The following is a 72089-nucleotide window of genomic DNA, read 5'->3' as shown; positions in this document are numbered from 1 at the left end:
TCCTCCTCCTCTTCCACAACTTCAAGCACTTCGCAGACCCGCGAACTGCCCAGCTGCAAGGCTCAGATCACTTCACTGGGCAAAGAGAGCCTGGTCACCATGGAGCCTTACGAGCAGTGGACAGAGACGGACATCACCGCTCACGTCAACAGACACTTCCTGAAGGGGAAGGACCAGGGTGATGTGGGACACTTGACCCTCACAGCCCAGTATTGGTGCACAGATCCTGGGCACGCTGATGAGGACAGCGGCCTCTGGTGGTGGTGGACTCATCTACGAGGGAGAGAAAGATGGCGAGGGGAGCCTCACCTGGAAGTGCCATCCCTTCTTCTCTATCTGGAAGAAAATAGGGAGACGAAGGACTGGATGGGGGAGTTGCTGGGGGTTGAAGATGAAAGCACTATGAGCGGCATTGGGTTGTGGCAGCCATCGGTTCGACGCCACCGGCGCTCCAAAGGGTCCTCACCTTCAGAGACCAAAGATTCTTCATTGGACGCTCTGAAAAACGCCCCCACTTCCTCCTCCTCTTTTTCCACCTCCCCCTCTTCCTCCATCATCTCCGTCATCCCCAATTACAAGCTCAAAACGAGCACGCCCAAGAACCGCTGCAAGCTCCACTCGTTCCGCCTCTCCTTCGACGAGCTCGGTTGGGGTCACTACTTCATCGCTCCGCCGGTGTACAACCCTCGCTTCTGTCAGGGCGACTGTCCGAGAGTTCTCCACTACGGCTACCACTCCCCCAACCATGCCATCATCCAGACGCTCATCAACGACCTGGGCGTCGGGGACGTTCCTCCGCCGTCCTGCGTGCCGTACAAGTACATGCCCATGAGCGTGCTGGTTGTGCACAAGAAGAAGGTGGAGTACAGGGAGCTGGAGGACATGGTGGCCGAGTCGTGCACGTGTCGCTAGAGACTTCAGGAGCTTGTGAGAAAACAGACTGAAGGAGGGGGGAGGGGCGAGGGGCAGATTTGATGGATCATTTGTCTGATCTACAGCTTAGCCGCTAACCATAATGACCTCGAGACTGGAGGCAGGAAGTAGTTGTGGTTTCAAATCTTCAGTATCCCTGTTAAAGCACTTTAAAAGTCTGCTGCTAGGCCTGTGAGGAACTATGGGCTGCACAGATGGGAGGATTAATGTAATAATTGTGGAATAATTGCACTGTGAGCTATTAGAGAGTACTGTGCTGGTTGTTAAATTTATTATTTATGTCACTATAATGTAATTTTCCTACTGAGATCGAAGCTGGGGAGCATTTTAAGCCCCTTGAGGGAAACTTGACTTGCTTAATGTAAGTGGTAATTTAACAAAGCTAAACCTAACTGTCAGGGTAACTTATTAGTATGATTTTTTTTGGGGGGGGTTGTAATAAAAACCGAGTAGAATCCATCGTCAGTATTGACCTCAAACCAGTCTTATAATGAATATTTTCTTTTCTTGTTGATTGTCTGTGTATTCACTCTTTTTTTCTGTTTTAAACCTGATCTTTGCTTCACATCAACATCAACTAAGCCTGTTTTTGTGTGTAGAAAGAAACATGTCTGGGTAACGTGTCGGCACTGTACGAGGCGACGATCCTCTATACATGTAAAGAATTTAGGCACTTTTAACAGACCCTTTCTGGTCTCTGGCCAAATTATGTTTGATGTAACTTGTGAAAGGTCTTGTGACATGTTTGTACGTTTTTCAACCTGAACTTTTGCTTTTTGTACATATTTATAATGGGAGGGTTCTCCAAAAATCTTGTCTTAGAAGAAAAAAACCAAAAAAAAACACAAAATGACTAAGAAAATGTGTCTTTTCGAAGGTTTTGAAGATGCATACAGAAGTCTTGTCAAGGGAAAAAGAATGCTATTTTTATTACGAGTGAAAATGAATAATAAAATAAAAATGCATGTTTTCTAAAGCTTTTAAATCATTTTTGATGTATTTGGAAAATGTTTTATATCACATAAAAGCAGAATAAAATCTTTAATCTCGACATTTAAGCCAACATGGATTGTGCGAATACAATTAAAAGCTACAGAACACTCAGTGGATTTTACGATGAGATTGATTTAACAGAATTAAGTCCAGATTTATTGGTGTAGATATGTAAAATGTCTTAAATCTGCCCTAAATAATTGTGATTTATTGTTTACATATAGATAATCCACTTAATGATGGACATGTAATGTATTTAGGTATGAATGAGCCACTTACATTTTTCCACTGGGCTTTTTGGGTTCACCGAGAAATAAAGGAATCAAGGTAAGGACAGAGAAAATTAGTTTGAGGAAAAGAGCAAAAATAATGAGATTAATTACTGCAACATCAAAAACATACATATAAGATGCTCTTATTAGGCATACAACTGCTAGAAATGTTAAAACAAAGGCTGCAATATACAAAATTTAACCAGTTTGGCTCATCAAATAAGATGCAAATGTGTGAAAGAGATGATTGTTTTTATATTTTAACCATAAAAACAACCCATCTAGAGCACAATCTTACATATATAATATATTAACATGCTTTTCTTTTATGCAAGCAATCATTATTAAGAGTTTCTTGCACAGTTGTGAAATCGGACTCACAATAAGGTGCAGTAATGCAGATATTCCAGCAGATGGCGACCCTCACCAAGTACAAACGTATGTAAATAAATAAACCTGGTTAGTTTTATCCCTCACAGACAATATAAAGGAACAAACAAACCTCACACTTCTTTGAAAAAAACAGCTTTCAAACAGCATGTATGTGTAGTGTGTGCCTAGTTTGCATGTTGTGATCTCTGTGACCTGTGCTACGTTTCAAAAACCTTATTTTTCCTTGACCTCGCTATCACAAACCTTTGATGAAGGTTATGTGAGATTTTACCTTCGGCCCGTAGGTCAAAACTGGGCACAAACAGCTGAAGCTCTTTGTCATACATATTTATATAACTTATATTCTCTCCAATTACAGCAGCAGAAAGGAAAAACCGCATGACACAGATTTCCATCTACATCCTGACTTTTCGGTTACTAATTTATTGCTCTCCTCTTCTCAGTGTCTTCTTGATGAGTGTTCACAGGTATATGTTGTGGATCATTTGGCCCTAGTTTTGTTTCTTTGGGTTGCTTGTTGTGCCTGTGATCAAGCAGTACAAAGTTTAAATTTAATGCAAAAACAGATACGATGGGGATAAAACTGACAGGAAGAAAACAGTCTAACAAAAACAATATGCAGAAATGATAAAGGGGAACAACAGGGCAAATGTAGAAAATGAGTCCAGAGGGATGAATAGAAAACAATCTATACATTGATTGTTTTTATGTAAAACAAAATACCTTTGATGCTGTATTCTTCTGCCCTTGTTGATGATGTTACATCAGTGAGTTCCTGAAAGGAACAGTTTGAAAACACATCAATGCATATCTTCATTTGTTGCATCATGCATGACCTGACCTGACCTGACCGAGTTTTGAAGGACCATATTCATAAATAAATCCAAGCTTTTGGTGAACAACAGCTGCATTGGGGTAAGAGGAAATATATTGACAGGTATTTAAACAGGCAGACATTTGAATGTTTTTTGTGGGGGTGTTTTTTCAGACATATTTTCTGATATTTGTCTGCAGAGGAGGAGAAACTCAGTTTAATGTGTGCATGTACGAACATTTCTGTGACATCAGAAAGTTTGGAAACCGATCGTGGTTCATTATTAAACTTTCACAAGTGTGATGTAGAAACTTGAAACTGTAAATTGACTTTTTCACTTTGCATATTCATAGATTCTGGATTGGCAGAAGCAATTAAATTAGGTAAGTGAACTTAATATTCAAAGCAGACTATGTTAATATATCTTAAAACATATTTGGAGGAGAGCTTCAAAATCATATAATCTCATCAAATCGTATCAGTGTTGCTGACTTGTACCATTCATGCTTATCTGACTGTTACTGAATGATCTACAGTCGCACTACAACAATCATTTGGAAGTTATCTCTCATTTTATAGCCTTTCATGCATTTCTTATAATTAATTCTGCATGCCAAGTTCTCCACTGGATCTCAAAGATGTCGGCAGATCTAGCTGCTGATAGATTGTCACCTATAAGTACAAGAGGAGTATAGAGTTCAGTTCTTTTGGCTCTTTTGGCCCCTGAACATGTAAATTATCTCCTCAAATCAATACACTGTAAACTGTGTGTCATTATTTAGCAGTTGAATGTCATGAGTCGCCGTTTTTGTGAAGTGCACTTTGCTCCATATTAGACAGGTACTGTTAAATGGGTCACAGAGAAGCCATTCAATCATCAATGTTTACATTGTAAATAAAGGTTGATTTGATAAGATTTCTGTATATATATATCTCTGTATTCTGCATTTACATATTTATAGTAAATGCAATAACCCAATATCTTCAGATAACACAGCAGCAACAATTTAATAGACAATAACTAAGATTTTAGCTTCCCTGATACTATCTTTATAAGGTTGTTGGTAAATGCCTGTGACTCAGACATGAGTGTTTTGTCATGTGTTGACAATTTTTGGCTTTTAAAACTTCACTTTCCAGTCATCATAAAACATTTAAAAAAGAGAAAAGTCAAAACACATCTGGACTTTTGGTGCCTTTTAGAGCAAAATAATGTAATAATTTGAGTATTTTTTGTGATTTGAGGCACTAAAATGGTTTGATTTCAACTCTTCTCACCTCTTAAATGTGAGAATAAATGAGGATATCTGCTTTTTTGTGGTTTGGATTTGTCTAGGATGCTTACTTAGATATACAGTATATGCATAAGAAACATATAATGGGTACAATTGTGTTTTCTTTAAGGGATTTAATTTGAATTGCAACGATAACATGGCACCACTATGGTAAAATCAGGTTACATAAATGTTTAATTGTCAGCACAGTCATGTATTTTGTTCTTATCTTGCTCCAGGATCCTCAGTGCTGCTCTGTTACCGTAACTTTGTCATTGAGTGACTGGAAATCCTCAGTTTTTTACGGGACCTCATGTGTCTGTTTCCTCAAGGGATTTCGTGTGCTTGTAGTTTTTGTCCTTCTCCTCCTGCGACAGATGTTATAAACAGAGAAGCAACACATTAGCAAGACCGCTTCCCATAAATGTCACACAGGGAGGGAAGAGGGGACCTGTTACTAATTACATTAGACAGAAGCCAGACACAGAGACAGAGATGTAAGCTATTACATAAAGCGCCGACTGGAGCATAGATGTGTGTTTCAGTGTGTGTGTGTGTGTGTGTGAGTGTAAGTGGTGAAATGAGTCACACAGACAATGGATGGATGTTTGCATTTACTGTATGCTGGTTATCACAGTAACTGGAATTAGTAAAGCTTTTTATCTCCAATGTGAGGAACAGATCTAGCTCACTGTTGATTTAAATAGGCACCATTAGAGCATGTATAGTGAATCACCATAGTAGATTATTAACCTATGCTACTGGATTATCTGTCGAGGTTTAGTATGTTAATATATAAAATCCAATGTGATGTCTTCAAATATCTTAAAAATGTTTAAAACCTCAAAATATACAATTAACCAACAACCAAAACAGAGAAAAAGCAGCAAAACCTCACATTTGAGAAGCTGAAACAAGCGACTATTTGCCACAATTACTGTCATTTCCCATTTATCAGCCACTCAGTTAATGCACTAATCACTTCAGCCCTGCAGGCTTGGACATTGGACATTTAAGACCAGAATGGACACAGCTAACTCAATAGAGACCATCAGCTGCATCCCCCTGGGACTACATCTAGCAGGGGTCTTAAAGCCACAAGAACAAAACATTTACCACAAACTGCTCAACACCAGCGGCAAGAGGAAGAGACAGCAGTGGTGCACTATGTCATCGAGACAACACAACACAGGTGAGGCATCGTCGAAGACCCTGTACAAGACTGAATGAACAGAGAGAGGATTTGCAATCGTGAACAAACCTGATTGAAGCTCCTAATTTATTTCATATGGTCTCAAGTGAGTCTCCTCCAAGAGATGTGTGTAAAGGCAGAACAAAGCAGCTCCTAATGCAGGTATAGTTTAATGGGATATCAATATAGTCACCATCTTAAATAGCCAAGACCCGGCCCTGATCTATACATCATAGTCACAAGCTTTGGGTAGTGAACGAAAGAATGATATTGCAGATACAAGCGGTCGAAATGAGTGTCTGGGCTCAGATTTAGAGATAGGGTCAGGAGTTCAGACATCCGAGGCTCGGAGTAGAGTCGATGCTCCTTAGCATAGAAAGGAGCCAGCGGAGGTGGTTTGGGCACCTGGTCAGGATCCACCAAGAGTATGGTTGGGGAGAGGGATGTCTGGGCTTCATTGCTCAGCCTAATGCCATCGCGACCCGGCCCCGGATTTGCGGCAGAAAATGGATGGATGGATGGACTATACATCAGACATTCTTGTTTCAGTCTGAAGAAGAGCAAGAGGCTTGAAACATCACTACTGATATCTCATTAAACTATATCTGCATTGGGAGCTACAGTCCGCAGACTATCTTCTACCTTTATAGATGTAGTTCAGTTTAGTGGGTCATGAATTGAAGCTTTGAATGAAAAGTCAGACCCTATAGTTTGGTTAGAAATACAAACACAACTGTTGCATGGTGGCTGACCCAGTTTACATCCTGGATAATACAGGAAAAAGTAAATTACAGACGTTTAGACTGTCAAAATCCACCTCCCCTACATCATGTACCAATGAACCTGTACCTTTGTGTCACAGTTTGACAGTTTGCCAGAGCAGACAAACATAGAACAGCAAACATGACTCTGAATCAGCAGAGTTTATGAACCACATTACTGAGAAATAGATATAAATACAAAGCTGTGAAAAGAAAAGCTGTGAAAAGAAAAACTGACAAAAAACGCTGTTTATTGAAAACAGAGCTGCTTAAGTGGCACAAAACTCATTGGCTGAAGAAGGACACCATGGTGGGAAGAACCAGAAAATGTGTTTTTTGTTAAAATGATTAGCATCCCACAAAATGATCTGACTAAACTAACAAGCTGTTCGGCCATGTGAAAAACGATTTGACTGACTCAGCAGAAAGGCTTTTTGCCATTTACTCCAGCAGAGTAAAACCACGATGGAATAACCACGAAACCAAAGCATCTGGAGCATTAAAGTCCCAAAGTTGTTTTTTACTTAAAGTTGTTTTTTGAATGTATTACATGACAACAAATGTAGAGTTACCTGTTAGCTTGTCATCCAAATGAAGCAGCAATAGCGCCACAAATTAAATTAAGATTATTCCTCTTTTAAGTCACATAACTAGCGAGTGTTGTTCTTTTTAAATCATGCATCACTATTTTTTTAAGCATAATCAACTTATTTCAGTAAATTTGTTCTAAGTTGTGTAAGACAAAAAGAAACCACGTTGACAGTGCTAATCTTCAAATGAGCAAAGTCAGAACAGGACAGCTATCGTCGTTGCTATCGTAGTTACGAAAACAGGAGTCAGTGACACAATTATGTCTCGTGGATAAACTTTCTTTGCTTATTTTTCCATTAGCAACTGATCTAGCTAGTTTGCTAGCAGACAGATGAATGAGAAGTGCTAGCATACTGCCGTAACCTAGCTTAAAGCGAGTCCTATTTTTGGAGGCTGTGAAGATGGATTTCTCTGTGCCACGGTTCTTTACTTGAACTTGACCCTAGGATTACATTTTTCTCTTAACTTTGTCTATAAGATTGATTGTTTTGCCTCACTTTTAGCCTTTAAATGAGATTATGCTATCGGGTATCTTAATTTCTAGTGCAGTTAGCCTCTGTGAAATACTTGCACAACTCATACTGTCCACAATCTAACACATGCTTATGATAGTTGTTCATTCGAATAGCAAATATAGTTCAGCTTTAAGACTGAACTATCATCCAAAATACAATAATCACAGTTCAAATTGATTGTATTTTGTATTATGTTCTTCTAAGCACAAAATTACTTCTGATTACTTTTTAAGAGAGATTAGATATAAGCATCGTCAGAGATGAACTGTCACCACATCCACTATCAGAGAGGTATTGGCTTTGACCCAAAACCAGAGATTTCTAGGTAACTAAATTCTGTGAGTCAGATGAGGTCATTTCTGCAGGTTCAATCTGTTTGATTTCTTTTTACTTCATGGTAATCAGAGTTTAAAGTTCACTGGATGGTGGCGTGAATAGAAAGGAAACAGGTATTCAGTCCATAAAGGCTGCAAGTCCAGTCTCTGTTAAAGTTCATTTTAGCAACACAGTTAATTTCCTCCAATGACAGCCTTTTTTCCCCTAAAAACTCCTCCTTACTAAACATCATCATTATAATGGAGAGTGAGCCTCTTTAATGTCTTTGTAGGAGTCTGGAGAGATGAAAATGAAATTAAAGCAACAATTTAAGTTTGAACCTGTGTATTTTTAAAAACCCTATTCATGCAACATTAAAGTAATGTGTGATGATTAATCTAATGATTAAAGCTTAAACACGCAGTTTTGTCCATGTTTTTACCCTCTGCAGGAGCAACAGGTCAACAGCAAAGTTGATCTCCAAATAATGCAAAGATTATGTGTCATCTTAACACCTAAAAACAATACAAACATTGTTCCAGTTCCTTTTTGACATTGTACTATTTCTCACTAGAGACATGGTTTATATGTTTTATAGTTCTTCATGACACAGATTTATTTAGGTATAAAGTTGGACACTGTTCGCTGAGCAAAATCAAAACACTAGATTTCAATATCTCTGCATTTTAGTTGATACATGTACAAACTAGAAAGCAGCAGTCAAGAAAAGGTCTGTGGCTAAACTGGAAACCAGAGTTATAATAGCAGCTGTCATGTCATCAGGTGAGCAGCTATAATACATCACCGCCTACTTTAAGGCAACCAAAGTTCAGTTGTCATTACAGGTCAGATTCAGCGTGATGAGGTGGAGTCAGGTAAAGTTGATAGAGTTGGAGTATGTTAAATCCACATATTCAACATGCTTTTTATGAATCTTTTGAACATAGAGATGAATATGTCAGGGATATACTTGCTCTCCTTTTCCCCTGCAATCAAGTCATCAAGTCATCTACTCTACAGCTGCATATAAGCCTGCCTCAGTCTTCCACTCATCACCAGTTCGTCCATTTCCCTTAGTGGTTACAGTGCTCGGCCAAACCTTGTGCTTAGTCTGTATTCTCATAGTTTGATTGCTTCCTGTATTAATACTCATCTGCCTCTGCTCGTGTGCCTTGGATTCATCTATGGTCACCAGCTCGAAGGATTTGCTTGCCTGCCTGCCCACTCCTACGACACCGGACCTCAACATCAGAATCAGGACTCTAGTAGAAAGGACTTTGCAAAATCTCAATTATCCTGTGACAATAAAACCACTTTTGTTGAACACTCTCGTTACTAGTTCTTTGTTCTGCACATTGGGCCAAAAGAAACATTACAGAATGTGAATATAGATCACATTACAGGAAAAAGGCATAAAGCAAAAAGACAGTTGGTGTATCTATTACATTATGACATTGATAAGCATTATATAACAATGACTGGACTTGTCTCAAGTCCAATAACTGGACTTGAGACTAACTGAACATTACTTTTTATTACATTGTTATATCCTGTCTGGATCTGATATCCTTTTGATTGTGTATTGTATTGTGCTGTGTGTGTTGTCTCTTCGAATTGTATTCTTTTTATTTACTTACTAGGGACTACGGATGCAAATTAGCAGCTTTGCTACAATCCGGCATTTTTACAGAGATGTTAAAATATCGATGTTCATCAATGTGCATTGTCCCTATCCAAAAATAAAGTATTTATTATTATTATTATGAAAGTGACTCTTAAAATAAGCCTTTTTAATCACTGATGCATTAAATAAAAGGTGTGTGGAGTGCAGCTATAACTCAACTGCATATTTTTCTTCTTTTAAATATTTAATATAGTTGCATAACACTTTGTATCTCAAATTTATTGTCTGTATGCTCCTTCTCTGACTCAGCCTGTCAGCCACAGTCTGATGAGTCACGCTCGGGCGATGATATGCGATGCAGATGTTCTCAGTTTGTGCAGCGCGGGATTCCTGTCAGTCTCGTGCTCCTCTGGGGGGGCATTTCAGTGATGAACAACCTTACAGGAATCAGTACAAGAATTTTCCATTATATTCCCTCAGTGATCCTCTTGTGCTCCTTCATTAAATCAACCATACTTTCCCTCTTTCTTTCTTTCTTGTTCTTACGTTCCTCAGAGTGTTTAAGCATGCTTTTGTTGTGAGCCTGTCTTAAATGAAATGTGGTGACTCTCCCTGAGTAAAAATACATCCTTGTCTCTTCCAGGTTGACCTGAATTGCCCTTCCAGAAAGAAAATGGCAATATGAACATCATTGTTACTATGATATAATCCTATAATACTTTGATTTTTTCATTCAAAGGCTGAATTTGATCATATTTTGACCCAGAAAGCCAACTTAAATGCCTTGATACTCTTCTACGAATGGAGTCGTGTTTCTCAATTCCTGCAAAGACAGACAACCTTAAGGTTTTCATTTTTGCTGGGAACTGTGAAATGTTAAATGTCCTGCCAAAAAAGCTGGCACGTTCACCTTTGTCTTACTAACCCAGTTGACGAGATCCAGCCACATGCACGCAGGCTCACGTTTTTATTACCCAGTCTGACACATTATTCGTCTTTGTTTGAGATGCAGCGTCATGTAAAACTCACATGCAGAAATCAGAAAACACTAAAGTCTTAATAAGGAAAGTAAAGCTGGCTTCTACTATTCCCAAAACAACATTGGACTACAACTACGAACATGGAAACATATAATAATTTATTTCTATTTTACATTAAAAAATGTAACCTTAAAACTAATTTCCTGCAACAGACTTTTAAGTATCTTACAAGCCAGTTATGAAAGTGTAAAATATGTAGGCACAAGTGCAGTTTAGTGCATCACGTGTGTAATTAGGAAATACCTTGACCTATTGACCCCTTTGTAGTTAAGATTAGGGCGACTCGGGCCACTGCCCTCGACCTGGTCTGGCCTTAGAACTGGACTTGGCCCCCATGCAAGCGCTGCTGTGTGCCTGCTTACTGCTCCTAAATAGCTAATGTAGAGGAGTTAGTAACATGTATACTCACATACTCTAAATATGGATTGACAAACATAACTATTTGTAACTCCGAGAGTTTGGTTTACAAAGAAATAGCACAAGGAGTCGTCTTTTAGCCCAAATGGGACTGTGCCGAAGTTTATTATTCCCATTTCATTGAACATTCATAGAAGCAGTGTGATAATTCATCTTGTTGATGAATAGTTGACAACCATTTAACACACCAACCATGTCATCAGGGTGCTATTTGGTGAAGTTGATGTAGACAACATCCAGCACGTGATCAGGAGCATGATCAGGACATGGTGTGAGTGCGTAGGGGAAAAAGCAGAAGGAGGGGTATTCAAGGAGAAGGATTTGAGGAGGTTTGCTCTAATATCTTATAATATTAACACATAATAACATAACTACTGTAACAATGTTTTGAAAGGAAAGAAGTTAACATTTTACTATGACTGTTGATTCTTCTACAGTAGTAGTTTATTCTTGGGGTCCCCAGTCGGTAGTCCTTGTGTGTTAAACATGTTGGTGGAATGAGGGTTAACCTAAGGTTCAAATGTTTAGATATCAAATATTGTTTTAGATAAAATATACAATAAAACTTACATGTGCAAAAGCAGTCATCTTGAGTTTGTGAAATATGTGGCAGGCACGTTATTATGGATCTACGCCCTAACTCTAACTCTAACCCTAACCCCAACCCCAACCCTAACCCTAACCCTAATCCTGGGTCTGATTGGCTTATCCTTATATTTTTACCCTAACCCTAACCAATCTCGCTCCTCATGCCTAATCCTAATCAACCCAAGCACCGATGGCATCAAAAACCTGCCAATCAGAGGCAGATATCCATAATAACGACTGGCAGGTGAATACGATTCCGAAGATCTGCACAATGACACATTGCTCAGCTGCTTTTTTGGGTTTTTTTTGCTAAATATGTTCCTGAGTGCATTTCCAAATATCAAAAGTTCCTATCAAATATAGGACCCACATATACATGTGGGTCCCTTTTGACCCATGTGTGTACCTGTTTGTTCATAAAGTAAGAAAGGAAATATAAGAATAATGGTTTGCAGTAATCAAAAACAAGATATTTAATGAATACTTGGAATATTAAGTTATAAAATACATTTATTTCAAGGTAATAACAAATAAACACTCATGCTATAACACAGGGAATCAACACAGGTCATTTTTGAACCATGTTGTGCATTCAAAGGGGTTTGCATAGCTTGTGCATCAAAGGATTAACTATATTTTAGTATTTTTTTAACATTTAAATCTTGGCATTAATCTTAAGGAGAAAAGATGCAATGCAGCTGAGTCCACTGGCTAGTCTCCATCTGCAGTCCTTCTGATCGTCAGGCACAAGAACTACAAATACTAGAAAGGGTAGACAGACATAAATACAGCAGGAAAAACATAGATTAGTAGACACAAAACAGCACAAAACAGTACAGTAGCAACAAGAAGACAAAACTACAATGACAATAGACAATCAGTATAACAGCAGCTAAAACATTCCAGCACCAGACTGATTATACTTGTTTTTGTGCTATTTTTGACCCACCATGTGCATTAGAAGGGTCAAAAACAAATTAATTGAAGGACACCCTTTTATTGTTTTTCTTCCTCTTGTCCTTTTAGGAGCTTTTTAGTCATCATGTAGTGTCATGAGTCCAGATGTGTTGGTGGGAAATGACGTAGAACAAATATTGGACATTAGCACCAATTTCGTACCAGGCAAACAAGTTGTCATTCAGGATTGACTACGCAACTATTTTTAGCACTTTCACACTGATATTGCACCAACATCGCCAATTGGTGCCAAAATTCATGCCAACTGGAGAACACCAACATAAGAGAAGCCAACATGGCAAGAAAAAACAAATAGACACAATTTCAGTTGTTTAGTTTGGTGATTACAAGTTTGACCAAACCAAACACAAAGAGTATACTTAAATAACATTGTACTTAACTGTAATTTACGTAGTTTACATAGTTTTCTCTGGACTGTACAAAGGCATGAGTCTTGAAGCCGAAATACAAATACATGGAGCTCACATTCATTATGTATAAGTCACGTGCCAGCGTCATGTGGACTGGACTGTGTAACCGCTTATGTAAATCAGATATCCCAGATTGCGTCAGATCAGGGGATAGACAAAAAAAGATAGACAAAGATATACTGAAGCACACAGAGTCTGCAGAGTGATAAAACCTTATCTTAGTGTAACTTCATTCAAACACACACACACACACACACACACACACACACACACACACACACACACACACACACACACACACACACACACACACACACACACACACAGTGACCTTACTGGTACTTTTAAACCCTCTTCACCAAGCTGCGTCTCTCTGTTGTTATTCCTTAATATTACGAGCACATGTGCTGTTTCTGGCTCATGTTATGTGTCTCTAAGTATGTAACAAGGCTAAGTCTATGTTGAATCGTTGAAATGTTAAAGATTAGTGAAGAGGTGGTCGCAGAGATCGCAGTGAAGTCTTCAATTTGCTTGTTTTGTTTGATTAACAGTCTAAAATCTTCAGGTATTCATTTTACTTCCATATTTGAGAAGGAAGAACAGCAAATTGTGATATTTGAGAAACTGTGTATGAAGAATATTTGAAGTTTTTGGAAAAATGCTGGAAACAATAGTTAAAATAGGTAATTTAAATTAAATAATATAATTTAAATACATTTTCTGTCAATCAACTAATCAGCTAATTGTTCCAGCTCTAGTGTGTAAAAAGACGTAGATAGAGAAAGTGTGAAGGTGTTGAATGGCCTAATTTAAGGGAATGACATATGGGCCAGAAATGACAGAGAGAGAGAGAGGGAGTGTGAGAGTGAGAGAGAGAGAGAGAGAGAGAGTGAGAGAGAAGGGTTGACGACACAACGTGGACTGTGACTCTTCCTCTCTCTCCCTCCCATCATGGCCTGTCTATATAAAGGACAGCACAGCCTTCCTGCTGGTGTCTTGCTGAGTCAGACTGACTTAAGTAGACTTCCTGCAAAAAAAACCAACCTGCGTCTAATGAACACCTGACTGAACTCGGACTGAAGACTTCTCCAGAAAGAAGTTGACAGGAAAACGTTTGAAGATCAGGTGGAACTTGCTTTGTTTAAGGTCAGATTTCCTCAAGACTGAAGAGCAGTGAGCAGCGGGACACTTGATAGCTTCAAAGATGCAGATGCAGATGGAGAAAAGCGTCTTCAACCAAAGAAAAGCAGCAGTGGCACTTTGTCTCGTGCTGCTAATGCTGGCTCAGCAGGTGAGGAATGAACTGTCTTGAATTTGAATGAATAGTTGTGGTCACGAAATCAGGATAAATGTGTCAAATGGTGTTAAATCAAATGATGGATGGGTTTATAAAGGATGGATGTTCAAAGCGGGGTTTCTTGTCTCTTGTTAATGCAAACCACAATCCATTTTTATATATATTATTTTTATTAGAGACAGATGTTGCACACTGCAAAACCTACAAGGAAAAAGTTAGTTTTTAGAGTAAAGTTGTATTGAACTGGTTTTAGACATATTTGTAGGGTAGGAAAGTAGATAAAAAGTATCATTGCCTTAAAGTTTACCATTATGTTGTAGTATAAACATAAAAGTACAAATTTAAAGGTTTATTTACTGGCTGATGAAGGCTCTGAGAAGCAGAAAAAGCTACAAAAATCTACACATTTCGTCATAAGTGAAGTATTTTAAATGTGCATCCTAAGGTTTATATGTTGTGTCTACTGCTTTTTACTTCGTACCCTGCTTGGCTCTTTTTCCTAACGCACATTTCTATGTCCATCAGGTGTGTGCAGGTCCGTTGGCCTCTCCGGGTCAGTCCAGTCCTGATCACAGTCCAGATTCACAGGGCGAACAGACCATCCGGACTCTGAGGAGGATAGCTCGGATGAGCCCGTTGTGGAGGATCATGAACAGTAAACCGTTCGGAGCTTACTGCCAGAACAACTACGAATGCTCCACAGGACTCTGCAGGTAATTGTACCTCTTTGCAGTAAATAACCCTTTGTTAAATGTTTGTAATGAGTTGTAATGTGAGTTTGAAGTCCTTTAGGCCATTCTTGGGTTTCTCACTTTCTAATAAACCATCAAGTCTGAAGTTAAATATGTTAATAAGTCATTTTTAAGGGGGTTTAATACATTAAGTATTTAGCTGTAAGTGTTAATAAGTTGTTATTACATAGATTTTGGTTCAATATTTGGTACAATAAAGCCTTTATAAGATGTTCTTTATTAGAAAATGGCACCAAATGGGGTCATTGTCATGTAAAGAAGCAGAAAAATGTTCAATGGAAACATTAGTATATATTTTATATTGTATTTTTATAAAAGTATATTGGCAAAATCTCAATTTTAAGATGCACAGCAATGTAAATTTGTCTAGCTGCCATGGTTACCAATTGAAATGGATCAATGAATGCAGCTTAGAACTGGTTGCTATTCAACTAATCTTGCTGGTAGTGCTAAATAAAAACTCCCAAAAAACTTATCAATAAAGCATTAGTAGTAATTGCCAATTATCAATCAATATGATCAGTATGTGAGAAAAACATCATCAAATGTATAACGTTTCTCTTTTCACCTGGTCTCTTTAGGGCGGGACGCTGCTCCACCGGCCACCGCTCCCTCTCAGAGCCCGTCAACTACTAGACCCGGACATCAGGACACAACCAGTGTGTTTACAGGAGTGTACAGCCATAAGCCTTAAGGGGGGGGTCTGATTAGTAGGGGCCTTTTTTAAAATGTTTGTATTTATATGTGCTAAAATGTTGCTGATGTCTAAATATTCATATGAATTTACATAGTAGGTCCAAGAAAAGGCGTGTTAGGGGGGTAATCACTGCCCCACCTGATAGAGTTCAAAAGGCAAGAAAAAGGGGAGGTATCACTAGAATATAGAAGATAATAGGAGGTTGGTTAAGGCAACGGGTAAAGTGCAAAAGTGTAAAAGGGGAGTCATTTAGTCTTGCATACTTGATATTTTCTAGGTTTGGATCTGCAGGTTTTTTTCGTAAATCGTAAATGCTTAAAATTTTCCAGTGCTGTTGATCAAAAACCTTCCAGTCATTGTAGGAGAGCTCCGAGTTTGTGATTCAAGGTAAAAAAAACAGACAAGAAAAGGAAAAGAAACATTTTTAATCTTGCAGCAGACTGCAGCCTTGAACTTAAACCCACATAAGGTATCATTGAGTCTAAAGTCTGCATTGCTTGATCATGTTTTATAGACGACACCCCGTTGTTTCGCTAAAGTCGTATGACACTTTTTACAAGATGTATTCCTAAAAATTTAGCAACTTTTGTGGATAAAGCTGCAGATATTATACCATTAGATTCTTGAGACTTGTTATCTGTTGGTTATTTTTGTCACAGATAACGATGGAGCACAACAGGGAAGAGTTTGTGTCTCCTAAAGAGCTCCTGACCTTCGCATTTTTCTTGAATTCGTCATCACTGTCTCGTGTCATTCGTGATAAGCTATCATTTGACTGTTAGCTCAGTAAGTCTAATCATTCCACTGATAATGGAAACACATAGGCTTCCCCTTTACATGTGTGTTTAATGTGCCGCTGTGACGTAGGATAGATACAGTGATGTTAATTGTCGTGTCTTTTTCCAATTCTGGCAACAATTATAGCACTAGATTTGTTATCTTAAACCCAAAAGTGTGACTAAGAGCTTGAGAAATGGGGACAAAAGGGTTCAAAGAGGGGGGAAAAGTCAGTTGGGGTTTTGAAACTGAGAAATAGATGGGGAAAAAATGAAAGGAGCAAAGGTTACAAAATATTGATGCAATGCTCGAGTCCCCCCCAAACATTTTCATATCTTCATGTTGTGTTTTTTTTATTTTTTTAAACATATATTTAAAGTTAAAAATAAATGCATTTTTAGTTCAGATTTTCAGCATTATTGAAATACAAACACATATTTTATAATGAAAAATATAGTAAACATTATCCACAATTACTGTAATGCATGCATGTTAATTTTCATGTAATGTACACCTGCAATGATTCTTGGATATTTATTTATTCTATCCATTGTTAAAATGTCAGAAATGTACCATTTGCATTTTTCTTAAAAAACAATTTGTTTATGATATTTTAATGGTTTGTTTTAGAATAATCAATCTTTCAAACTGGATTTTTTTCAGCTTATCCAGTGGGATTTTTAGATATCTACTTGCTCAGGCAATCTTATATTTGTAACCAATGACAGAAATGTGGTAATAACAAGATGTATCTTGGCTGAGTGCACAAATATTAGGAATAGACTCCTAAATTTCTTCACTATTTTGCACAGTTATCTCCTGAAATGGGATCACAGACTTGGCCTGCACAGTTTACTTCATGCACAGAGCAGGTGTTTGCTGATATTTTGTGCACTCAGCATGTTTGAGTAGGATTGCACTTTCAAACCCAAATTATCTTTGTACTGTGTACTGTCTACTGTATGTACTGTGTTACCTACATGTAGAGGGCTGGAGAAAAAGTGGAATAAAGCATCAGAAAAAAAGTCGATACTGTTGTGATGTTACTGTTTTTTTGTATCTAATGTATCTAAAGCACCTCTTACTTTTAGTAACAGTATATATCTAAAAACTTAGTATCACCACTGTATGAGCACACACATTTTACAACATCTAGTTGCGTGACTGTTTAACCCTCCCTTTGTCCTCGGATCAGTTTTGACCCGGGAGGACAAGAGGCATTAACTCAAAAATGAGGTATAGATTCATTTAAATGAAGCTTATGGACCATTGTTTCCAAACATATATGTAAAACCTTTGGTAATAAGTTAGAATGAAGTTAAGTTATACCTTATGCTTTATAAACAGTTTACCTTTGTAGGTCACACCAAGAAAGTGCTATTTAAAAATATTTTTTTTTGCTTTTCCTACCTCTTTGAGGCCATGACAACATAAATGATGGATTTTTTTTCTTTGACCCTAAATTTTATGTTTTACAGACCTAATTCAGACCTCATTTGTTCAAAACTTAAAAAAAACAAAACATGTTAGAGGCTCATTCTGTTCGTGTACAACATGAAAAAAATAAACTCAACTTAAAAAATGTCTCCAGCAGGATCTCTGATGTCACAAGTGATGTGTGTTATTCTTCGTTTATAGACTAAAGCACAACCTGTATCTATAGCAACCATAGAACAACTTGTATCTATAGCAACCATAGAACAACCTGTATCTATAGCAACCATAACATAATCTGATGGTCTTTTAATGCATTACATACCTCATACAAGTGGTAAAGATTGCCCAAAAAGTTAAATGGGTTCAATAGATTTAGATTTTGAGAAGATATCATGACACAAAGTGACTTCTACCCAACGGTTGAGCAGACCTACAAAGGGTTAAACCAGACAAACCCAGGAGGACAAACGTTGTATGGTCGATGGGAAGACAACAGGAACACCTGAGAGAAATAGTTTGATAATAATCTTATAATTAAAAGAAATAACTGCACCAGATAGACAAAGTCCATGTTAAATGTTTCATGTTAAACGGAAGGGACATATTCGTTTTCTGTGGCAGAGTTTTGGGCTCCATTTGGGAGCAGATCTCTAAGACTATTAAGTCTATTATAAGAGATAATACACATATAAAGAAAGGTATATTCTTGAGTCTGATGGCATGGACTTGATGCATGAATCTCATGAGTTTAGGTTTGTCAAAATTTGGAAAACTGACTTATGACTTGAATGTACTCTCATACTTGTCTATTTAAACATTTGAGAAACATGCAACAGAGCCAAAAAGTTTTTGTTCCCAGATACATATTTTCATTCCCAATTTCAAGACATTTATCTGTCTCTAATGATCAACAGATTTCTGCTCAGTGTTTCAAAATGAAACTTGTTTCTGAATCACACATCTTGCAAGTCTGCAATGTGTTTCAGTGTCTTTATGAGAGGAGGGAGAGTGATTATCCAGAGATATTGGATGTATTATTTGTGATTAAAAACTGAATATTTACGGTGATTTCCAACATGCAAAATAAGCAGTAATTTACCACCATTCCACCATAATGATTTTTATGTTGCATTAGTTGCTTGAGTTGGGAACTTTAGTCCAAAAGCTGCATGGACACAGTGTTTGCAGAGAGATATCTTGCTCAGCAGAAATCTCCTGGACATTCACATGTGTTTAAATGACATATTGATTTTTGTTTGGCAGCAGCAGCGCTATCCCGAAACGCCTATGACTCCTTTAAAACACCTGCAGCTGCACAAGGATAACAAGGTGACGCTATCACCGCAGAACCTGAACAATATTCTGACTCATGAACTCTGACTCATCTGCTTTTTTTCTCTCTTCTTTTTTATGCATTTTTCATGCGTTTAAATCGAAGCCAGATCTGCTGTCAGTGTTCAAAAGTCAAACAGCTGTTGGCGTCAACGTTCATTCTTTCACAACGACACTCGGGGGGTCCAGCCAAGTGTGTGAACGGAACAAACTGAAGCGAGGGGAGCTGGAAATCATGTGGATTCAAGAACCTCTTCAGAGGGATTTTTCCACTCCTGAGAGAATGTGCAGAGTCATGAGAAATGTGTGTTTTTGCATGTGTGTGTTTTGTGTACATACATGTGAGGATTAAAACACGTGCCAACATAAGCAGGCAAGAACTTGTGATGAGTCTACACATGTCAAGAGTCTTTTTTTAAACGTTTATATTAACTATCAGAAGCTTTTCTTAATGTGAAAGTGGCTAAAATGTATGAATGTGTGATGTGAGAGGCGATACTCGTAGTGATGAACCTACAGAGAATTATCAACGACTCTGTAGCTTTATGGAGCTTTATAGCAAGTTTCAGCTCATTGTTCATGTTTACCAACTTAAGCGTCCAAAATCACTTATCCTCATTTACTCATTCACTCGATAGTGAATCAAGATTGTTGAAATCAATATTTCGGACACTACCTAATCATCACCATCAACTGTAGAGTTGTGTGACGGTAGATTTCACATCTTTAAAATGTGGAGCACTGCATTGTGAGAATATTTTAGGACTTATATTGACACTCAGCTTTCGGACACTCAAATCAAACGGCGGAGGGTAAATGTAGAGCACTAGATAGTAAATCGGGAGTGATTTCGGACACAGCCACGGTAGCAGCTTAACAAAAACAGAACTGAAAGAGAGTGAATATTAGATTTATATTCACCAGATGGACGGAAACAAGACTCTAAATTAATGATAATGTTGATTCGTACAACCCCAATTCCAAAACAGTTGTGACACTGTGTTAAATGTAAATAAAAACAGAATGCAATGATTTGCAAAACTCATAAACCAATATTATATTCACAAAAGAACATAGAAAAAAACCTCTGCCCATCTTTACTTCTGAGAGACTCTGCCTGTCTGAGATGCTGCTTTTATACCCAGTCATGTTACTGACCTGTTGCCAATTAACTTAATTAGTTGCAAAATGTTCTTCCAGCTGTTTCTTTTTAGTACCACTCACTTTTCCAGCCTTTTGTTGCCCCCGTCCAAACTTTTTTGAGACATGTTGCTGCCATCAAATTCAAAATGAGCTAATATTTTTCACGAAACAGTATAATTTCTCACTTTCAACATTTGATATGTTTTCTATGTTCTATTGTGATTAAAATATGGTTTTATGAGATTTGTAAATCATTACATTCTGTTATTATTTACATTGACAAGCAACGGTTCGCTAACAAATTCGCTGTATTACATTAAGGATGGGTCCAAACTTGTTTTTCACTGCCCACAAGTATTTTAATTGTCTAACTGTGACTTTAACCTGAGTTTATTTGGTGTATCTTTCACTAATCTTAACCATACCTCTCATAGATATTGTAGAAAGTAAGAAATTTGAAATAAACACTTGCATTGGGGCATAAGAAACATTGTCATTGAACATATTTGGGCGTTTTTCCGTGGTCTTTTCTGCTGATTGGGATGGACAGATTCACAACCTCCATCCTTTCCAACACCTTTAAGATAAACTGGAACAAGTCACCCAACATTAATGGTCATTTGGGACCATATCCCTGCAGCCAGGTACTCATATCTCTCAATAAGTCTTCCCAGAGGAGTTTAAGATGTTATCACAGCAGATTAATACCAATGAGATGTGTCCATACACTTTTGTAGGAGGTATAACTCCCTCCGGTCTGGACACTGGGCAAATTTGAGCAATAATTTTTGTAGATATACTTGTCATGAAAAGCAGACATTTTTAACGATGATGTTGACTGTTCTTTCATAGTGTGAAAAGTTTACAGTCCTTTTGGCCTTATGCTGAACTTGGATGATTCCTCAACCATATCGCCATCCATCAAATGTTGTCTGTTCGGGAGTCATCTGGCAGTCTTGACTTGCACACAGTGTTCTTCATACAGGCTGTAGCCTACTACTAGTCAACTCACTGCTTTATGTGAAAGTGTCCGTTTATAGACGTCAGGTGGTCAGATGGTAGCAGAGACTGGCAGGTACACTGTGTAAAGTTGGTAAAGAGTAAATATCTAGACGACTGAAGAGAGGTCAGTGGAGTTCAGTAGGCATCCACTTCGTTATGAAATAGCACAGCCTTTACTCTGCTTTCATATCTGTTCCTCTTCTCTTGTTTTCTGTTATTTCATCAGTAATATTACAGACTGTAATTCCTTTTCCTTTTGTTTAAAAACACCATGAAAAGAACTCTTTAACCTCCTGAAAAACAAGCTTGGTTTCCATCCAAATGTTAAGCAAAGTTTCAAGAATAAGAGCAAAAGAAATTCAAATTTAGGCGGGTAGCAGAAGTAGTGGTAGTGGTGGTGAATAAAGAGGGGAAGCAAAGGAAGGAATAGAGAGTGAGATAGATCAATAAGAACATTTATCACAAGCCAAAGACACAGTTTTTTCACTTTAGGGGACATACACTAAAAAAAGGTGTAAGTTGATGTTAAATTGCTGTTTTTAAGGGTTTCTGTTGATCAGTAACTAATCCAATCAAAAACTAAAGTTTAAAGTCAGAAAAAGTATCTTTGTTTTAGTTTAACAAGCAACTCAATGGAGCCGACTCACAAATCCATTTTTTTTGTGTTTAAAAGGCAGCAAAATTCTCCAGAAAGGGGGAGCTGTTCTGTTCCTCACTGTCTCTTCTTCTGTACTTACACTTCTTAATATTTTGAGTGCATCAGTGTGTTCAGTTCACACTGAGAAGTATGGAAACATGCAGCACTATGAGAACCTGGATGGTTTCACTCAAAACGGTCAAGAAGTTGAGACACTTCTCGCCTTCAACGGTCGCCATCTAGGCTACGTAGCAGAATGGGAGGGACCACTTTTCAAACAGGAAATGGTGGCCGAGGACGTTCTAACTACAGTGAACATCACCACATTGTACAAATGTAAATTATACATGTTTGTTTTGCACTAAGCTCCACTATACTGTTGTCGCATATAAACCATCAGTAGGTTTATTGAGTAAATTTAGCATTCTGTAAATAGATAATCCAAATGCTAATGCTAGCTTGCTAACTAGCTAAACGTCAATTCTGGTAAGTGCACAACAACCGTGTTTGATTTGACTCTGAATCTTAAAGAGACAGGAGCTAAAACGGCCTGTTGCTGACCAGGCGGGGAGTTCTGGTCCTCTGAAATGATGCCAATGCGGAAGTAACTTAAAACTGCATTCTATCAAAAGGCCACCAGGGGGCGACCGTTTTGGTGTCAAAAGGACTTCCGTCTCTATACAAGTCAATGGAGAATTCACCAACTTCTCACTTGATTTCTAACCTCAGTAAACGTTTTCAAAATGTGTTTATGGTCTCAATCGCTAGTTTAAAGCCTTCTTCAATGCAGTATGATGTTCATTTGGGACATTTTTACAGTCTATGTTTCAGACAGAGGCTGAACTGAGGCGCTGCATAAAGAGCCAGTATGAGATAAATACGGAGTTTCACACACTCATATCGATATCTACACCATATTTCTCCTTTTCTCTTCTTGTATTAACATCAAGCTTTTCCAGCTAGACTCAAAATGATTTGGCTCCATCTGGATCCAACTTGGTTCAATCGATTTTCTTCTTCTTCTTTTTTTTTTTTTTTTTTTTTTTTTTTTACATATTGCGCAAGAATGATATATGAGAAAACAGCTGCTCCAATTTTCCTCTTACCAGCATTTCACATGATTGTTGATTGGTAGATTTACGAGCGGCTAACGCTGTTATGTTTTGCTGACTGCTCCAAAAAAAAGAAAGAAAAAAAGATCATATGTTTTACATTTGAAGCTCTCTCGTCTTCCAACAAATAAACATTTTCTTTTTTATTGTATTTAACTTTGATTATGTTGTTTTAACGGAGTGTTTTAAAGCTGCAGACAGGTGTGAGCGTGTCAGCGTGCACGTATTACAGGTCAATCATTTTTAGACATAAAGCCTGTGCCTCTATGTTTACCGTCCCGTCTGTTTGCTTTCTTTTCCCCAGACATATATAACCCAGGTTGTATATTTTTGTCTCTGTTTAACATTACTAAACTTTGAACTCTACGTTTCACAGATAAAAACTCCAGATTTTCACTTTTCTCTGGAGCTATTTTACCATTTTTTACTAAGCTGTACCTGCAGAAACATTGAAATTATCACAAAATGAAATGTATTAAAATAGTATATTTTTTATAATATTACTCAAATTCTGTGCCACATTTTGTCTTTATAAGTTGTGTGTATGTATTTAGTTTATTTTAGAAGTGATATTATGTGTAAAATGGTAACTTTTAAACACTAATGATAAACTTTGACACCATTCGAAGCTTTAAAGTAACGTTCCCCTCGTCTATTTTCCACTTGAGTTGAAAAAAGGATCAACTTGACTTCTCCGCAGCCAAACCCATGATTCAATATGACAGTTTTCTTTCTCTCCAGAGACTAAAGAAGAGGAGCCAGTTTGAATCTTTTCTGCTTCATCATGTTTATATTTCAGTTCAAACCAACCACACCCAGTGTCCGGCTGCTCTTTGTGCTAGAATCCACTTTAAGCCTGCTGGTTATCATCAGTCTGACTTTGTGTTCTGTTGATATTTTAATTTCCCTCTGGACTTTCTTTGACAGTCTGAAGGAAATTTTGTTGATATGAGATGTTTTGTAACATAACAATGTTTTCTTTCATGTTTATGAGACATTAATATGTTACTTTCTGTCTCCTGCTGAAATGAAAATGACTGAAAAGTTAGAACCTGAAGAGTTAAGACATTGGGAGAAATGTGAGGAAGGAAGGAAGGAAGGGAAGAAGGAGGAAGGAGGGAAGGAAGGAAGGAGTGAAGGAAGGAAGGAAGGAAGGAAGGAGGGAAGGAAGAGAGGAAGGAAGGAAGGAAGGAAGGAAGGAAGGAAGGAAGGAAGGAAGGAAGAAGGGAAAGATGGAAGGAGGGAAGGAAGGGAGGAAGGGAGGAAGGAGGGAAGGAAGGAAGGAGGGAAGGAAGGGAGGAAGGAAGGAAGGAAGGAAGGAGGGAAGGAAGGAGGGAAGGAAGGGAGGAAGGAAGGAAGGAAGGAAGAAGGGAAAGATGGAAGGAGGGAAGGAAGGGAGGAAGGGAGGAAGGAGGGAAGGAAGGAAGGAGGGAAGGAAGGGAGGAAGGAAGGAAGGAGGGAAGGAAGGAAGGAAGGGAGGAAGGAAGGGAGGAAGGAAGGAGGAGAAGGGAGGAAGGAAGGAAGGAAGGGAGGAAGGAAAGGAGGAAGGAAGGAGGAGAAGGAAGAGAAGAAAGGAAGGAAGGAAGGAAGGAAGGAAGGAAGGAAGGAAGAAGGGAAGGAAGGAAGGGAGGAAGGAAGGAGGAGAAGACAGGATGGATAGATGGAAAGATGGAAGGAGGGAAGGTAGGAAGGAAGGAAGGAAGGAAAGAAGGGAGGAAGGGAGGAAGGAAGGAGGAGAAGGAAGAGAAGACAGGATGGAAAGATGGAAGGAGGGAAGGAAGGAAGGAAGGAAGGAAGGAAGGAACGAAGGAAGGAAAAAAGGAAGAAAAAGAAGACAGGAAGGAAAATGGGCCGGATTAGACCCCTCAGCGGGCCGGTTCTGGCCCACGGGCCGCATGTTTGACACTTAATTTAATAAAAGGGGAATAAGAAAATAACAAGCCTGGTCTTAGATTGATTATTTACATTAAGTATTTTCCCTTTGTCTCCCATGTTTCACTGTCATTATTTATCCTTTTATAATTGTATTATTTATCTTCATTGATTGATTGATTGATTGATTGATTGATTGATTGATTGATTGATTGATAACCTTTTAGTGACTGCAACACGATCTCATCTACATCTACAGTATCAACATCCACACAGAGCAATAGTGACCCTGATCTTTGCACATGTGGCGCCATCTGCTGGACATTTTATTCACTGTTCATGATTCACTCCTGACCTTTCCATTTAAAGATGGCCTATAAGCTCTGAGTTAGATGGTTTTAAGACCTTTTAAACCTTATTTTAAGTTGTGAAGAAGCGTAAACAAAACCATTATTTACATGGACAGATTAAAAAGGTAATTATATCAAGTTAGAAGAAGTGAAAAGAGGGAACTATCCTCATTCTCAGCTGTTTCTAGAGCTTTCAACCCAATCACATGGTCTTCAGTCTTCTTTAAGTCAACAAAGAAGTCCTAAAAGTGCTCTGGATGAAATCACAGCAGATCCATTATTAACCTTTGTGTCGTCTGTTTTGACTGTTCCTTCTTTCCTCCCTTCCTTCCTTCCGTCTGTCCTTCTTCCCTCCCTCCTTCTCTTTCTTTCCTTCCTCTCTCTTTCCTCCCTTCCTTCTGTCGTTCCTTCCTCCCTCCCTCCTTTTTTCTTTCCTTCCTTCCTTTCCTTCCTCTCTTCCTTCTTTCCTCCCTCCCTCCTTCTCTCTTTCTTTCCTCCCCCATAGCTTCCTTCCTTCCTCCCACCCTCCCTCCTTCTCTTTCTTTCCTCCCTTCTTTCTTCCTTCCTTCCTCTCTCCTTTCCTTCCTTCTTCCTTCCTCCTTTCCTTCCTTCCTCCCTCTTTTCCTTCCTTCTTCCTCCCTTCCTTCCTTCCTCCCTCTTTTCCTTCCTTCTTCCTCCCTTCCTCCCTATTTTCCTTCCTTCATTTTTCTCTATTTTATGATAATTTATAGACAAAAACCATGCGTCAAGTTGATTGGCTAGAGTCATTATTTTGTCAAACTACCATCAAATAGACGTGAATTAAACCGCTAACATCAGTTAAAATGAATTAAGATAGAACAATTGAAGCAGATGTCATAAAAGAACAACACACATTACCATTTTTTCCAGTTTTATTACACAATTAGCTTCAAAAACAACAAAATAAAACAACAGTCAACACCCAGAGAAACCACTGCTTCCTGTTCTTCCAACTTTAATATTAACATGAAGAAGTGACTCTCGCTCGTAGCTTTAGAGGAGTGTCTTCATCTTCAGATATCATAAAGTAACCGATCTATCAGCCCAATTATTATAAATCTAATTAAGTTGCTTTATATTTAAACCAATTCTACAACTTAAAACAGACGACAGACACATGTGAATCCTCAAAATGTAACAGGTAAACATTAACACACTTTGCATCCAAAATAATGTAAAACTGACTTTACTATAAGTTTTTTTTCACTGTAATTAAACTGAAATAAACAAACTAAATTACAGTGTGCTGCATTAAACCAGTAAAATGAGGCATTTCCCTTTTTAAGAGGACAGAAATCTGAATTGCACTCGTGAAGCCGACTCACAAATCATTGCAACACATTCACAAATAACTGGTTTTTATTCTTTATTTAAGTGCACTACATGCTGAAAACTCTCTCTTTACTCTTTTAGACTGCAAAAACTCATTCCTGTAGTTTCACTCACACATAAATTAATAGTTTTACAAGTGCAACAAATGTTAAGTTAACAGGCACGTATGGTTTTATTTATTTTTTAAGACACACCGGACATCTATTGAGCTCTTTTGTAAGAACTATAAAATAAATATATTATTAAGTTTTATTATTTTATACATCATACAGCACGTGATATTGGAGGTATAAGTGACAGGATGTGCTTATAAATTAGACTCAAATAGAAGAATTACTTGTTATTACTTGTTATATAAATGATGTTAGTCAGTGGTTATTTAGCTGTGCACACACTGAAGTGCTTTATGTGAATATTAGAGTCAAAATCACATTAAACGTCCACTGATTTAATTTAATACATTCTTCAAAAAACAACAACCTAAAAAGCTGAAACTCTTTTCACATTTAAAAAGTTGTTAAGTGGTGAGTTTGATGATATTCAGTGTTTTTCTTATTACTAATAAATCCCATTAAAAGACTAATAACAACAATTAAGGATGTTTTTTATGTGCCCAAAGCCTTATATATTATATTATTCTTTACTTTAACGCTCCATTTATGTCTTAAACACTGTTATAAAGAGTATCCTGCTGCCAGAAACGCTCATTAGAGCCTTAAATGTGTATTAATCCGCAGCTGAAAATAGTCCCCGAACACAAATGTGCCGTTTCCTGTAGTTTGAGCAACATTTTCTAAAAAAACTGCAGTGCCCAGCTGTTCTAAGAAACCACTTAAAACTTTAACTACATATTTATGAGCTATTTTTAAAGATTCAAACAGGAGTTTTTAAGATATGGTTGATTTTTGTCTTTTTTTTATGGGAATTATTAACATTAAAGAAAAATATCACATGACTCCAGCAAGATGTAGACGTTGAGGTAATTGCTGCTACAGTTTGTGTGATGGTTGCCATGGTGACAGACAGTATTAATGCTCAATGGAAGCACTAAGTACTAAGTGGAGATCCTAAAAGACACTTGAGTTATTTATGTGTCATACGTTGATGTGAGTGTGCTGTTAGAGATGATGTTTGATCACTTTTACGATTTTTTTTTTTTTTTTTTTTACACGTAACTTATAAATGTAACATCCTCAGTTTCTAAAACACACAAGTGACAAAATGCAACAGATCCCATTTTAAACACTGTTACTTTCAGGTGGAAAAATGTTCCTCTCACTGCACGGCGCACGCCTCGCTGGGCAGGAAGTCCTGCACGTACACCGCCACGGCTTTGGTGAGGTAGGTCATGCTCCCATAGCGGCCACTGGGGGCGCTGTCGTACAGCAGCCTGCACACTCCGGTGGACGGGTCCTTGTCCAGGATGTTGTCCTCTGCTCCCAGGTCCTTCTGCAGGGGGCAAATATAAGGGTCAGAGACAAATAAGGGTTGGCAAGATCAAAAATATGTTAAAAAATAGTTTTAAAAGCAGCATCAGGTTTGTTAAAATGTACATCTGGTATTTGTGTTGGTTTTATATCATTTAAAATGACATTTGCACCATTTTTTACCAAAGAAATGAATGCTCCTGAAAATGTCAAATGGTGTAACCACAAAAGAATGATAAATATTACATATTTTATCACCTACAGTGTATTTAAGTGGACTTATACTAATAATGACTAAATGTTTCCTGATCTCCATGGTAACCAGAGTAAATGTAATATTTAGAACAATTGTATTCCATTACCTTTATTTAATATAAAAGTTATAATGTAAGATCATGCCAAACTAGTTGATATGGTGTTTTATTGAGAATTTACTGTTTGTAAGCAAGTTGAATTATCTGGTACAAAGTTTTTATGGTTATACCACTTAGACATTTTTGCCATAATTCTCTAATATATTCTCTCAAAATGGATTAAAAGCAGAAATTTGATGCTGAGTCCACAAAAAAAGAATGTGTGCAAGTTATTCATACGTTTATTTCCACATTTTAACCCCTTTAAATTTAAACTAAACCAAATGGACACAGAATAACGTCATCAACGCTCGCTGCCCGACCTGATCCTTGTAGAACATGTCGTTGGCGATGTGGACGATCTTCTCCACGTGGATGATGGAGCCGATGCTCTCGATCTCCACGTCGGCCAGCATGGTGAGGACCAGGATGGCTTCCACCAGCAGCTGCCTGTACTCAGGCTGGGGGACACGGTTCAAAACGGTCTCAACGTGGACAGCGAACTTGATCTCACCGGGTGTCATCTGGAAGAGGAGTCCAAAGAATAACAGAGATGGTTCACTTATGTGTTGAAGCTATCGTTCAATCTGGGATAATTTAATGGTTTTTACATATATACTCATTTCGAATTGGCTGGTAGGTGTCTAGTGTTTGGTTTTAAAGACTTAGGGTAAGAAAAATAGCCTATGATGACTTGTGATGTTTTTGTGAAGTCTGTGAGCAAACATTAGTCAAACAGGTCTCTTACCTCTCTGGTGGTTGAAGCAGGAAGGACAAACCCTTCTATGGAGAGACCGTGACACTAGAAGACAGACAGTATTGGTATGGTCGTTATTATGAGTTCATAACTTAAAAGACTCAAGAAGTCAATATAATTCTTCTATTTGAGTCTAATTTATGACCACAGATATGCTGAGATCGTAGCTCCTGTCACCATACCTCCAATCCTGATATGGTATAAAATAATGATCAAACTTAAAGATCTATGTGACACTTTAAAAATAACTAAATATTGTGTCTTAAAAACAATAGGTGCCTCTTAACTTAACATTGTTGCACTTGTAAAACTATAAAACTATTATTTTTATCTATTATTCTCTTAGATATTTGGGATTAGCTGGACCTGATAAGTATAAAAAACTAAGCATCATAATGCATCATAAAAAAAACCCTCCTCATATGGGGATCTATTTCCTTACACTTACACCAATAATAATAAAGTCCCAATGTCCTCAAATGAGTATTTCTTGATTAGTAGTGTCATAGTTTTTTGCTATTGCTAAAATTTGTCAAATTTGTATCAAACTACAAACGTTATTAAACATAAATAAAGAAGTTTCAACCATAAAATTTGATAAGGTTTTGTACCTTGATTGACTTGGCCAAGCTCGTTTTACACTGATTTTTTACACTGTAATGTGCTTTTTCTACCACTAGGTGGCACAAAAACCAAGCATGAAGGAGGACAACAGGTCAAAGTTAAGCAGAATGAAGTTTAAGGTCCAGCAAAGCCTAAACATGATGTCGCCCCATACGAGGACGCAGGTTTGCATGAGGTTAATGCACCTAAAAGAAAAACTTGCTTTACAAAATTAGAAAAAATCTATCAAAGAAATGAAATGGAAAGCCAGTTCTGTGCCAGGACCGACCTTCTGCAGGATCTTCCAGACTTTCTGGTAGAAGCCGATGGGGACTCGGTTCAACGCTCCGTCCAGACGCCTCCTGCGCAGCCACTGGCCCTGTCTGGCATCCTTGACGACCGCGCTGTGCTCGGGAATATCCAGAGATTCGATTGAGGGAATTCTGAATCTCTGAATCCCAAGAAAAGAGACAAAAATCAGACTCGTAGTTTTGTTTTTTTCTGGGGAGAGGGGGGAACAGCACTGTCCTTCCTGATGTTTTGCTGCACATCAACCCAACACTTTCCCCCCAAATCTCACCAAGAGGCTCCTCATTTAAAACACAGATTATTTAGCACCTTAAACGCACCTGAACTCAGTGTATACCAGGGTTATTATAGTTTTAGTTATATTGTTTGTTAACTATAATAACCCTGCTGTATACACTAAACATAAAAGGTAACAAACACACAACTGACAAAGACTTTTTTTTCTTTTTTTTTTTTTTACCCCAGGCTCGATGCTTTCCGTGCCCAGTGACTGAGACTGCATGCCCTGAGAAGCAAGAAAGGCAACACAAAGGAAAGAGGAAGAGAAAACAGAAACAGATGCAAAAAAAAAACACACAACATCAGACAGGTGATAAAAAGATGGAAATGATTGACGGATCCAGACAACGACGATGACTACGACGAAAGCAGCGAAAGCAAGCGGCGGCTTCCTGGAGAATCTGAAAAAGCTGCAACAAGCATGCAATCAGAAGTTAGGATTGGAGATAAATAAATCAGGTTAAGTGATTGGATTAATTCGCTGTTGTGCAGCATTAGATGGCTGCAAACTCTGCCCACAATCTGTCATCTTCTTCACTCTGAAGCTGCTGAATGTAGGCAATGTTATTAATCAGCATGTTTGGACTCATAGCAGAGTGTTTACACTTCTATCATGATGTTTATGTGAATTATTTAATGAATTAACCGACAGAGCCAAGTTTAAATGCTGTTATTATTGTCGCTTTACGAGGGGACGAGACTTTACCTTCATAAAATACAAGTTTGCGCCCAAATCCAAGTACAGAAGTACGACCGAGCAAACAAGATAAACTAGATGATTTAACTCTTCATTCAACACAACTATCAAATTAATTGCAGATGCCTAAAGACGGCGATATGTCCAGTAATCACGATAATGTAATGTTAACACTTTTGGCAATCACTGCCTCCGAAACAATCGTGTCAATTAGCTGAATTAATTAAACGGACAATAACTACACCAACTCCATCATCACTTTAATCAGCCTGTAATCCATCTGAATCAGAGTCAAATTACCACTTCATTACAGTTTAATTCAACCCCTTCAATCTCCCTTTTTAAATTTTTTAACCACAATTAAGTGTCATCCACCGATCCTGCCTCGCTTCTTTGCTCATTTTAATTTACAAATATCATCATCATCGTCACCTTAAATGAGTCTGGCAAAGACACCCTGCGATCCATCTGCAACACAGGAAACAGAATCAAACACTAAAACCTGCCAATTACTAACAAAGGGGTTCAATTTTGGATTCTTTTAATTGTATCTAAATATATTAATTAGACCTGTCACGATAACTGCTATTGTGTCAGAAATAATAGCAATAAATTATATTATTGTCAACAGCATTGAATGGGCCCTCACAATCCGCTCTGTTTTATAGCAAAACATTGAAATTCCCCGCACCGCCACACCCATCAGGTATAACGTAGGCAAAAGATTTTCATAACTTCTCATGTCCAAGGTTTGAAGATGCCACTGAGCAAATTTGAAGTCGGTCGGGTTAAATCTCTAGGAGGAGTTCGTTAAAGTACGAGGCGTGAAAATGGGAAAAACAGCGCTGAAATCGTAACTTTTAATCAAAATGGCCGACTTCTTGTTGGAGTTAGGATACGACTCCAAGAGACTTTTTTGTGCATCTTTACATGATACATATGTGTACCAAAATGTGTTCGTCTTCGTCAATCTGGGGCGAGGGGCTCAATTTTCTAGTAGGTGTGAAAACGTTATATATACACAGGAGATGTTTGTACAGAAGAAGCTATAACCAGTGAATATTAAATACTGTATATTACATAAGATGAATATTGCATATGAGAATGAGTTATAAACAGATAGTTGTTACAGTGAAAGAAAAGATGAATAATATGTATAAAAATCAACATTTTAAAATTTTGAATTTGTTACAATTAAATGGTTTCGTGAAGTTTGGTGAATATTGAGGTTAAAACAATGTCCATGTATCATATGATAAGTCCATATAAAGACATTATGATGATGATAAGTATTATAAGTATGATAAGTCGATTATTACCGTGACAGGCCTACTAATAATAAAACATTTCTGACTTTCGCTTCATCAATTAGGCAATTATTTTATCATTCGCAGCTCAGTTTTCCCCCAAATAACCAGTTTAAATTCATCATCACCTCATTAACTGGACCTGAAAAAGACAGCCTGGACTCCTGCATCAAAAAACAAGCAAACCACATTACTCGAACCTTTAACAACCAATACTCGTCTATTTCTGATCTGATTGGTGATGTTTACATAGAAGGTGAATTAATGCCGTAATACTGCGATAGTAAATCAACCTTCATGTGATCATCACCTTATAAATAAAAGGCTCCGTCAAGGATAACCTGTGCTCCGCCTGCAACACAAAACAACAAGTTTAAGTTATAAATAAAATTTAAAAAATGCTCCGGTGATTTCATTTAAAAGTGTAGATTTTTTTTTGCATTAACCTCAAAAATAAAATCTCAAACCCATTTCAATCATCTACACAGATTTTCTTAATTTTTCCAACCAAAAAAAAATAAATCTCTCCTCTGATGCTTCTTCAACCGGGTGAATTAACACCGAAAACAATAATATCATCATCATCATCATCATCATCATCATCATCATCATCACCTTACTCGAGTCCGTCAAAGACAACCTGAGCTCCAGCTGCAAAAACAACACAAGTCAGTCCCCCCCCCCCCAAAAAAAAGCCTCCCACTCCCACTAATGTATTGTATATATATAGTTTATTGTATGTAGTATTTGGAGATTGTTTTATTGTATATTTTACTTGTTTTATTTTATTTTTATCACTTTTAAAGAATACTGTTGTGTCAGTTTTGAATTCCCTCCTAAAGTTACCCTACTCTAACCCTTACATACTGTTCAGGGTCAAAAGCTGACCCATTTTTCACATTTTAAAGCTGTAAAAACACCTTATACACATTTCTTTTAGCCAGACTTTTCCTAATGTGACACACAGTTTATAAAAATGGAAATAAAATCCATCTTTTTTAATTTTTGTGTAGCTGATACACATTTTTTATAGATGCAAATGTACAAATTTGACCAGTGTTTATTAAAAAAAAAAAAAAAAAAAAAAAAATCAGCATTAAAACATGTTGTATTGATCATATTCTATAAAATGTTCTCCTGGACCATAAAATAATGATTGTAAAAGATTAATCCAGCATTAATTAATGACTGATGGGGGAATTTATGAATGTGAAGAATCATACACTGTATATAAAATGGACGTAACATCCGTGACGTCACCCATTGGTTTGTGGACTGCTGCTCGGAGGCCAATAGTATCGGATCTGAGCAGCGTCATGTTGAACATTTCCGGTGCATGCTGGGTAAAATAAAAACAGGAATTCTACTTATATGGGTATCAGGAGGAGCAAGAGGCGCCCTCCTGAACCTGTGAACCAATCAACCTGTCAATCACGACGTAGCCACGCCCTAATGCATACCCTGCTTTATCGTCACATATAAAATCAGGGAGGCCAAAATGTCCCAAATGAACATCATACTGCATTGAAGAAGGCTTTAAACTAGCGATTGAGACCATAAACACATTTTGAAAACGTTTACTGAGGTTAGAAATCAAGTGAGAAGTTGGTGAATTCTCCATTGACTTGTATAGAGACGGAAGTCCTTTTGACACCTAAACGGTCGCCCCCTGGTGGCCTTTTGATAGAATGCAGTTTTAAGTTACTTCCACGTTGGCATCATTTCAGAGGACCGGAACTCCCCGTCTGGTCAGAATATGAACAGTATGTAAAGGGTTAAAGGAGCAGACTGTAGGATTTAGTTTAGTTTAAATTTAAAATTTGCTGTTTTGGTGTTAAAAATATTTGAGCTGTTATTATATAGAAACTTTTAAGTGTCTGTTTCCTGCTTTGATTTATTATTATTTTATTGTTAAGATGTCTTTTAGCTGAAAGAAACACCTGTTAAGAGATTAAAACATTAATTACATGCAAAAATCAAACATCAAAGTAAAGGTTTAAACTGATACTACGGCGCTAAAGTAGAGCGTGTGAGAAATAGAACACTAGTATTATTATTATCACTACTGTAGATGTAAGTGTTTTAATCTCACTCTCTTAAACACACACACACACACACATTCGTACCATCTTCATGTCGCTCCTCAGTTTACTGATGCCGGCTCTCTCGCTCTTGGTGGCGCCGACGTTACCAAGGTGATGGATGGAGATGGCGGAACTGGCGCCGGCGTCCTTCTCTCGCACTACAGGAAGTAGATAATCTGATTAGGACACAGTTATTTTATAAATATGGGTGATATTGGAGGATTATGTGATTGGCGGACCGACCGCTGCGCTGCACTCCGAACTCTTTGCCGCTGAGGATGTGATGAAGGAGGTTCTTCAGTTCGGACGGACTGAGATTCATCAGACTCTCTGTGGCCTCCTCGCCTGTTAACACACACAAGAAGACAAATACATGACTACATCCTATATCAGCTCACCAAACTCTTAATATAAAAAACTATATCTATAAAGCACATTTCATACAGTATAATATAATGTGCTTCACAAACTATGTAAAAAAACCCAAAATGACACATACTGGAAATAGTGACATTAAAAAAAACAACAATTAAAAAAAGAGACTTAAAAATGAAATTAATATGAAATAATATCATAAATAATACTGTCGTTGAGGTTAAATTATAAAACAGTTTACATTATTGACCTCCATAATCTATAATAACTTTAATAATAACAGTAAAGTTTTATTTTATTATATATATACTAAACATGTGATATTAGTTAATTTTAGGGTGAATTATCCCTTTAATTTTCACATCATTGAAAACATCCTAAATTCTCTTCTTCTGGACATATAATGCTTTAAAACTGTATGTTATAGCTCATAAATGAAGTTTTTCATACATTAAATCTTGAATTTTACCACTGTTACTTTTAAAACTGTTAAAAAACCTCAAAGTAAGAGTTAGAATTTTTCCTCCTTCACTCGTTCTTTCCCCTCTTTTTCTTTTCTTTCCTCACCTGAGCAGTTGAGCGACTGTGCGAGCTCGGTGGCCATGACCTGGATGATGAGACCGATCCTCAGTCTGAACATCTCACTGAACAAGTTGGGCTGAGTCCTGATGCTCATAGCAAGGTACACCATGATCTCCTGATGGAGGGAGGAAGGGAGGGAGGGGGGGGGGAGGAGAGGGAGGAGTAGAGAGATAAGGGAGGAAAAAGGGAGGAGGAGAGGAGGGAGGAGGAGAGGGAGGAGAGGAGGAAAGTAGGAGAGGAGGGAGGAGAGGAAGGAGGGAGGAGGGGGGAGGAGGAGGAGGAGAGGAGATGAAGGAGGGAGGGAGGAGAGGATAGTAGAGATGGGGGGTCAAACATGAGGCCCATCGGGCAGAACCTTCCCCGCCGAGGGGTCTAATACGGCCCACTTTGCATCCTGTCTTCTTTTCCTTCCTTCTTTCCATCTTTCCTTCCTTCCATTTGTCCTTACTGTCTTCTCTTCCTTCCTTCCTTCCATTTGTCCTCCCACCCTTCCTTCTTTCCTTACTGTCTTCTCTTCCTTCCTTCTTTCCACCTTTCCTTCCTTCTGTCCTTCCTTACTGTCTTCTCTTCCTTCCTTCCATCTTTCCTTCCTTCTTTCCTTACTGTCTTCTCTTCTTTCCTTCTTTCCACCTTTCCTTCCTTCTGTCCTTCCTTCTTTCCTTCCTTCCTGTGTTCTTTTCCTTCCTTCCATTTGTCCTCCCTCCCTTCCTTCCTCCCTTCCTTCCATCTCTATAATAATCCGGCCCACATGAGATCATATTTAATAATCTTAAACTGAACTAACTCTGACCTCTCTCCCCTTAGATGATAACGGAGGAAGTGACTGAGTGACTGACCTGAGTGAGGATCGCCACGCTGATGTTCTTCTCGCTGGCCTTCTCGATGAGAGCGGCGAGCTGGTCCGGAGGAATCGGAGCTGTGATGGTTTGCTCTCGAGGTTCAGGAGGAAGACCGACCGTCAGGTGCTTCTGGTGAGCCAGCAAATCAGAGCACGCCTGCGGAAAGGTAACAGCCAATCAGAAACAAGGAGATAAATTGAACAGCAACTAATCTAATCATGTGATCGTATGTCTGTGTGTGTGTATATGTCTGTGTGAGAGTGTGTGTGTGTCTGTGTGTGTGTATATGTCTGTGTGAGAGTGTGTGTGTGTGTATGTGTGTGCGTGTGCATGTGTGTGTGTGTGTGTGTGTCGTACCGAGTCCAGCTCCTCCACCTTCTTCTTCAGCATGCCTGACATCATCCTGACGAGTCCCCACTGTTTGAGCTCTCCGGCCTTCTCGTACAGCTCGCTCAGCAGAGACTTCACCGTGGTGCCTTTACCGTGCAGCTGAGTGTCCCAGTCTTTACCTCTGAGGAGGAAACACAGGAGCCTCAAAGTCAGAGTAGGAAGGGAAGGATTGATGTAGTGTAGTGGAAGAGAAGCTTTCCAACTCTGTGCTGTGTTTTGAGTGTTTTACGAGGATTTTTATGACTTTATTTAAATGTGAATCCTTCAAATGATCATATATATGTATAAAAAACGTGATCATTGTCTTCACTGGTGATCACTGCTCGGTGTGCCTCATCTTCACCACATCTACTAACAAGCCAAAAGGGAAACAAAATAAAACAATAGAAACAAAAGTATAAATAAATAAATAAATAAATAAAACAGTCTGACGATAAAGTTGTAGGCTTATTAGCACCTAAACCTTTCTTTCATTCATTATTCAATAGTTTCCAATGTGTATAAAAAACCCAAACATCCACAACAATTGGCTATACACACACACACACGCACACACACACACACACACACACACACACACACACACACACACACACACACACACACACACACACACACACACACACACACACACACACACACACACACACACACACACACACACACACACACACACACACACACACACACACACAAATCCCCCCAAACAAAGCAATCCACCTCATTTTAATGTATTCAGGTTCTATAAAAGGTGTTTAGGTCATTTTGGATTCCCTCTCCTTATATATATATTAACATATGTTGTGATCTTACTTGTCTTTGAAGAGGATGTAGAGGATGTCCGCCTGGTCCTGGAGGCTGTGTGTGACTTTGAGCAGCTGGACCAGAGCAGGATAGTCCACGGCTCCACTGGCGTCTTTAGGGATCGCACACTCTGCCGTGACCGTCACCTCCGGACCCTGAAGGAGGGAGACGGAGGGGTAAAGTTAGAGAGAGGCTGAATCTCATTTATCTCTACATGTTTCATATTGTGATAGAGAAAGAAACGTTTTATTAGGATTGTAACCTCGTCTGTTCCTCTATTAATGACATCATTATTTTTCATATGTGTTTTTATTTATAAGATACTTTCATGTAGGAAAGGAAGGAAGAGAAGAAAGTGAGGACAGATGGAAGGAAGGTAGGAAGGAAGGAAGGAAAGTTGGAAAGACAGAAGGACAGAAGGAAGGAAAAGAAGAATAGAATAGAAGACAGTAAGGACAGATGGAAGGAAGGTAGGAAGGAAGGAAGGAAGGGAGAGAAGACATTAAGGACAGATGGAAGGAAGGTAGGAAGGAAGGAAGGAAGGAAGGAAGGAAGGAAGGAAGGAAGGAAGGAAGGAAGGAAGGAAGGAACGAAGGGAGAGAAGGCATTAAGGACAGATGGAAGGAAGGATGGAAAGATGGAAAGAAGGAAGGACAGAAGGAAGGAAAAGAAGACAGTAAGGACAGATGGAAGGAAGGTAGGAAGGAAGGAAGGAAGGAAGGAATTGGATTGAAAGCAAAGAACCAACCTGACTTTGCTGTGAGGCGTCTGGGACGTTTAGGTGGAGCGACGGCTGATGAGGACGGAACAGCTTGTTTGGCAGATACATGTTAACAGCTGGATATAAAACAAAGAGCAGTCAGCTGTTAGTGAGTCTCAGTATCCCCTGTTTGATATCGACGTGTTTGAACAACTTTAACAGACTCACAGTCGATGTTGAGCTCCAGCGCTCTGTTCCTCAGCATCACCATCTCCTTGGTTCTGATGGCCGCTGCCCTGAACCGGCCCAGCGGACCCAGCTTCTCTTTGGGCTTCTTCTTGGGAGCAGAGTGGGCCAACAGGTGGTCCAGGTACTGGGCGAGGTCGTCGATCTCTGGAGATTAGGACCGAATAGGACGGATGATGGAAAGAAATGTAAGTAGAGGAATGAAGGAAGGTTGGAAAGACGAGAGATGGAGGAGAAAAAAACGCTTTTCGAGGTTTAAAATCTAATTTATACAAGATTGTACTTACCTTTTAATTTATGCACACAGATATCCTTAAAAAATCATAAAACACTTAATAATTCAACTTCATAATCTAAATTTCTACAAATAATCAGTGTTTGCAGTTTTTAAAGGAGTTTTAAAGGGTTATTTCACCCAAAGCACCTCTAAAAAAAACACATTTTTACTAGACAGGCAAATAGTTTTAATTGATTTAATGTTTTTCTTTTCTTTTTTTAGTATCAATATTCTACAGAAGTTGAAATAAAACTGCTACAGCTGTTACATTTTTCAAATACACACTTTGACATTTTGAAAAACACATTTTTTTAAGACTTATTTTGCACAAAAAGACTTTAAACATCATTTAAATGAAACATATGAACAATATGACAAATGCTTCATCATTCACACTCAAAACACTAAAAAACTAATTTAAAGATCTATTCTACGGATCTGTGGACACTGATGATGCAGTTTTTTAAAGCATGCGTGTGTTAAATTCAACCAGACGTGCAAGAAAACGTTGAATCTTTCTACTGAGGTGTCGTTCAAATTGAGACGTGACTCAGTAGAAAACTCAAAATCATCACATTTTTAAATGCAAAACGAGCAAAGCAGCGTTTCTCAACCTTTTTTTGAACCACAACCTCATTTCAGACTCCTTTAATTAAAGCTGTGGAGTGAATTTGAGGCGTTTTTTGCTTTATTTTTAACAGAAAAGGAGCAAAATATTTCTATGTTTCAAACCAATTCTGTTTTAAATGTAATTTTATCTTCCAAAAAACAAAACACAGTCTTAAGTTTAAGGTTGAGAGACTGAAGAACAGCTGTTAAACCTCTTAAACTCCTCGTCCTCGGCCAGATGTTACTGTCTTTCGGGGGCCGTCGTGGGCTCAGATTTAAAGCTAAAGTTAAGATCCTGGTATCATATGAAACTAGAAGACTTAAAGTATTTATTCATTGTTACCAACTATGTCACGAAAGCTTATCACAGTTCCCTCTTCCCATTTTCCTTGACCTCTCACCTCAATGAATCTGAATGAAAATGGCTTCAATGGTTCCCACCAGTCTCTCCTTTACAGTCACTTTATGCAGCTTTTTTTTTAACAGTATAAATGCAGTATAAATAATATAAATGTATTTAAATATTTCTGCATGCTAAAGTCCACAATCACTCTTGGAGTTGCATAAATTGGGTTTAACTGGAAAGTTGAGACTCTTGTGGATTCAATGAGTCCATTTGTTTGAATTCTAGAATTGATCCTACAATTCTAGAATTGTAGGATCAATTCCGGAATTCATCCTATAATTCTAGAATTCATCCTACAATTCTAAAACCTTTAGATTAAACACAGCCGAATGAAACTTTACAACCTCAAACTAGAGACTGAGAGCATTCAGAGGATGTTTGGATTTCCTATATATATTAACAATAAGAGGTTTTATGAGCAATTTGGTCGAAACATTTTACATAAATCTCCATTTGCCAAGTTTTTGATACCAAATCAGGGCATGATTTTTTCTAATGGAGTTCCTCGAGGTCTCTTAATGGTGTCAAAGTGTCTTAATTTGGTGTTTTGACCATTTTTTAATCAATTCTAGTTACATTTTTTACTAAAATCAGAGCAACAAATGGAATCAACCCCTAAAAATACATATATAAACTTCCATCATAAAGTTTTAAGACCTTAAACCAGGGATGTCAAACATGAGGCCCGTGGGCCAGAACCGGCCCGCCAAGAGGACCAATCCGGCCCACTTTCCTTCCTTCCTGCTTTCCTGTCTTATATTCCTTCCTTCCTTCCATCTGTCCTTCTTATCTTCCTTCCTTCCTTCATCTTTCCTTCCTTCCTTCTTTTTAACGGTCCGGCCCACATGAGATCAAATTGGCCTTAAACACTCTAAACTTGTAAAACAGGTTCTTAACCAAAAAAAACAATGTTTATTTCAGATTTCTGACTATAAAAACTTCCCAGCTTTCAGATAATGTAAATCACTTCTATGATCTGCTATGTCCTCCTTAAGATCCCCTATCCCACCTTAAAAAAAGACATAAACGGGAGTAGAAGAGGTTAACCAGCAGCCGTGCAGACAGTCCAGAGTGGATGGGAACAGGAGGGAACGTCAGTGATTATGTGACCGCAGCTTATTAGTTTCATATTATATCTCTGGTAATATTATAAAGATTGATTTTATTCATTTATTTAGTTTTTGGTGATATTTAAAAAAAGCTGAATTAGATCATCAAATATGACCAGGAAGCCAAAGTGAGGACAGTTAAAGATCATTAATGTGAAATGTTAAAAGATAATGGAAAGTGTTAAATGTTAAAGATGGAGACAAAAATCCACAGACTTTTCTTTTTATTTATTTATTTTAAAGCTTAATCTCGTCTGTTTTTCTTCTTTTTTTTGGGCTACACCTGAAAACCCTCTAACATACAGAGTAATAAAGCTGATTTTAACCCTTTACATACTGTTCAGGGTCTAATTTGAACTGGTTTTACATTTAAAAGAAGGAAAAAACACCTTAAAAAAATGTCAATTTAGCCAGAAATGTGATGACTTATCCTAATGTGACCCAGAATATACAACAAATGGAAATAATTGAACATTTTTGTGCAGCTGATATGCCTTTCTGTTGAGTCTTTAAACCATATTTATCCAAAACCGCCTTACAAAAATACTGTTTATTCACATTTAATGTCATTAATTGAAATGATGTAACATTGGATCAATATATAATGTGATTGTGATGTTTTTTCTCCATCAACTAAAAGCATAAAAAGCAAAGAATACAATCTCTCTGCTCTATTATGTATAGAGATATGAGCAGTATGTAAGGGGTTAAAGGTCATTTAGAGTCAATCAGTAGGTTAAATGTGATATTAACACTACATTATCTGTCTATACTTGTATTTACTACTGTAGTTTATGGTTTTATATGTATGTACTAAAAAAGGTCAAACTATTAAAAACACACCTAGCAGTCTTACTTTAATTTGTTTGTTTTTGTCCATAGCTGTCGTCATCACTCCTCATCCATTCATCCATCCCTCTGTGTTTTGTCTTACCATCGTCACAATGTAACTCATGCACGAATCCATCGCCGTAACCCCCATCATCATCATCATCATCATCATTATCATCATCATCATCATACTCGGCGTCGCTGTGGCTCATGCTGCCAGAACCCTTACCGTCCAGGAAACTAAGGTGAGCTGCACAGGAAGTGGTCAAGAACTCGGATAACTTGCCCGTCTGGATTCTGGAGAGGGGGAAGAGGAAGAGGAGGAGGAGGAGGAGGAGGAGGAGAAGGAAGAGGAGGAGGAGGAGGAGGAGAAGGAAGAGGAGGAGGAAGAAGAGGAGGAAGAGGAAGAGAACGAGAAAGAGGAAGAGGAGGAGAAAGGAGGAAGAGGACAAGAAAGGAGGAAGAGGAGGAGGAGGAGAAGGAGGAGATGGAATAGGAGGAAGGCGAGGAAGAAGAGGAGAAAGAGGAGGAGGACGAGGAAGAGGAAGAAGAGGAGGAGGAACAGAAAGAGGAGGAGAAAGAGGAGGAGAAAGAGGACGAGAAAGAGGAGGAGGAGGAAGAGAAGGAGGAGTAGGAGGAGGAAGAGGAAGAGGAAGAGAAAGAGGAGAAGGATGAAGAGAAGGACGAGGAGAAGAAGAAGAGGAGGAGGAGAAAGAGGAAGAGGAGGAAGAGGAGGATGAGGAAGAGGAGGAGGAGAAAGAGGAGGAGGAGGAGAAAGAGGATGAGGAGGAGGAGGAGAAAGAGGAGGAGGAGGATAAAGAGTATAAATAAGCATTCCCACACAGATGGGACGTTACCATGGTAACCTAGAGGTTAACTTAATCACATTTGTTATTACAGACGTTTCTTTCTAGTTTTTCACCTCGCTCCTCCGTAATATCCATCCTGTAACTTTTTCAGTGTAGCCAAGACTGCAGGGTCCAGAGATTTATGGTCCTCACCTGAAACACACGCACACACAGACACACACACACAGACACACACACACAGACACACACACACACACACGCAACATTTAATATAAGATTTCCCCTTTTTAATTCGTGTGTGTGTGTGTGTGTGCGTATGTGTGTGTGTGTGAACTCACTCAGCATAGTCTGTGAAATGGGGAACGTGACGGTGGGTCGACCCGTCATCCTCCACCTCGATGCCAGGTAGGCGATTTCTGTCCTCAGCATCTCAATGATCATTTTATTGTCCAAAGCCAAATAAAACTGCTGATGGTCGATGAACTGGAGGAACGATGATGACAAAACTGGATTTTTATTGTATTTCATCAATAATATATTAAAATAAATGCATTTTATTGACTTTTATTGGCTTTATGTAGTTTGAGGAAACGTAATAAACAGGTTTTATAGGAGTATGTGGGTTAAAGATAAAAGTCATCAAACACCATTAACCCTCCTGTTGCCCTCGAGTCAAGGAAGGAAGGGAGGAAGAAGGAGGAAGGAAGGGAGGAAGGAAGGGAGGAAGAAGGAGGAAGGAAGGGAGGGAGGAAGGAATAAGGAAGGAGGAAGGAAGGAAGGAAGAAGGAAGGAAGAAGGAAGGAGGAAGGAAAGGAGGGAGGGGGAAGGAAAGAAAGGAGGGAGGAAGGTAGGGGGGAGGAAAGAAAGAGACAAGGAGGGAGGGAAGAGAGAGGAAGGAAAGAAAGAGAGAAGGAGAGAGGGAGGAAGGACAGATGGAAGGAAGGAAGGGAGGGAGGAAGGAAGACGGAAGGAGGAAGGAAAGGAGGGAGGGGGGAAGGAAAGAAAGGAGAGATATCTACTTTCTGCAATAAGCTACTCTGTGCTTTGTGTTTTCTAACCAACCTGAGGTGTGAATGAGAAGACAGTGTTTCTGATGATGTAGAACTTGGAGGTCCCCAGTACTCCTATAGTCCTGTAGGGTCGTCCTGTCAGGCCGAGCCTCGGGTTACGACCTGAGAGACAGAGAGAGAGTTTCAGTTTAGATATTAACCTTTAAAACCTCAAAGCCTCAGCTACAAAATGTCTCAATGCCACCTTTTAGGAGAAGAGGAGGAAGAGGAGGAGGTAGAGGAGGAGGAGGAGGAAGAGGAGGAAGAAGAGGAGAAAGAAGAGGAGGAAGAGGAGAGAGAGGAGGAGGAGGAAGAGGACAAAAAACGTTCAAACTAAACGAAATAAAACAAAAAAAAAAGCAATAAAAATCAGTCTCCTCTAAGTTTGTACCGAGTCTGGCGTAGATGTGGCTGAGGACTCTGGCAGGTTGGACGTGGATCGGATGGATATCGCCCACAGTCTCCACCTCGATGCCGTTCTTCAGCAGCAGCTCTTTGATCTCCTCGGTCTCGGCCAGAACCGACACTAAAAAGAAAACCAAATATGTTTGACTGTTCAACACTAATTAAGGACCAGGCGGGGAGTCCCGGTCCTCTGAAATGATGCCAACACGGAAGTAACTTAAAACTGCATTCTATCAAAAGGCCACCAGGGGGCGACCGTTTTGGTGTCAAAAGGACTTCCGTCTCTATACAAGTCAATGGAGAATTCACCAACTTCTCTTGATTTCTAACCTCAGTAAATGTTTTCAAAATGTGTTTATGGTCTCAATCGCTAGTTTAAAGCCTTCTTCAATGCAGTATGATGTTCATTTGGGACATTTTGGCCTCCCTGATTTTATATGTGACGATAAAGCAGGGTATGCATTAGGGCGTGGCTACGTCGTGATTGACAGGTTGGTTGGTTCACAGGTTCAGGAGGGCGCTTCATGCTCCTCCTGATGCCCATATAAGTAGAATCCGTGTTTTTATTTTTCCCAGCATGCACCTGAAATTTTCAAGATGGCGCTGCTCAGATCCGATACTATTGGCCTCCGAGCAGCAGTCCACAAACCAATGGGTGACGTCACGGATGTTACGTCCATTTTATATACAGTCTATGTTAAGGACTGAATCAGCCTGAATCAAATGTCCCGAGAACTCACCTTGTACGACTACATCAGGTTTGGGGATAGTGGAGAAACGTCTGTTAAGAGGGTCGATCTCTCCGGGGGCGAGAAAACCCTGAAAGATGGGACAAGACTTTAAATCAGACCCTCACTGAATTTAAAGAACAGTGACTTTGGTCCTATCTCACAACCCTAGTTGCCTTAATATCACTTATTGGGAATGAACTAACCCTATTATTACTCTTCTCTTAAAGCTTATAATTAATGTATTAAAATGTGATAATGTCTTATTACAGCGATGGCTCACCTCGGCCAGAAGGTGTCCCAGGACGTACAGAGACTGTCCCCATTTCAGAGGTAGCTTCCCCATAGGAATCCTCTCCACAGAGTGAGGGTTGTTATACTCCTCCTCCACCTGTTGGTCAACACATAGATACATATAAAATAAAACAAATGTCAATACAATAAGATGTTTAAACTTAACCCTTAAAGCTGTTACCTTCTCTGGAGGGACGCTGTAGAGCTCTGGAACCAGTCGTATCCCGTCTTTCTGCTTGATCAGGATTGCCTCCAGAGCCTCCTGGTACTCCTGGACCTGAATGAGTTTAAAAAAGACAAACAGTGATGTTGGGGTCTAAATTTCGTTGTGTGTTCTCCCTTAGTGTGTGAATCAACAGGCTTGTCGGTAGGATGCATTAGGAGGTAAATTACCTGCTCGGGGCTGTTGGTGAAAATGCCGTCCAGTATGAGGTAAGTCCAGAACAGCGGCCATTCACACTCAATGTTCTCAAACAGCTTCAGCTCTGCAGACTCGTAATACAGACGGTTTGGATCCTGAAGAAACAGAGAAAGAAAACAGAGATAGACTATTATTTACTTTTATTATACATTTTCTTAATCTGTACAAGAGTGCAATATAGTATAATAATATATGGGTCACTGACTAATAAGGGTTGGCAAGATTACCTTTATTTAATATAAAACGTTATAATGTAAGATCACGCCAAGTTTAATTACTTGGTACAAAGTTTTTATGGTTACACCACTTAGACATTTTTGCCATAATCCTTTAATATATTCTCTCAAATGGATTAAAAGCAGAAATTTGATGCTGGGTCCACAAAAAAGAATGTGTGCAAGTTATTCATACGTTTTCACAGTTTTTAATAGCTTAAATTCAGTGTGTTGCTCAAAAGCAGTTTGGATACTTGCTGATATACGGGCTCAAACCTTCATGTTTCCATTTAAAAGCTTATCTTATACCAACAAAAATAACATAAATATTATACTAAAGCTCCCAGTAGGTCTTTAAAAAAAGAAAAAAATTGCATTTGTGCATTTTCACCCTCAAAACTCCAGAACATCTTACAAATATCCTTCTTAATATTACCTGACTTCATGTTTTTGCAGTCACACATGCTAAAACTGGAAGATACCCAGTATAAATACATGCTGAATGAGCAGCTGTTACAATTTCTGTGTATAAATCAGCAGATTAATTGTTTCAGAAGTTAAAAATCTGCTTCTGATTGAAAACACGGTTTCTGTCTCAATGAATTAACAAAGCGATGTCCTGCCAATGATTTATTCATCATTGCACCTGTGTTGCTCTCCTCTCTCCTTTTCTCTCACTATTTTCTCCTCCTGTCCTCTAAATGTTTCCTTTGGCTGTCGGTGCCATTTCCATGAGGTTTTGGATCTGGTCCCCCCCCCCCCCCCTCATCCTGCAGGAGTTCAGCCTCACCTCATGTCACTCTCTCTGAATGACGTCTTTATCCTTCTCTCTCCTCTGTGAATAATGTGTTCTGTGTGAATGGTGTGTGCATGTGTGGTCTTGTCCTCACACGACACACATCTACTGCAACATCTAATGGGAGAGAAATCCCTCCTGTGTTGCTCTTCCTGAGGTTTCTTCCATCTTTTTTCCCTGTTAAAATGTTTTTTAGGGAGTTTTTTCCCCTATTCCCATCAAGGGTTTATGGATAGAGGATGCAGTGTTGCTGTTCTGACTTGACTACATTAAGAGCAAATGAAAATATAAGAGAAAACCTTAAATAATAGTTCATTTTAACTAATCAGACACCGAGAGAATAAGCCTGTTTTTGTAGGGAAAAGAGGCCGAGAAGAAGGGCAGAGCTTTTACTTCAGCTCATTAACCGAACCAGCTCTTCCAAGTTCCCATTCCTGCAGCGCTAAGCAACGCTGGTCGTGACACACAGCTCAGAGAGAGAGCCAGAGCAGCCAAACTCAACCCTGTATGACCCTCAGTGTTGACACAATACCAAAACTATGACTGTGATACAATACAGACTTAAATATGTTGATACTGATACTGAAATCATACCACAGGAAAAGTAATAATAATATGTTTAGGACTACATGAGTAGAAATAACACCATATTTAGCTCTGTGGGTCAATAAGTAATGAACAGTCAGCAGGAATCTTTGTACTTGAACCATAAAAGCTGCAGAGTGCATGAGGAATAATACAGAATAAAAACAGGTGCTGTACAAAAACCCACTGTTCCCACTGTTGCACATCAACGCAACTCATTCAAAATACGACTCTAATTGTTATTCTTTAACTCTTACATACTGTTCAGAGTCAAATTTGACCTATTTTTTACATTTCAGAGCTGTAAAAACACAATATAAACATTTATTTAGCAGGACTTTTCCTATTTTGAACCACAGTTTACAAAAATGGAAATAAAATGCATCGTTTTTTAACATTTTTATGCAGCTGATGCACATTTTTATTATCAATAAAAAATTAATTAATGACTGATGGGGAATTTATGGATGTAAATTGGTGTAGAGGCTAATTATGAGTCATAATAAGAACAGTATGTAAAGGGTTAAAGTACTGGTACTAATAAAATAGGGTATGGTACTGTTTTTAAGAGCAGGGCTTTGCAATACCTTTCTATTATTGGTACATCATGCAACACTAGTGAGCCGATGTGTTTGCTTGTATTCATTTAGCTTTCTGTTTAATACGGCTGTGATACGGTCTGGCTTAAAACTCAGTAGATAAAAACAAAAAGAAGGAGGGAAAGAGTTGCAGGTTTCATGTTGGACTTCCTTAACCCTCCTGTTGTCCTCGAGTCAAGGGAGGAAGGGAAGAAGAAGGAAGGAAAGGAGGGAGAAGGAAGGAAGGGAGGGAGGAAGGATGGAAAGGAGGAAGAAAGAAGGAAAGGAGGAAGGAAAGGAGGAAGGAAGGGAAGAAGAAGGAAGGGAGGATGGATGGAGGGAGGAAGGAAGGAAAGGAGGGAGGGAGGAAGAAAGGATGGAAAGGACGAAGGAAGGAAAGGAAGAGGGAAGGGAGGATGGATGGAGGGAGGAAGGAAGGAAAGGAGGAAAGAAGGAAGGGAGGAAGGAAAGGAAGGAAAGAAGGACGGAGGAAAGAAGGAATGAAGGAAGGTAGAAGGGGGGTAGGGAGAAAGGAAAAGAGGAAGGAAGGAAAGAAGGACAGAGGAAAGAAGGAAGGGAGGAAGGTAGGGGGGAGGAATAAAGAGAGAAGGAGGGAAGGAAAGAAGGAGGGAGGGAGGAAGGAATGACAGAAGGAAGGAAGAAAAGGGGGATGGAGGAAGGAAAGAAAGAAGGGAGGAAAGAGAGAGGAAGGAAAGAAAGAGAGAAGGAGGGAGGGAGGAAGGACAGACGGAAGGAAGGAAGGAAGGAAAGAGGGAACAGTCAAAACAGACCCGGGAGGACGACAGGAAGCTTAAACAGACTATAATATTACATTTGTGGGGTAAAGATACACATAAGCACCAATCTGCTCAGCCTCTACTGCGTTTAATGATGAAAACATAAATCAAAGTAAGATAAAAGATAAAATAGATGTTAAAACTGGGTTAAAGGGGTTAAAAGGGTTATCTGACAGGAAAAATCAAGACTGAGAGTCAGATAGATGCAGTGTCCACCTTTAAACAGGTCGCTTACCTCTTTAGGTGTTTTGTGTCCGTCTCTGAGGAACCTGCAGCAGCCGTATCGACCCTGAACAGACACACACAGAGAGAGGAAGAAGTCAGCAGGGACAAAAGCATCTTTAACTGGAAAAGACATCTGCATGTTATCAGGTACAGCGCTCAGTTGGTGCAGATAATAACTCATAAAGGTGCTTTGTTGTTGCCATCGATAATCTAAAATCTGGATGGATGTGGAGTCCCTCAGGGTTCAATACTTGGTATCCTATCATTCAATCTGTGCTCTCTTTAAGCCTGATTTACTGGAATACCCAAGGTTTCTTTTTAGCTACTTTGTGGGAATTTGATGGAAAACTACTTCCATTAGTTAAGTCGTTTCCATGGGAGCACCATTAGGTAATAATAAAAGGTGTTAAAACTAGATGGGGTCTCAAGATTACTTAATAATAATCACCAAACAAGTAATCAAACGACTAAACAGCAACTGACACATTATCAACCTGGTGGTCCGAGACAGTTACCCACTTGTTTTGGTCACTAACACCGGCCTTCCCTTGAGGCCAAATCATGAAAGAAGACAAGATTTTCCGTCATCGATATGCAGACGACAACCACATTTACTTTGCTCTCTAACTAAATGACTACGATCCCTTAGAATCACTGCGACAGTGCTCATAGCAAGAAAATAGCTGCATGGGATTATAAAAAGAAATCTTTAATCTGGCAGCAGGGAGGAAAGACTCAAAGTCACTACTGTGTTAAGACTAAAAAGCTGAAGTTTGAAATCTTGGTGTTTTAATAGACTCAAATCTTTCATTACCTTAAACACAGTAATTTGAGGCAAGATTTAGAGAAAGTAAAGAAAGAGATTTTTGTTTGTCAGTGTTATTAGAGGAAAAACACCTTCCTCAATCACATATTTATCTTCCTTTTAATCCCATCTTAGCTATTTGTTTGGCCGGTAAAACAAACTGCGAAGCAAAAAGTTTTCTACAGCTTCAATCTAAAAAAATAAGAGTTGAAACATTTAGCTGAAATGATCGATTGGTCTCATTAGAAAATAATCAAAAGGTTGCTAAATGAAGTAAATCAACTCTCCTCTTTTCTTTACTGCTGCTGTCATAAAGTACACTTCCTACATCTTTCTGCTTTACTGAACATCTCAGCACCTGCAGCTTGGAGATGATCTCCTCCTTGGTCATGTTGACTATTTCGATGTCCTCAACAGCGAAGGCGGGATAGGTGATGATGGCCAGGACGCCGGCATCCACCTCTTTAGAGATGGATGCTCTGGGTAACATGGAGGTCAGGATGGACTGAGGAGGAAGAGGAAGATGATGGGTGAGTTAGAGTCATCGGATGCTTTTAGACAAAGCTTTTAAAACATCATATATATAGTGTGAGTGTCTAACCTGGCAGTGCTGTATGTCATCAGCCAGAGCGTGCACCACAGATCCAGGTCCGCCTTTAGCTCCAAACAGGTTGAGCTCGTCCAACGCCTCCAGAGCTGCCTGAAGGAAACACAGCATCAGCATCAAAAAGATGTGAAGGCCACATTGTAGATATAATAATGTATCTATCTATTTGAGAGATTTTCACCAAGAAATACACTCATTTACTCTGGTTATATCCAATTATTTCAAATGAATGTTTAAATGTTTTTATGCATTGGGGAGTGTTATAAAGGAGGGTTAAAGTGTCATTATATTGTGTCTGACCCTCAATATAATGATAATAAAGCTGCTACTCAATGAATGAATGAATGACTAAATAGACTTCAGCTTGTTTAAAGTACATTAGAGCCAAACCAAGACACATCTTTTTAAAAAACAACACTGATATTAATAATAAGCTCCTATTTGACTTTATCATAATCACAGAACATTAAAAAATAGGCAAGAATCGACTGAATTTAGTTAAAATCTGGCAGGACATATACATATATTGGGAGGTTTAGCCCTTTGTGTTAATGGGGTGGACAAAATATTAGTACCAACCACCCACTACAATCTTAATAATAAACATAAAACAGAATTATCACCTTTCTAAGTAGAAATGATGGCAGAGCTGTTGTATTAGATTGCATTAGATTGCACATGTGTTCCTCATGAAGTAGCCAGTGACTGTATGTGTATAAATATGAATGACAAACCTAACTAATAAAAGAAATTAAACACCTAAAAAAACAAAGATATCAGATTTTAATTGGAGTAAAATATCAGTCAAACCTCTTTTTGTGTATCTGCCCATATAAATCCCATATCAATATATCTAAGATAAGCCAATATTGACCTATAATATTGGTATAGGTTATATGTTTATTTATTGCACATAAAGAAAAGTCATATATGTAGATTTTTTCTACATATATTAAAAAAGGTGCAGTATGTGTTTTTTGTGTGTGTATTTTCCTTTTATACATGTTTGTGGGTTAGGTGTGTAAATATAAGTATAGTATTAAAATGATGCCATGTAGCAGCAGATAATAGTGCTGTCTATTGTATTGGTGCTGTAGTACAATACATTTAACACTGCACATTTAAAATGCATATAAAATATTGTTATCCACTGCTGCTGTTATAAATATACTGATAAGTGGATGTTATAATAAAGCAGGGAACGTCCTGTAGTGGTGCCTCTTTCCAAAGTCTTAAATTAACCTGTGTGTGTGTGTGTGTGTGTGTGTGTGTGTGTGCGCGTGTGTGTGTGTGTGTGTGTGTGTGTGTGTGTGTGTGTGTGTGTGTGTGTGTGTGTGTGTGTGTGTGTGTGTGTGTGTGTGTGTGTGTGTGTGTGTGTGTGTGTGTGTGTACTGGGGATGAGTACTGCGAGTACTGTGTTATTTCGGAGTGAGAAGCCATTCTTGGAAGACCACAGAGAACCTGATACGTCTCGTACTCAGCGGGCCAAGGACAGCGCTCAGTCAGCCACAGCAAATGTTATGTGAAAACTTCATAACTACAATTTTCACCCTACAGGATTCATGTTTGATGTTTCCTCTCAATTATTAGGGCCTTTATTTATAGACTGAAACTAAACCTCCTTGCTTAAAAAGACGACTCATATCACTGAAAAAACAGGATTTGATCTGACTGGAGGATTATATATATATTTGTATTCAGTGATACCAGGAAGCTCCGATGCTACTGTATACACTTTCAGCACCAAAAACCAGAGTCTGCATCTGATCCCGAGTCAGTTTGAAGAGTCTGGGTCGTCTAAATGTCAGCGTAAAGGCCGTCGGAGTGACTAGACACCTTCCACCGTGCCAGAGATATTTACTGGAGCACCTGTTCTGCCTCCGTGGAGGAAAAGCTCTGCACTCACTCTCTCACTCACTCATTCCCTCGGGCTGGTTTCTCCTTCCTGTTCTCCCTCTGCTATCCTCACTCCAACAGGAGGAGGACGGATAAGTGAGGCTGTTAATATACATTGTATGTGTGTGTGTGTGTGTGTGTGTGTATTAACCTTGGCCATGCCTATAGAGCTAGCGTTAAGCTCAGTGATGCCCTGATTGGTTTTGTCTCCTCTTTCCCACATCCCATAATCCTGCGATGGAAAACCAGAATAGAAGAAGAAGAAGAAGAGAGTATTAAATATAATAAACAACAATAATTCTTCTGCTTCACAAACACGTGACGTACAGTGTTAATGAGAATGATAGTTGATGCACACTTACAGCCACTTTGTAAGCTCCCTCAATGTAGAACATGAGGTTCTGCACAATGTCCACTTCATCCTGGGTGTAGATGATGTGAAGACCTGCACGCACACACACGCACACACACACACACACACACACACAGACACACACACAGACACACACACAGACACACAGACACACAGACACACACACACACACACAGGATTAATTAGGTTAATTAAAAGATTAATTAATTAAAGAAAGCTACACTACCTATTTTCTTGTGTACAGTAGATATACGGGTCAATGAGGTGATGCAACCCAGTGTCCAATTGGCGTAACTAGTATTTTTTCATTAAAATCTGATTATATATATACAGGAAAATAAATGTGAATTAAAATGTGTAATAAATGTAATCCACTTTAGCAACACAACACTATGGTTCAAAACGTATTTAGAAAAAATGGTTGTTTTTAGGATATTTCCTGCTCAATATTGACAAAATACTTTAAAATCTAAATGTAGAAATATTGTAATTTCTTTTTCTTTTCATTTGATGTTTTTAAATAAAGTAATTATTAGTATAAGTTCACTTAAATACACTGTAGGTGATAAAATATTTAATATGTATCATTCTTTTGTGGTTACACAATTTGACATTTTCAGGAGCATTCAGTCTTACTTTTGGTAAAAAAAAAATGGTGCAAATGTCATTTCAAATGATATAAAATTTAAAATTTAACAAACCTGATGCTGCTTTTAAAACTATTTAGATAATAGTATTAAGATATTTTTTAATAGCTCATCTTGCCAACCCTTATTTATCACTGACCCATATAGAGGTGTAGGTGTAGACAAAGTGAGGACAAACTTTAAAAAGGGGTCAAATAATCTAATCACAAGCAGCAGTGGAATAAAAATCATTAAAACAAACATAAAGACAATAGTTGAGCTGATTATTTGGATGAAATGAGTGTAATCCTTCTAAATTCCCAAATCAATGTATCTTCTACATTATTGTAAATATCCCTTATAAGACACTCAGTGGAATCACCCAATCTGACTAAAAAGATCCTCCTACCAGTATAAAAACACCTGCAAATTCCCAGTGAATCACTAAAAATGAGCCAGTTTTGTTCCGCTTAAAAAAATGCCTCGAGATTTAAAATTAAAAAAATCTCTTTGTTACATATTTTTAAATTTCCGTCATACCCGACGCTGTCATCTGAGCGAGGAAGAGCAGGAACAGCGAGGTGGCGTCGACCTGCAGGTGACCCCACTCGCCGTCTCCGACAACGGGGGCGCAGGTCCTGGTGTTGTACTTGGCGTGGAGCGAGTCTGAGGTGCTTTTGCTGTATTTAAACTTCTCCAACTTATCCAGCTGTGGGTGGAGAGAGACAGCAGAGAGATGTCACTAAAATGACAATGAAGATCTAAGCAAATGATAAAATAAAGTATTCAATAAAGGAAACAATGAATGAATGAATGCATTTTATATGAAGATAACAATATAAAAAAAATATAAAAATCCATATTAAATATTCCAGATGTCTTGTACACATTTCCACTAAATTTTGCCTTAATATGTTGCCATCTTCAGAAGATTGGAGGCTTTCACTAGAATTTAACATAAAGTTTTGTGGGTTTAAACAATGTTTGGCTGAATAGTGTGACTTTATAATGACTTATGTGGGATTATTGCAAGAAAAAGGTTATAATATGACATTTAAATGTAACCAAACTTGAGCCGGAGCAGAGCCTGAAGTCTTACAGGTCGGCATAACTCTACTTTAAAGAAAGAAAAAGTAAGAATTGAGATTTATCGGAGGCTTAAAACGCGGCATCAGCTCAGTTCAGCCTTTACTTTATTCACTCCTGCAGCTACATCCTCATCTGTGTGGGTTTATGGGAGTGTAAGAGAACGAGAGAAGGTGGAAAAAAAGAGAGATGGAAGCGTAGGAAATCATTTCGAGACAACGTACCTGCCTCATAATGCACTGAAGGACTCCTCTCATTAGCTTTACCACACTCTAAAGAGAGAGAGAGAGAGAGAGAGAGAGAGATGGTTGAATGGCAACAGAGAAACTTGAGTCTGGACCAAATAGGACACACACACACACTAACACACACTAACACACACACACACACACACACACACACACTAACACCCCTACCTGCTCCAGCTCGTAGGCCTTGGCCTTATCCTCGTCCCTGTCGGCGTTCTTCCTGTAGGCCAGGCTGAGGGCCCACACCGACACACAGCTGTAAACATTGTCTCTGACCCAGGCGTGAGGTTGGTCGCCGCTGGCTGGCAGAAGACCCGATACTGGATCCTGATCGAAAGGTCAGAGGTCAGTCGTTAGCAGAATCCAATGAGACACATTAGTACGTGTAAATTAGGGGGAAACTTTGGTGTGTAATAGATTTTTGTTGGCTGTGCAGCTGAGAGGAGAGAGTATAGTTAAAGATTACTAATTAAATGTAATGACTGACTAAAACATTAATTTAACATCCAAAAGCTCTATTGGGACTGTTTAGATGCAGTTTGAGTCAGATTTAAGAGAAAGTGTCCGTTCAGCATCTCGCAGCTGTCATCACATTTTAATTCAACTGTTGCTTGACTCTGATTGGATGAATGTGAGGTGATCTTTTTTCCAACTGAGGCCTGCCAGCTCCAAACCACAGAGGAGACCTTTGATAGAAATCTCTCAGGTGAAATAATCAAACTATGCAGGCAGAACATGTGATGATATAAGATGCCAACTTTCATAGATAGAAAAAAAGAAAAGCTTATTGAGAATTAAGTTTTTGGGGAATACATGGACACATTTCACAAACACTTATTTGTTCTTATTTCCATTTTCTCCCATTGTTTTCTATTGATTTTGTTACATGAAGCATATTTTAACCAACAGAGGACCAACAAATGCCATATATGCTAACATTTCTGATGACACAACATATCTCGGATAAGATACAAATTTATTAGCTTATTTAATGAGTCAAACTACGACTATCAATTGTGTAATATGCCATGCAAGTAACCAGTGTTGATTTAATTGTTGTATTGTCACATATAATTATTAGATACTCTTACTTGATTTTTCAACCCTTATCGTATTTTATAATATTCTGTGATCAAATTAAATGTTAGATGTTTGCAAATAATTAAAGTGAGTTTAACTTGATTTCTTTAAGTTTAAAAAGTGAAAATGATGAGTTTTAAGTACAATAAATTGAACTTCATGTTAACTCTGCTGGGATTTATAAAAGCATGCTTTGATCCACCGATGTATCGTCTCATTTAGTGGATATGAAGCCGGATCACAGCTGCTACAAAGACCAAGAGTCCTTGTCTAATTTTGCTCCATTTATTAAAAAACACATTGCCCTTAGGAGAGGATGTTGCTTTTTATCTGACAACATGTGATACCAGTAAAAATTAGAGCTGAAACACTGCAGAGCTTGAAACCCGAATAAAGATTCATTCTTGTATATAATTACAGATGTATCCTGTGCATGAAAAGCCCCTAAACACAAATTTTTTCCTGGTCTTTATAAGTTATAAATGAACTGACAGCTAACTGAGACACCGTACCAGTCAGCTCTTTCAACATCCACTTGGGTTTCATCACTAATAGAAATAGAAATGTCACACAAAGTGGCTTCTGGGTACGTTGCACAAGCGGTAGAGTCGACATGTCAGACGTATGCCAAAGCTCCAGTGTTTACTTCTTTATGTAAAAGAGAGTATAAAGAAGTTCATTCATGAGTTTAGTCAGTAGTAGTCTACAGCAGCTCTCTGTGTGTAACAAAACAGATTTACTGCCAATACGTTTATCGTGCTTTATCGAATGTATTATTGATGCATCTCCGGTTGCAGCTGCTCTCTGTGAGATTAGTGCTGTGATCCATCTGAACAGTGAGCTGTACACAACTCACTGGGAAGGGCCTTGACTATTCTCCAAGCCTTATTCTTACAGTTCTTGGTGTAAATATCTTTTAGACAGGATAGAGCAACGACTATTGTATGTTCAGCCAAACGAGCCGCTCGATGCAGGGCCTTAAGAGTTCTGTTCAGTGCCGTTTCCATACCAGGTTTCTGTGATTTCCTCCACGAAATTGCAGTCCCATTTTCTTCCCATCGTCTCTTTTTCCTCCTTTACTGCTCATCTTCTATTGTAATCTGCTGCTTTGTAATTGTCCATGTTTGTTGTAAGTTGTAGGTCGCAGTATGTGTGTATTTATGACATCCTGGATGGTTCTTGTGGTCCATGGTTTCTGGTGTTGGATAAGGATGCATCGATTGGACTTTTTCAGTGCCGATACCGGTATCGATATCTGGGCTTTGGGTATCAGCTAATACCAATCGGATACCATTGTTTAATTAATAAGCTGTATGCCTAACTGTGAGGAAGAGACTGGGATCATTCTTTTAAGTGTAAAGAAAAATCAGGCTTGACTTAAATGTTGGTTTCCTAACTTTGTAAAGAAAAATGTATCAAATAAAAACACTGATATAAATTTACTTAATTGTTATCTATTAAAATAATGGTTTCTGATACTAGATGGGCCCATTGTCACCAATACCGATCCAGCTATTTGAGTCAATAGCGGACCGATATCTGTATTAATATCGGTGAATCGATAGTTGTGGAAGGATTTAACTGTAGTTTTGGTTACAGTTCCTTCTGTTGTTTCACAATTAAATCCACCACAGACTCAGTGATGTCAGCGAGTGCTGAACGTGCCCCAGACTCCGTCATGTAGTACAGAGGGTCAATCCGAGGGTGGCCTCCAATTGACCTAACCATTTCCTGACCTCTTGTGTCAACGAGGGCAACGTTGTAGACTGTTACTACATACCTTGACCTCAGCAGATGGCCACGCTTCCCAAAAGAAGGTAGTGATTCTGCTCTGTAACCATTGTTGAATGGCGTATAGCAGCAATCCAGAGTGTTTATTCCCCTCGTCAGGTATAACCTTCTTAAGGTGAGCTTTATTGAAGTGTCCAACAACAATGACTCACCGTCTGTCAGCAGCTCAAGTCTTTGCAAAGATGGCTGTGATGATAACTAAGGTAAATTTCCTTGGTAGAAAGTGCGATATCCATTTGATTGACAGTAACTCCAGATCAGGTGAGCAGGAACTGGACAGAAATGTAATATTCCCACTGTCACACCAATCTTTATTCACCATAAAGGACACTGTTCTCTGATTGAATGGTGCTGTCTGGTATTCGAGGATTTAGCCAAGTTTTGGTGAAACAAAGGACATTCATTAAAGCTCCTGGTTTAGTTTTTGATCTCTGTCCTATCTGGTTGGAGTTAACAAAGGTCAGGGATTTGTAAAGTGTTCGTAGAAGTCCTGTTCTCTATCAGCTAGTTTCAAGACATTGGCAACTACACAGGCTTTTCTCATCAAGACTGGACTTTCTGACTTATTCCTGGGTCTCGTTCTGTCCATTTTATAAGATGGGTTGTTGACTGTGTGACTGGTAAAACTTCACCTTGGAAACCTTTCAACCAAACCACAAAAACTATCAGAGTTTCCCACAGAGTGACAGAGTGACTGTGGTGGGGGTAAAGAGGGCAAGGGGTAAGTGCTGGTTAAGCGGTCAGTTATGCAGTTGGGGTAAATTCCATAAGTTAAAGTGAAAGTGAATAAATTAGAGCGTGTCCACTTATGTGTTGGTGTTGTGAGTGTTAAATATGTGGTGGGACAAATTGAACTATGACCCGCCACTGTTTAATGGTAAACCAGCACGTCTTGATTTAGGGTTCAGATTTTATAAACCTGGGTGGATCATTGAAGTAGAGTGTATGGGAAACAGTGACTATTGATGTTAAATTAATCAATTATCATCAAAAATGCTGAACATATGAATCTTTCAGGTTCTCAAATTACAGAACTTGCTGCTTTTCCACATCTTACATTATAGTAAATTGAATATGTTTGGGTTTTGGTTTGAGAAATAAGACATTTGATGGCATCGCCTTGGGCTCCAGGAAAAAGTATGTTTCAGACGTTTTTGTCTATGACGTTTATTTTTAATCGAACAAATAATCAGAGGGTTAATCAATAATAAAAAATAGTCATAAATCGGTTGCAGCTAGAGATAAAGACAATTTTCTGACTACTATTACAACCCGCAATGGATCAAAAACTGGAGAGAAGAAACTCCTCAGCTTTCACCTTAACCCAGTTTGGGGTTTTTAACCCTCCTGTTGTCCTTTGGGTTAATTTTACTCAATTAAATTACAAGTACCTTACAACTGGCCTTAAGAACAGCACTTGAGTAAATATACTTTCCTATCTTTACATCAAGGACCACAGTGGATGTAAGTTTTGGACTTTGCTGTGTCATTTGTGACATTTTTGTAGTTGTGTGTGTATTTATGTCAAATAAACTAAACTACAGTAGACCATTGCACTCAGTAGCCAATGTGATCTACTGTGAATAACCACCAATTTCCACTTGTCACTCCATAATTAGTATAGACAAGAGCATACAATTCTTTTTATGTTAAGTTTTTACACCATATTGAATGCTAGAACCATAAATAGTGTAACTTTCTGATGTTTTATATTGTTTTTACACTGCAAGGATTACCCTAAATTCAATATTTGACAAGTCACTGTTGGTTTTCTTGGAGGTAATGTTTCAGACGTCAAACATTTAAACTTTTTATGCTAGATTATAGGATTAAGATTAGGTTTAGGATTGGAGTGCAGCAGTGAAAACAGATAATACACCAGCAAATTTTGATCCTAATGTGCAAAACTGCAAAAAGTGGAAGTATAAAGTAGCATACAGTGGAAATGCTCAAGTAAAATACCTCAAAATTGCACTTTAAAGTACAATAGTTGAGTAAATGTACTCTGTTGCTTTCAGTCACTGGGCTTCAATGCTTTTTAAGTGACACACACACACACACACACACACACACACAAACCATGAGTGTATGCAATTACATGTGTATGTGTGTGATATTTGGAAAAGTGCTGATGCCTTGTGCAACATCAACTTTTACTGCTTTGCATGCATGCAACATTTGAGTTTTACCCACTTGGGACTAACATTAGTGAAAACCTGCCAGCATATATGAAACCTGAAGCCTTTTTAAAAAACCCACAAGTTCATTAAAAAAGGTGTGAAGCAACCAAAAAGGACATATTTTAAACTACTCACTTGGAGCCGCAGGATAGTTTGCTGTACTATCCGAGAATAGTTGTCCAATTTAACCCCAGAGTTGCTTCTGCTTCTCATGGTGACAAGTCAACAGTTCACTGCAAAGTATTTAAGGATTAAATAAACATTAAAGTCATTTTTCGGTGCTTTTTTTTAAAGAAGTCCGACAGGCCGAAAACAGCAAGACAGCCTCCACACTGAACCAGGAAAGCTGCAGCCTGGCTGTCAACAGCGGTGAGCAACGAGAAGTCCTGCAAGTGTTGTAACTTGAAGCTGTGGTGAGCGATATTTCTTTTCCTAGTATGGTGAAGGTATGCCCCTCCCTCCTCTGGCTCCTGATTGGCTAATTATGACATTCTGACACTCACGATAACCAATCAGACTCCTCCTTCCTAAACCAACACATAGAATGAAGGCAACTAACCAATCAGAGATAGTTAGATAGATAGAGTAGTATTTTGCCATCCTAGGAAAAACATTAGCAATGAAACCGGATACTAGGAGAGGTTGCATTCAAAATAAAAGAATGTCAGCCAGGAAGCAAATCCTTTATACGTATGAACTGAAATTTGTTTGAAATTTAGGCCCGGAAAATTTATAAATTAATACATGCAACATATAATATATATAATATAATATAACATTATATCCAAGGAACATTGTACACATGTATATAATCTCAGGACCTTTTGAATATTGCACATTTATATATTGCAGATTTGAGATGAGAGAATGAGAGAATACGTTGTTTCCTGCTAAATTACCTCAAGATGGTAATGTGTTGTTTGTTTGTTTTTTGTTTGTTTGTTTGTTGTTATCACAGATCACTAACACAACACACGTATGCATAGGATCAAGGTTTATTCTTTAATTTCAGTTGTTTTTGTTGTATTAACTTTCTCTTTTCTTTTAGTTCTCTGGATTCCGACGCTACAGCGGCGCCCTTGAACGCCTCCTACAGAACGGCCCGACAGCGACACTTAGTGGCAGTTTAGTGGAACTGCAACTGCACTTCTTTGAATAAAAACACTCAACGAGAACAAAAATCTACTTTCTTTTTATTTGTTTGTTTTATTTCACGCTTGCTTCGGCAAAATAAACGCGTGTTTCCTGATCAAATAAAACCAACACAGTTCTTTTGAATTGAACAGATTAAATAGAGATGATTTGTGTGCAAGATTGTGCACAGATCTCGCTTTTTGGCCTTTACCTCCAGTAGATTTCCTCTTTTCCACAGTATGTCTCCTTACTATAATGATGTGTGTGTATATATGTGATGGATCAACTCATTCTACTCTGTCATTTTGTGCTTTGAGTACATTGAACTTAATTGTTTCTCTTTCTGCTTCCCAACAACATTTAAACATAAAGAGTTTTATTGCTGATTTAAGTTTGCAGACATTCAGACTTACATGTATGATGTTCAGATCAGCTGTTGGTTTCTGCTCGGTTGTGGTCAATAATGTTTAATTGGTCTGATCGGAGGTTTTTCTGCAGCTTGCGGAAACCAGCTCTGACTGATTCTCCATCAAACCTCCGCTAGTTGGCGCTGGTGCCTCTCACAGAGCCCAGCAGACCCTCAGAGCATCAGGGTTTATGGGGATGGAAGGCGAGGTGAGAAGATCCGAACTCCAGAGTCTCAATTCCTCCAATCGCCATCGCCTGACGACTACAACGCATCTGTTCCCCTCACAGTTACTAAAAAACAGAGCCTATAGGCTATAGCACAATTAAAACCAGACCTTTTCACACAGATCCCCCATGAGTCGATAAGCGCACAGACAAGTGAACCTGCAATATCAGATCTCAGAGACTTTTGAGGCTACATAGAAGGGAAAGCAAAACCTGCATTAGCAACAGCATTATTTGAGGCTTTGGTTATTGTGGCATACTTTTTACTTCATGTTGTTTCCCTAATGTAGTGACATGTTCATTGTGCAGCTTCATATTTATCCTATATATGATTGAAATGTTGAGAATACATGTTGTAGTTAAAAAATGCTGTTGTAATGCAAGAAGAAACCGATGTTCATTGATAGATTCATCAAACACAATCAGTGACTACAAAAAAGTTAGTTTATTGTATTTACAAAAACTTTGCAAAATATATATTTAAAATTAAAAGTCCAAATCTTTAGTCCAAGCCAGCCAGCCACTCCACTGTCCTCAATCCTCCAGCAGCTGTAGGACAGTAGTGCACCCTCCACCTGTTTGCCTTCCTGAGTTGTCTGTGGTCAGTCTCTTTAATTTTTCTGAGGCCAGCGAGTGATTGAGGGAGCTCTGAATTTCAGAGTTTGTCCCCTTTTCTCTGTCTCCACCTGCATCGTCATCATCCTCTTGTGATGAAACATGGTCGAAATGGGAGTCTGACCATGCGGGGGGAAATGAAATAAATACTTTTAATAACATTTTCCAGGAACAAACTTCTGCAAGAGATGAGTTATGATATTTCTGCAATGGCCAGGAAGTGTAATGTGTCAAAGATCAAACTTCGACACATGTGGTCTGAGTGCTGCCTATAAGGGAAGGAAACAAAGGCAGACTAAATTAAAAAGAAGAAGTTGGAGAAAAAGTCTGATCACACACAACTTCTCTCTTTCTGTTGCATTATTATTGAAGGAAAGTGGAAAAATCAGAATCAGAGCAGCTGTGTGACAGACAGTGCTGGATGTGAGGATGAGGTACACTACGATCTGCGTGCTGGGATTATTCTGTAAGTACATTATTGACTTCATTTGCATAGCACAGATTAAAGAACATGTTCCTGATTAATCAGATTTACAGAGTATCGCTGGTTTAATCAGTTTCAGGTTTTGGAAAAGTAAGGTATTGTTATGTATGTAGATTTTAAATGTCATGTTTGTTTGTTTGTTTTAATTTACACATCTAATTTATTTTTAGTTTTATTTGTTTCCTTTGTACTTGCTGTATATAGACTATATATATAGTTTTAAATGTCTTTATTATGATTTTGACATTTTTTTCAGTTGGATTATGTCTCATGAAATTTCTTTCTTTTTTTAGTGATCAATACACTCTTCTATGGACACTCTAAAGGTGACCTATTATTTTTTTATTTGTATATATTGTGTTCATCATGTGCTGTATGACTTTTAAACACCCTTATTATGTTTATATTTTCACATATAGCCTATGTGGTATTTTGTGGTGAGGTTAATAACTGTGACCATCACTCTGGTGTAACATTCTCAGGAAATCCTCTGATGAAACTCTGGGTGTGTGAAGTCTTTCTCAGAGTTTTATCTGACGTTTTCTGTATTCAGTGACAGACTGTCAGCTCGGAAAACACACACAGTCATATCAGAGAAGAGTGCGCTACAAGCTGTCATAAACTCAAGCTCTCTTTTAACTCATTTGTAAGAGTCTTTGGGATTGCCACAGACACCTCATTAAATTGACAGTACTGTGATCATCAGTTTCATGGGTGTTGGAGGCATTGAAAATGTGGGTGGGACAATCTCGGCCAGAAGGGGGGATGAGGTCATGAAATAAAGATCCAGTGTCAGACTCCAACCACTGACCTTGCATTTGTAAGGCATGCAACCTTACCACTCAAATACCTACATCTTTTCAACACTTACCTAATGGAACAGTGAGGCTGCTGTCAGTCTGTTTTATACTGATTTTGTAACAAAAACAAAAAGGCTTTGAGCAAAAGGTGAACAAAATACAGTCAAACTTTGATTTTAAGTAAGTTAACGTCCTGACCCACCTTAACTCAGCTACCTGACACCTGAGCATCAATTACAAACTACTGTCAGCAGTGCTTGTGCAGTGCTTGTGTATGTGTATGTGTATATCTGCAAGCTGCCTGGATGTCAGGTAGCAGTGAAAACGTGGGATGGATTTTCATTGATTCAGGCCTTGATTTAGACAGCGCTCTGAAAACAAGGCTGAGTGAATAGACTGATGTACTGATTATCAACATGGTTAAAAAGGTGACGATCCACATGCTCAGTTTATTACTTGACTAACTTTCCCACAGCTACAAATCATTGTTTCATACAGTGAATGTTTTATAAGAAACATGACTGTGACCACCCAGGTCAACATCTGTTTTTGTATAAACTTTAAATCTTCATGCTGAATAAAGGGATTTGTATGTATATTTGGTTTGAACAGCTTCCAATAAGGCTGTTGTGACTCTGCAACCCAACTGGCCTCTGATATACGGTGGAGAGGCGATCATGCTTAGATGTGAGATCCACGACGGAGACACAGAGTGGGTGTATGAATGGAAGAGTCCACATGACACATTTCCAAATAACAGTGAATACAGGATTAGCAAAGCTTCTTCACACCACAGTGGAAACTACAGCTGTAGAGGCAAAATGAGAAATGCCCAACACATTTCAACAGAGTGGAGTGCTAACATGACAGTGACAGTGTCTAATTGTAAGTCTGATCCCATTAAATTTTACACTGAAAATATTAAATATTCAAGAACATATATTTTTGTTAATACATATTTAGATAGTATATCATTAAGATTACATTACATATTTACATGCAAAATAAAATATCTATAATAGATAAAATGATACCACTTTAGATCAGATATATTTGCTGTCTAGAGACTAAAGTTTTATCATAACATTCATTCATTTTCATTCTGAGAAAATTACTTTCCAACAGATCCACCAGCACCTGTCCTCACTGTGTCCTCATCATGGCTGAGTCCTGGAGACTCAGTGACTCTGAGCTGTGAGGTTGAACATCCATCTGCAGGATGGAGGTTTTACTGGTATAAGGCTGTTCCCGAACAACTAGAGGACTCCTACATCTATGAGCTGCTACCTGGTAGCATCAAAGGGACTGAAAAGGATTCCTACATCATTCATGGGCCGACACACACAGCAGGATATACGTGTAGAGCTGGAAGAGGAGACCCAGTGTATTACACTAGATACAGCAAACCTGGGTTTGTCTGGTCTGGAGGTGAGTTTGTTTGTTTTTGTCTCCTTCTGTCAAGATACACTTGTGATGTCATTATCTGGGTATTGATTGTGGTGAACCTATGACCTTTCTCCATCAAGTCTAGATTTCAATTCAACACACTCACCAAACACAATGTTGATGTTGAATTATTTTACATACTGGACTGAGCTGGATTTCCTTCTTTACATCTTCAGTTGATCTGAAAGCATTAAAGCACCACAAACTGACATATTAGTATTTTACTTGTTGTTGAAACCAAACTGTCCTCTTTGCAATGAACACTTTGGATATCTGAGATCATCTTACAGTCAATACTCATTACTTTTACTTACACAGCAGGGCGGACAGTTGTGGTTAAAAGAGACTTTATTTAATGGTCAGGCAACGTGTAGACATACAAAACAGTCAATATCGAATAATGAAAAGTCAGCAGGCAACAAATTAGGTAAATGGACAAAGTGCAGAAACAAATAGAAACCTGAGAAAAAACTCAGAAGTTGAGAAAAAAAAATCAAAACATCCATAAAACAGCTCAAACCACTCTGTAGCACATTTCCCGTCTCCACTGTCAGTCCATATGCTCTGTATGTTCTTAACACTCAAAGTCTCACTAAAACACAGCACCTGATGCACCATTTATATGATTCAGATGTTTTCATTCTCACAATAAATAGTATTAAAGGTACAAAAAAGAGAATTATCTCCATTGTGATCTTTTTAAATTGAATATCTGTACTTGGTTTTTCATTACATGTTCTTCAGATGTTCATTCAGCAGTGACTCTCAAAGTGAGTCCTGACAGAGTGCAGCACTTCTTCTCTGACTCTGTCTCACTGAGCTGTGAAGGAAACTTTACTAAGTGGAGAGTGAAGAGCTTTCCTGAGGGCAGCTACTTCCTATTCAGGACAGACTGTTCTGACTGGAGGTCCAAGACTGGATCCACATGCAGCATCTACAGATTACGGCAGAGACATACAGTGTTCTGGTGTGAGTCTGGATCAGGAGAGTTCAGCAATGCAGTCAACATCACTAGACAGAGTATGTTTTCATTACATATATTTTATTTTCATCTTGTATTTAAATTATTTTCAACAAGGTGTCACTAAGTACACTTCCTGTGTAGAGAAACAAGTCTTCTGTTTCTTTCTTTCTGTTTCTTAAACAAAGAACTAAAAGCACATTAGACTATTATTGCTTAAAATTATAATAAAGAAATATAATCTCATCAGTAAGAAAATTAGACATTATGTGTAACATGAAAATTAAGTCGTGTGCTTTTACAAAAAACAGTCAATTCAATATCATTTACAAAGGAAAGGGCTTGCCTCTCAACAAAAAACTCAGCCATGAAACAAATTAAAGCTTCCTAATATGTAGTTAAAAATTCTAAATCAATATTTGATAGATCCAAGAGGCTTGGTTAACAGCTGTTTTGCTGTTTTAACTAGTCATAGCTATATTTACAGTTACAAGATTGAAACTTCTTATTCTTTGACTGTTTTACAGATGCAGATATTATCCTGGTGAGCCCTGTGCATCCTGTGACTGAGGGAGATTCTGTTATTCTTAGCTGCAAACTGAGGACAGGAGAATTACTTTCCAATGTGTTTTTCTATCAAAATGACGAACTTATCCAAAATGATACCAGAGGAGAGCTGAATATCTCTGCAGTGTCAAAGTCAGACGAAGGCTTCTACAAGTGTGAATACTCAGGAAATGAATCACCACAGAGTTGGATGTCAGTTCAGGGTGAGTAGGAAATGTAGTCAAACAGAAATGAAAGTTTATAGGTTTCGTTTCAGCTGATTTAACATATTGGACTAACTTGTCTTACACTCTTAACACTGCACATCAGGACCATTCAATAATGATCCATCTTAATACAAATGTAAATGAATGATCAGTCAAATACTGCTTAACCCTCCTGTTGTCCTCAGGTCAAGGAAGGACAGGAGGAAGGAAGGAAGGAAGGAAGGAAAGAAGGAATGAGGAAGGAAAGGAGGAAGGATGGAAGGAAGGAAGGAAAGTAGGAAAGAAGGAAGGAAGGAATAAGGAAGGAAGGAAGGAAGGAAGGAAGGAAGGAAGGAAGGAAGGAAGGAAGGAAGGAAGGAAGAAAGGAAAGGAGTAAGGAGGGAGGGAGGAAAAGAGGAAGGAAGCAAGGAGAGAAGGAAGTGAGGAAAGAAGGTAGGGAGGAAAGAAGGAAGGAAAGGAGGAAGGATGGAAGGAAGGAAGGAAAGTAGGAAAGAAGGAAGGAAGGAATACGGAAGGAAGGAAGGAAGGAAGGCAGAAAGGAAAGGAGTAAGGAGGGAGGGAGGAAAAGAGGAAGGAAGCAAGGAGAGAAGGAAAGGAGGAAGGAAAGGGGGAAGGAAGGAAGGAAGGAAAGGAGTAAGGAGGGAGGGAGGAAAAGAGGAAGGAAGCAAGGAGAGAAGGAAGGGAGGAAGGAAAGGAGGAAGGAAGGAAGGAAGGAAGGAAGTATGGAAGGAGGAGGGAGCAAAGGAAGTGGGAAGGAGGGGAAGAATGAAGGAAAAAATAAAGAAAGAGGGAGGAAGGAAGGAAAGAAGGAAGGAAGGAAAGAAGGAACAGTCAAAAGAGTTGGGGTCAATTTGACCCGGGAAGACAACAGAAGGGTTAGAGACTTTGTCAATTCAATGTAATTAAAGTGTTATACAAGTGAATTGAATGTATAACTAGTTGTCATTTATTATCTTTAATAGCAGTGTCCAGGCCTGAAGACTCTTCATCTCTTAGACCATTAATTGTTGGACCGGTTTGTGGAGTATTTATTATTGTTTTGCTCCTGTTGTATTTCTACAGTCGATCCAAAGGTGAGACTTTTTCCTTCTGAATTTAAGTGTTTTATGATTTAATTATTCAAATACAAAGCTGTATTCTGATGTCATGATGTGGTACAAAAAAGTAATTAAAAAACAAAACCATATAACAACAAATATCCTTTTCACAGATTCACACTCTATCAGGTTGGTACAAAACTCTCCTCTCTTGTTTTTAATGTAACAGCAGTACCTTCAATGTAACTTATTAAATTAATTGTATTTGTTAAAATATTTTAGGCCAATCCAGTCTGAGAGAACCAATCAGGACTCTCCCACACATCACATGGTCAACCTGAATGAAACTCCAGATCATGTATACTCCTCTCTTGTCCATGGTCAGTCTACTTCATTTCTATTACTCTTTTTCTAGATACAGGTCAATTGGTTTGAATGAATATTAACCAAAAGCCACTGTAGCGACTACGATCCCTTCTAACCCCCTTTGTTTAACTCATGCCACCACCCAAGTGACTATGTAAAACAAGAGGAAACCATACCCATGTGTCAGTCAACGTGTGTGACAGAACGTGTGCAGCCCAGGCAAATACATAAACACATTCAAATATATATTTTGGCTCTTACAGTCACAATACATAAGACAGGAACCTGTTGTTGATCTCAGTAAATAAACCAAAAGCATCAGTTTGAGGAACAGTCTCAAAGATTTGTCACATAACTTGTTTCTTCTACCACATGCACAAAAGATCAGACTAGAACATGGTTTTAAATTGTTGTTATTGACCCAAAACTAAAAGACTTTTGACTAGATTCCAAGAATATTATCACCATTATCGTGTTAGGACTTTGTAGTCTTGGTCGTGATTTATTAAGCATCAGTGTCTACTAAGAAACTAAAGACTCCAAAACATCAAGATTCCCTGTTGTTACCAGGCGGGGAGTTCCGGTCCTCTGAAATGATGCCAACACGGAAGTAACTTAAAACTGCATTCTATCAAAAGGCCACCAGGGGGAGACCGTTTTAGTGTCAAAAGGACTTCCGTCTCTATACAAGTCAATGGAGAATTCACCAACTTCTCACTTGATTTCTAACCTCAGTAAACGTTTTCAAAATGTGTTTATGGTCTCAATCGCTAGTTTAAAGCCTTCTTCAATGCAGTATGATGTTCATTTGTGAAATTTTGGGCTCCCTGATTTTATATTTGACGATAAAGCAGGGTATGCATTAGGGCGTGGCTACGTCGTGATTGACAGGTTGATTGGTTCACAGGTTCAGGAGGGCGCCTCATGCCCCTCCTGATGCCCATATAAGTAGAATCTGTGTTTTTATTTTACCCGGCATGCACCGGAAATTTTCAAGATGGCGCTGCCCAGATCCGAAACTATTCGCTTCCAATTTTTATTTTTTATTTTTTATTTTTTTATTGAAAGATTTGTTAGTTGGGGTGTACATTGTGAAATGAGGGATGAGGGGGTTACAAATAAAAAATGGAATACTGTCAACAGGTTCAGTTACATAGTATCATGACAGGCAGGAGAAGACAAAGGATAAGTACATTTTATGTTAGGCAAACAGAGGTCTATTCAAAAACGTGGAAACAGAGAAAATAGTGCTATGGTTTTGATGGCTTTCTTATTTTCAGATTGACTAATTAGGTTGATGTATTGTTTGATTTCGTTTCTGAAACGGTGACTGCAAAGTATTTGATTTGTAGATTTGCGGTTGTGAATATGAGCTTTGGCTAAAAATAATATCAAATTGATTATATAATATTGGTTTAATTGGGAAGCCGTGACTGAAAAGAAACCAAACAATACATTTTTATAGTCCAAAGCAAAGTTTTTGTCGAAATGTTGACGGATAAAGGTAGTTACATTTTTCCAAAAGGATTGCAGATGAGGACATGACCAGAAAAGATGTTGAAAATCTTCTGGAGCCTGTTTACAGAATGAGCAGAGTTCATTAATGTCTTTTTTATATCTTTGCATAAATAAATTGGAGGGATAGATATGATGGATTAGTTTAAGGGATACTTCTTTGATTTTATTTGTGATAAAATATTTGTAGGGGAGGGACCATATGTTTTTCCAGATCAGGTTTGTGAATAAATTATTCCAGTATGAGACAACATTGGGGGTACTGATGTTTTCTTTTTGAAATAATGCACGTACAGTACGGTTGTTTTTTGCTGAGAAGCAGATTCGACCAACTTCAGTCTGTACAGGCTCCAGAGGTAAGGGGTCAGACTCAGGTAACAAAACATTTTTTAGTAACATAATCACACCAGAGGGTATCGCATCAAATACTATTGCATATTCTTTCGGAGGAATAGGAAGTGTATATTTGTTTAGAAATTCTGAATATGATAATAGTGTGCCATTAGAATTGAAAAGCTGACTAACCAAAATAATGCCGTGGGTGAACCAGTTCTCTAGAAAAAGTGATTTGTGTTTATATTGTATGTCCCTGTTATTCCTGATTGACAGGTTGATTGGTTCACAGGTTCAGGAGGGCGCCTCTTGCTCCTCCTGATGCCCATATAAGTAGAATCTGTGTTTTTATTTTACCCGGCATGCACCGGAAATTTTCAAGATGGCGCTGCTCAGATCCGAAACTATTCGCTTCCAAGCAGCAGTCCACAAACCAATGGGTGACGTCACGGATTTTACGTCCATTTTTATATATAGTCTATGGTTGTTACACAAAAAATAACAAAAGAAACATGAGGACTTTGTTATAAAAGTGATGTTTGATTGGTATCTTGCAATTAAAATGATTCATTTGATTTTCACCCTTTACTCACAGGTGATGTTTGTGTCTATGAATCAATCAGAGGCTCTGAAGACCCTGAAAACGGTAAAGTATACACCTTAACATGGAGCAGTGTGAAATTCAACAATTGCATCGTTTAAGTGAAAATAATTTACAAAACAAAACCAACAAACATGCATACCTACCACAGGATAGATGTCTCTGACTATCTCACGGTGAATTTAACAGTTATATCTATGAGACTGACAGACTGTAAATGACTCTGCATAATGATCTGTGCTCTTGGTTTGTTTTTAGATGTTTATGTCAACTCTGGAGCACAAAGTCAGAATCTGAAACGAACCAATCAGCAACATTGAGAGCTGAAAGGTGGGACTTCTATGTGAGACTTTAAGTGAATCATAATCGTACCTATCCAGCGTCTATCTGCACATCTTTTGAAGAGAAGGTTATCAATTCAAACCTCCGCCTGGGGCAAAGATGTTTAACTGCAGTACAGTGTGGGCTCTTCCGAAATTATGTAGTAATGGAGCATAGTAAAAGCTCTCAGTAAATATGTATACACTGTACATTTTTGTATTCCATATAATACACATGTAGATAGAAGAAACTGTAGCTGTTGACTGAAAATAGAACAAAGAAACATATGTGTATGAACCCAATAAGATAGTATTGGATTCATTTTGTGCCATTATATAAATGTTTTCCTTCCTCAAAATCCTAAATAGATCATGTTGTTATTGCATGAAGTAGAAACCAGTGTTATGAAAGTTAACAACAGTTGTTCAATACAGTAAATTGAAGGAAAATAATATTGGACCTCATGTTGTTGCCACAACAATAAGCAAGGACCCAGTAAACCATGAGTACCATTACCAGTATTTTTAGGCTACATGGAAGGTAAAGCAAAATCGGTATTAGCAACAGAGTATTATTTGAGGCTAATGTTATTGTGACATACATTTACTTTCATGTTCATGTGTGCAGCTCCATATTTAATGTTGATAATACATGTTTTTTTTACATAAATGCTGTTGTAATGCAAGAAAAAGAAAGCACTGTTAATTGTTAGATTCATTAAGCAAAATAAATGATTTCAGAAAAGTTAGTTTATACTGTTTTGTATGTGTAATGTCTGTTATTTTTCTTTTTGGAATTCTCTCACAATCTCATTTGTCAAACAAATGTGAACATGTGATTGAAACCTATATTTGTACCTTTATGTTGTGAAGAAGTACTGCATTTCAGCCTGGCAGCAGAGGAGGACTACTGCTGCTCCTTGTCCCTCCTCAGCTCATACTGCTTCAGGAATGTGTCCTTCACAGCCAGAGTCCATCTCCATCTGTCATGACATTTTTATTTTAAGTAGCTAAAAGTCCCAACCTCATACCCACCTGTCCCTCCTCCACCACCAGCCACCGGAATGTTGGACTGAAGATCGAAGACTTCTCTCTGCCATTAATATAAAAAGAAATCCCATTAAATCTGCTGCACAGATGAAGATCTGAAGAAGAAAATCTTAAAACATGAATTTAAAACATGTCAGAGTTTTAGAGACAATTTCAACAGCAGAAAATTATTCAATGTCTGAACTTTTAATGTCCTCCAGGTGCTGCTGTTGTCATTTTATTTCACATGCTGAGACTTATACAGGACAAAAGCACAAAGTAGATGGTGGCATTATTCCAGACAGGTTAGTACAGGAGCTGTAGTCAATAACGTAATCCAAATACCACAACAGTGTGTGTGTGCGCGGGTCCGTGTGTGTGTGTGAGAGTTTAACTCCAGAAAGTGTGTTTAGTAAAAACTCTGAGTCTGTTAACTCTGAGATGAGTCAAACTCTAGTTTTTCACTTCCTGACAGAGAGTTAACTTTAAAACTACAAATCACCAAACTTATCAAAACTGGATCAGCTTCATGTCTCTATGTAACATCCTTCACATATGTTCTATTCTTCTTAAGTTCTTCATTTTCAACTAGC

At 38.4% G+C, this 72089-nt stretch overlaps 4 protein-coding genes across 6 annotated transcripts in view; 3 read left to right on the top strand and 1 right to left on the bottom strand.

The window, feature by feature from the left end:
• The window catches only part of bmp15 (bone morphogenetic protein 15), a 2585-nt gene extending 1673 nt beyond the window's left edge, over positions 1–912 (top strand). Inside the window, exon 2 of the mRNA XM_062445017.1 lies at positions 1–912. This exon is cut by the window's left edge and continues 110 nt beyond it. Within this exon, the coding sequence (XP_062301001.1) occupies positions 1–912 (912 nt within the window).
• Positions 913–14114: 13202 nt separating this feature from the next.
• leap2 (liver-expressed antimicrobial peptide 2) lies at positions 14115–16993 on the top strand. Its single transcript, XM_062444787.1, has 3 exons — positions 14115–14401; positions 14933–15120; positions 15741–16993. The coding sequence occupies exons 1-3, from the start codon at positions 14315–14317 to the stop codon at positions 15793–15795; spliced, it is 330 nt and encodes a 109-aa protein (XP_062300771.1). The 5' UTR covers positions 14115–14314; the 3' UTR covers positions 15796–16993.
• A 9400-nt stretch (positions 16994–26393) lies between these two features.
• Positions 26394–59799, bottom strand: phka1a (phosphorylase kinase, alpha 1a (muscle)). 3 transcript variants are annotated; one of them, XM_062444945.1, is made up of 34 exons: positions 59585–59799; positions 54567–54725; positions 54375–54422; positions 53605–53773; positions 52428–52510; positions 52217–52297; positions 50164–50262; positions 49921–50067; positions 48768–48821; positions 45534–45656; positions 45322–45417; positions 45130–45237; positions 44859–44937; positions 44105–44239; positions 43727–43836; positions 43003–43147; positions 42778–42856; positions 41959–42152; positions 38606–38770; positions 38426–38514; positions 37687–37832; positions 36841–36994; positions 36481–36639; positions 35630–35759; positions 34931–35032; positions 34730–34845; positions 32914–32955; positions 32732–32767; positions 31729–31764; positions 30781–30825; positions 30301–30462; positions 29400–29453; positions 28975–29175; positions 26394–28320 (listed from the first exon to the last, which is right to left on the bottom strand). In XM_062444945.1, the coding sequence occupies exons 1-34, from the start codon at positions 59660–59662 to the stop codon at positions 28147–28149; spliced, it is 3798 nt and encodes a 1265-aa protein (XP_062300929.1). In that variant the 5' UTR covers positions 59663–59799; the 3' UTR covers positions 26394–28146. The 3 variants fall into 3 exon arrangements, with proteins under 3 accessions (XP_062300929.1, XP_062300930.1, XP_062300931.1); XM_062444946.1 differs by lacking the exons at positions 30781–30825; positions 31729–31764; positions 32732–32767; positions 32914–32955; XM_062444947.1 differs by lacking the exons at positions 26394–28320; positions 28975–29175; positions 29400–29453; positions 30301–30462 and having other exon boundaries at positions 30787–31009.
• A 3993-nt stretch (positions 59800–63792) lies between these two features.
• Positions 63793–70467, top strand: LOC134006315 (uncharacterized). The gene is made up of 7 exons (XM_062445401.1): positions 63793–64000; positions 64241–64543; positions 65306–65581; positions 66056–66292; positions 67261–67368; positions 70142–70192; positions 70406–70467. Exons 1-7 carry the CDS (start codon positions 63793–63795, stop codon positions 70465–70467), a joined length of 1245 nt encoding a protein of 414 aa, XP_062301385.1.
• Positions 70468–72089: the final 1622 nt, after the last annotated feature.

The sequence above is a fragment of the Scomber scombrus genome, chromosome 23 (assembly GCF_963691925.1).
Source record: "Scomber scombrus chromosome 23, fScoSco1.1, whole genome shotgun sequence".
NCBI lineage: Eukaryota > Metazoa > Chordata > Actinopteri > Scombriformes > Scombridae > Scomber > Scomber scombrus.
This window is presented reverse-complemented; position numbering and strand designations above follow the sequence as displayed.

What these genes read in the sequence shown, in the direction of transcription:
- leap2 (XM_062444787.1), top strand. Translation starts at nt 14,315, where the DNA reads ATGCAGATGCAGATGGAGAAAAGCGTCTTCAACCAAAGAAAAGCAGCA. An exon ending in TGCTAATGCTGGCTCAGCAG is followed by an intron (nt 14,402 to 14,932) that starts GTGAGGAATGAA and finishes TATGTCCATCAG; the next exon opens with GTGTGTGCAGGTCCGTTGGC. An exon ending in TGCTCCACAGGACTCTGCAG is followed by an intron (nt 15,121 to 15,740) that starts GTAATTGTACCT and finishes TGGTCTCTTTAG; the next exon opens with GGCGGGACGCTGCTCCACCG.
- phka1a (XM_062444945.1), bottom strand. Translation starts at nt 59,662, where the DNA reads ATGAGAAGCAGAAGCAACTCTGGGGTTAAATTGGACAACTATTCTCGG. An exon ending in TGAGTTACATTGTGACGATG is followed by an intron (nt 38,771 to 41,958) that starts GTAAGACAAAAC and finishes CCTAATCTCCAG; the next exon opens with AGATCGACGACCTCGCCCAG. An exon ending in ACAGTCGCTCAACTGCTCAG is followed by an intron (nt 35,033 to 35,629) that starts GTGAGGAAAGAA and finishes GTGTGTTAACAG; the next exon opens with GCGAGGAGGCCACAGAGAGT.
- LOC134006315 (XM_062445401.1), top strand. Translation starts at nt 63,793, where the DNA reads ATGCTTAGATGTGAGATCCACGACGGAGACACAGAGTGGGTGTATGAA. An exon ending in GACAGTGACAGTGTCTAATT is followed by an intron (nt 64,001 to 64,240) that starts GTAAGTCTGATC and finishes ACTTTCCAACAG; the next exon opens with ATCCACCAGCACCTGTCCTC. An exon ending in CTCTGAAGACCCTGAAAACG is followed by an intron (nt 70,193 to 70,405) that starts GTAAAGTATACA and finishes GTTTGTTTTTAG; the next exon opens with ATGTTTATGTCAACTCTGGA.